The sequence below is a fragment of the Schistocerca nitens genome, chromosome 7 (assembly GCF_023898315.1).
Source record: "Schistocerca nitens isolate TAMUIC-IGC-003100 chromosome 7, iqSchNite1.1, whole genome shotgun sequence".
In the NCBI taxonomy this organism is placed as follows: Eukaryota; Metazoa; Arthropoda; class Insecta; order Orthoptera; family Acrididae; genus Schistocerca; species Schistocerca nitens.
In genome coordinates, this window is record NC_064620.1 from 548,748,904 (window position 1) to 548,820,992 (window position 72,089).

Consider the following 72,089-nt stretch of genomic DNA (forward strand, 5'->3'; position numbering starts at 1 on the left):
AAGAATCTGAAAAAAGGTGGGAATTTATCGATATGGGACTTGGATAAACTGACTAAACCAGAGGTTGTACAGATTTTGAGGGAGAGCATAAGGAAACAATTGACAGGAATGGGGAAAAGAAATACAGTAGAAGAAGAAAGGGTTGAGGATGGGATGAAGTAAAGAAGGTAGCAGAGGATAAAGTAGGTAAAAAGACGAGAGCTACTAGAAATCCTTGGGTAACAGAAGAAATATTGAACTTAACTGATGAAAGGAGAAAATATAAAAATGCAGTAAATGAAGGAGGCAAAAAGGAATACAAAAGTCTCAAGAATGAGATCGACAGGAGGTGCAAAATGGCTAAGCAGGGATGGCTAGAGGACAAATGTAAGGATGTAGAGGCTTATCTCACTAGGGGTAATATAGATACTGCCTACAGGAAAATTAAAGAAACCCTTGGAGAAAAGAGAACCACTTGTATGAATACCAAGAGCTCAGATGGAAACCCGGTTCTAAGCGAAGAAGGGGAAGCAGAAAGGTGGAAGGAGTATATAGAGGATCTATACAAGGGCGATGTACTTGAGGTCACTATTTTGGAATGGAAGAGGATGTAGGGAGATATGATACTGCGTGAAGAGTTCGACAGAGCACTGAAAGACCTGAGTCGAAACAAAGCCCCGGGAGTAGACAACATTCCATTAGAACTACTGGCAGCCTTGAGAGAGCCAGTCCTGACAAAACTGTACCATCTGGTGAGCAAGATGTATGAGACAGGCGAAATACCCTCAGACTTCAAGAAGAATATAATTCCAATCCCAAAGAAAGCAGGTGTTGACAGATGTGAAAATTACCGAACTATCAGTTTAATAAGTCACGGTTGCAAAATACTAACACGAATTCTTTACAGACGAATGGAAAAACTAGTAGAAGTCAACCTCAGAGAAGATCAGTTTGGATTCCGTAGAAATATCGGAACACGTGAGGCAATACTGACTCTACGACTTACCTTAGAAGAAAGATTAAAGAAAAGGCAAACCTACCTTTCTAGCATTTGTAGACTTAGAGAAAGCTATTGACAATGTTGATTCGAATACTCTCTTTCAAATTCTGAAGGTGGCAGAGGTAAAATACAGCGAGCGAAAGGCTATTTACAATTTGTACGGAAACCAGATGGCAGTTATAAGAGTCGAGGGACACGAAAGGGAAGCAGTAGTTGGGAAGAGAGTGAGACAGGGTTGTGGCCTCTCCCCAATGTTATTCAATCTGTATATAGAGCAAACAGTGAAGAAAACAAAAGAAATAATTTGGAGTCGGTATTAAAATCCATTGAGACGAAATAAAAACTTTGAGGTTCGTCGATGACATTGTAATTCTGTCAGAGACAGCAAAGGACTTGGAAGAGCAGTTGAACGGAATGGATAGTGTCTTGAAAGGAGCATATAAGATGAACATCAACAAAAGCAAAACGAGGATAATGGAATGTGGTCGAATTAAGTCGGGTAATGCTAAGGGACTTAGATTAGGAAATGAGTCACTTAAAGTAGTAAAGGAGTTTTGCTATTTGGGGAGCAAAATAATTGATGATGGTCGAAGTAGAGAGGATATAAAATGTAAATTGGCAATGGCAAGGAAAGCGTTTCTGAAGAAGAGAAATTTGTTAACATCGAGTATAGATTTAAGTGTCAGGAAGTCGTTTCTGAAAGTATTTGTATGGAGTGTAGCCATGTATGGAAGTGAAACATGGACGATAAATAGTTTGGACAAGAAGAGAATAGAAACTTTTGAAATGTGGTGCTAGAGAAGAATGCTGAGGATTAGGTGGGTAGATCACATAACTAATGAGGAGGTATTAAACTGGTTTGGGGAGAAGAGAAGTTTGTGGCAGAACTTGACTAGAAGGAGGGATCGGTTGGTAGGACATGTTCTGAGGCAATTTAGTATTGGAGGGCAGCGTGGAAGGTACAAATCGTAGAGGGACACCAAGAGATGAATACACGAAGCAGATTCAGAAGGATGTAGGTTGCCGTACTTACTGGGAGATGAAGAAGCTTGCACAGGATAGAGTAGCATGGAGAGCTACATCAAACCAGTCTCAGGACTGAAGACGACAACAACAACAATGTATGTAAATATATATGCAATATTGAAAGAGGAGAAGTTGTCAGCTAGTCTCGAAAAGTTATTGAGCAATTTACTTCAAATTTTTACATAAGACTCTATTAACGATTTAGGCAGAGAAACAGAGCCTCTACATATTTTGAAATCTACTGTACGTGTTTTCTGTTAAAACCGACTGTGAGAAAAAAACTTAAGCCAATAAACAAATTGTTCTACCTTAGCATAAGGTTGAACAAATGTTTTATATGTTGTAAATGACATGCACACAATGGTGAGAAGAAGTGGGCTTCATAGTCGTGCAGCAACTGTCATTGTAGGAGAGGTGGACAGGAGCAACGATAATTATGTAACGAGTTGACATGATAAAAATGGAAAATATACTTAAATTGTATTTTCCAAGTGCATGAAGATTGATTATAAATAAAGGAGCAAGAAATATGTCCAGCTGCCACAATGTCAATAGGATGAGGCTCTCTCAAGTATGACCAAACGGTGGTGTCTGAGCCGTCACTAGATGGTGTCAGCACAGCTCCATGTAGCCAAGAGCCCCCAAGTACGAGTGGTGTGTCTGTCTGCTGCCAGACATCCTGCATTGCGGTGGCAACATGTGCTCGTAGTCTGACAGAAACTTGTGATTCTGCTGTCAGCGTTGACGCCCGTAGAGTGGTATGAGATATGCGATAGTGTGCTGGCGTACACTGGTACCAGCACACCATGCACCACGGAGACCAATGACAATACTCGCTGGAAACGCGCCGCCAACACCCTCTCAGCCGTGACGGACTGGAGGACCAGTTGGTTCGAGTTTGCAGGTTAGTCAGTTATTTCGAGCAGGTTACTTCAGTTAGTTTGCGTCCGTTCCCCGTAGAGTTCCAGCATGTCACTAGGACTGAGCCACAGACTTAGTGTCTAGCACAGGGAAGCATGTGTCTAGCACATGGAAGCATTGCAGTGAACACAACGAACATCTACCTTAACAGCAGGCTGCGTGCACTTTACAGAAGAGAGCTTGTACCTCAGCACACAGAACGTTGTATATCTCTTTGTTTATGAATAAAGAACCCAGTTATTAATTGCGTGCAATTTGTGTTACAGAACGAAGATATCCGCCACAAACCAACATCCTCTCCTTGCTTCCCATGGTACTGCTCTACAGAGAGACCGAGACGACACAAAAGCGACTAAAGAGAATACAACAGAAGCCACAGTACACACAACAATGTGCCATTTCGCTTTGTTTCTCGAAATCGGTTTTAACAAAATCAGGGCAGTTGAACTAATGGCTTATTGGCTTTTGATCAGAGCTCTACTACATAACCTGAATCGTCCCAACTTTCAAAATCAGATTAAAACCTTGTGAAATACTGTCATTGACGTCACTATCCTTACTGATCAAGCAGTTGGAGAGGTCTCTCTCACGTCACGTATACCAACGATCCCAATCGATTTACTCGCAGCAGTCAATTCTGCCTTTCCTGCTGCGCTAAACCACCATCCTGCTTGTAGCGCGGTTCTGTGTTTTAAATAAAGACTGTCGCATTTAGCGCACTATTTGTTTACGATATTTTGGGAGTACATATAAGGCACTTTCGACGATGACCTGTTAAAAAGAATCTTCATCACCAGAGGATACGTCTTCCAGTGGTGTGAAACTCGTCTTGACTTTTAATAAAAAGTTTTCTACAGCCATTGCTGATTATTTCTTTCAAAATATGGAATTTTGACTGCAGCTGCCCCAATTTAAAGTAACGTATCACTATATTGCCTTTGGAGTACTTTTTCTTTTTTCGGGCTCGATAGTTTAACCACTTGCACTCGAGGACAGACTACTCTGTACAATGAACGTACCCACACATAACTGTTATAGCAAAATACTGGTATGGGTATCACAGTGCTCGGACTCTTGCAGAGCACAGTTGTGATAAAACAGAGCCGAAATACTCGAACAGTTCAAAGTCGGGGTTGGAATAACAATATCGTCGAGCTCTGAAGTACTCTATAATTGTCTGACAATGTGTGGGTTTTCTGGAGACGAACGAAAAGAGTAATAAAATTTAAGAAGCAGCTATAAATTGGCAAAAATAAAAATCACAAGACAGGGACATTTTTGATAATTCCCCGCATTTTAGAGAAAAGCACGTAATGCCAGCTGTACGCAAAAGTTGCGGTGTTACAATACTCTCTGTATAGCGGCATAGGCAGTGTAGTGGTACAGCCGAGAATACACTTACCGTAAGATAAGGAAAGTATAGGGACTATATTAAGTAAATTAGTAATATTTAATTACCGTAAAAACATATCAGTTTTTAGGCCATATTAAATAATTGAAAAATAAACAAGCGCTTACTCAAAATCGAAGGAAGTAAATTACATTTAATTTCTTTAAAAATATGAATATTCTTGCGTGTTTTAAAGATAAATCCCTTAATTTCTTACAGTAATATGTAAAAGTACGCTTCACACTATCCTCTTTGTGGCTACATAGCATTAAGCCACACCAGACCCGTTGCGAAACACTACTCTGGCACACAGATGGAAGTTTTAGTAACTATGGAGAACTGCTCATATGCACAGTGCGCGTTTGCAACGATTGCATATTACAAAAAATTGGGTAATTTTGTTGGAGCTGAACGCACTTCACTGTACGTACTGGAGTGCCATCTTACAATCTAGATGAAGAAACATTCTTCTAGCAGGATGGTGCAACAAGCCATACTGTTGCATCAAGAACGGGTTGATTTAGAGTCGTATTCCCTGATCGTTTCATCGGCATAAACATCGATATTCCCTGAGCACCACGTTGACCACATTTATCGGATCCAGGCTTTTTCCTTTGGGATTACCTCAGGTACATGGATGATTTGAAGCAGGAAGAAATAAACGACATTCCGTTGGAGATACTACGCCATGTCATCAGCGGAATTATCCAAAGACTCTGACAATGTATGTGAAACCAATAACGCCATCCGAGTGATAGAGTACTGAACAAGCGATGACATTCTAAGTAAACTATTCCAGCCCAGTAACATATTTGGAATAGAGGGGACTAAATTCAGTTATATTGAAGAAATCAGTCTTGAACAGTAAATAGGGGATAATGTACAGGGCTATTACAAACGATTGAAGCGATTTCATAAATTCACTGTAGCTCCATTCATTGACATATGGTCACGACACACTACAGATACGTAGAAAAACTCATAAAGTTTTGTTCGGCTGAAGCCGCACTTCAGGTTTCTGCCGCCAGAGTGCTCGAGAGCGCAGTGAGACAAAATGGCGACAGGAACCGAGAAAGCGTATGTCGTGCTTGAAATGCACTCACATCAGTCATAACAGTGCAACGACACTTCAGGACGAAGTTCAACAAAGATCCACCAACTGCCAACTCCATTCGGCGATGGTATGCGCAGTTTAAAGCTTCTGGATGCCTCTGTAAGGGGAAAACCGATGGATCGGTCGTGGTGGAGATCATGATCAGCAGTTCATGTCATGGCCTCCACGCTCTCCCGACTTAACCCCATGCGATTTATTTCTTTGGGGTTATGTGAAAGATTCAGTGTTTAAACCTCCTCTACCAAGAAACGTGCCAGAACTGCGAGCTCGCATCAACGATGTTTTCGAACCCATTGATGGGGACATGCTGCGCCGAGTGTGGGAGGAACTTGATTATCGGCTTGATGTCTGCCGAATCACTAAAGGGGCACATATCGAACATTTGTGAATGCCTAAAAAAACTTTTTGAGTTTTTGTATGTGTGTGCAAAGCATTGTGAAAATATCTCAAATAATAAAGTTATTGTAGAGCTGTGAAATCGCTTCAATCATTTGTAATAACCCTGTATTAGCGCCGGCAGGTTTATCTCTATGCGGATCATCTTCAGACCATAGGGCATCTCCTCCTGTGATCGGTGGAGGCGCTGAGCGGAGCCGAACTGTACGCCAAGAGGCAGCAGTCAGTGCATGTGTCTCTTGGCATACAGTTCGGTTCCGCTCAGCGCAGCCGCGCATCACAGAAGTGGATGCCTTATTGTCTGAAGATAATCCGTATAGATTTAAAGTTGTTGCCACTAATAGGTTACCTTCAATTTTGTGTTAAAGATAGATTTTTTTCGATAAATATTAGTTATTCACCTGATGTAGGGGAGAGTGTTGTATTTTGGAACTTTCACCTCAATCCAGTCCTGCAGTAGAGTCCACACAAATTATATAAATTGGTGCATTTGTGTGTGCGTGTGCGTGCGTGTGTGTGTGTGTGTGTGTGTGTGTGTGTGTGTGTGTGTGTGTGTGTGTGTGTATGTGTGTGTGTGTGTGTGAACCGATTTCAACAAAACGTAGTACACATATGCCTTACTGCGAGGGGAGGCAACAATTGCTGTGCAGGTAAGAACTACCTACCTGCTGTAGTTCAGAAGACACGGTCTCATAAATAATGAGATGCGTGGATATCTGCCGCATCGTGCATGGCATTTAAATGCGATACATCAAATTATAGATGGTTCAAATGGCTCTGAGCACTGTGGGACTTAACTTCGGAGGTCATCAGTCCCCTAGAACTTAGAACTACTTAAGCCTAACAAACCTAAGGACATCACACACATCCATACCCGAGACAGGATTCGAACCTGCGACCGTAGCGGTCGCGTGGTTCCAGACTGCAGCGCCTAGAACCCCTCGGCCACTTCGGCCGACTGCTTTACATCTTTGCTACTACATGTATTCCCAACAAGTTTCGCAGACAATATCCACATGTGCCGCTAAATGCACCGACAAAATTATATTATGGTACTACATACGCGAAAAAACTTGCCCCCTTCTAACAGCCGTGTACCGCAAGTCTCTAGAGGAACGGAAGGTTCCAAATGATTGGAAAAGAGCACAGGTAGTCCCAGTCTTCAAGAAGGGTCGTCGAGCAGATGCGCAAAACTATAGAGCTATATCTCTGACGTCGATCTGTTGTAGAATTTTAGAACATGTTTTTTGCTCACGTATTATGTCGTTTTTGGAAACCCAGAATGTACTCTGTAGGAATCAACATGGATTCCGGAAACAGCGATCGTGTGAGACCCAACTCGCTTTATTTGTTCATGAGTCCCAGAAAATAATAGATACTGGCTCCCAGGTAGATGCTATTTTCCTTGACTTCCGGAAGGCGTTCGATACAGTTCCGCACTGTCGCCTGATAAACAAAGTAAGAGCCTACGGAATATCAGACCAGCTGTGGGGCTGGATTGAAGAGTTTTTAGCAAACAGAACACAGCATGTTGTTATCAATGGAGAGACGTCTAAAGACGTTGAAGTAACCCCTGGCGTGCCACAGGGGAGTGTTATGGGACCATTGCTTTTCACAATATATATAAATGACCTATTAGATAGTGTCGGAAGTTCCATGCGGCTCTTCGCGGATGATGCTGTAGTATACAGAGAAGTTGCGGCATTAGAAAATTGTAGCGAAATGCAGGAAGATCTGCAGCGGAGAGGCACTTGGTGCAGGGAGTGGGAACTGACCTTTAACATAGACAAATATAATGTATTGCGAATACATAGAAAGAAGGAAACTTTATTGTATGATTATACGATAGCAGGACAAACACTGGTAGCAGTTACTTCTGTAAAATATCTGGGAGTATGCGTGCGGAACGATTTGAAGTGGAATGATCATATAAAATTAATTGTTGGTAAGGCGGGTACCAGGTTGAGATTCATTGGGAGAGTCCTTAGAAAATGTAGTCCATCAACAAAGGAGGTGGCTTACACAACACTCGTTCGACCTTTACTTGAGTATTGCTCATCAGTGTGGGATCCGTACCAGATCGGGTTGACGGAGGAGTTAGAGAAGATCCAAAGAAGAGCGGCGCGTTTCGTCACAGGGTTATTTGGTAACCGTGATAGCGTTACGGAGATGTTTAGCAAACTCAAGTGGCAGACTCTGCAAGAGAGACGCTCTTCATCGCGGTGTAGCTTGCTCGCTAGGTTTCGAGAGGGTGCGTTTCTGGATGAGGTATCGAATATATTGCTTCCCCCTACTTATACCTCCCGAGGAGATCAAGAATGTAAAATTAGAGAGATTCGAGCGCACACGGAGGCTTTCAGACAGTCGTTCTTCCCGCGAACCATACACGACTGGAACAGAAAAGTGAGGTAATGACAGTGGCACGTAAAGTGCCCTCCGCCACACACCGTTGGGCGGCTTGCGGAGTATAAATGTAGTTGTAGATGTAGAACTGAGGAGATATAACGTCAAAGACACTGAGGTACGTAAAAAGCTGCCGCATTATGCATGATGTTTAAATTTATTACCTCTATTCTACGGTCTCTATTCGCCGCAACTTTCGTAGACAGTATCGACAGGTTCCGCTAAATGTACCTACAAAATTGTATCATTTTATTATACAAAGATGAAGAGATATGACGTCATAAACTCTGAGATGCGTGAAAAGATGCCGCATCATGCATGGTGTTTTCATTCATTTGTTCTTCACGTCCATAGTCGAGTCAAATCCCAGACAGTTGGCAGCGCTTTTGACATCTTGCAGTCCCGAAGCGCAAACGTAGAACTGTGCGGAGACGTTATAATAGAGATGTTTAAAAAATCGCGTTGTAGACATGTGAAGAAGCTTTGCCCGGCCTAAAGCAAGTGTCCAGTATTACGTTTCTCAATTTGAATACTGTGCTTCTACATTTGTACATTACGTGTTTTTCTTTGTACGACTGATTCATAATTTCAAAGGTATTCCCACGAATAGATGGAAACGAAACTTTTACGATACTTCACTACACAGTTCGTTGTTTGTTCCGCCTCTAATAGAAAACTAGCAAAATAAATACCTGGGTAATGCCGGGTGTGCCAACTAGTTTTAATATATTTTCAGTTCCATTTTGAAGTGATGGCATTAATTTTCTGTGTACTGCAGCGTTTTTCTGACACTACAAAAATTACTCTTTAAAAGTAAGATACTTCAAGTTGTGAAAAACCATTCCAAGGGACATCATGGTCATGTACCTAGAATCAAGTAATCTATTCAAATTTTAAAATGTTACAGTTGATAAAATCTTGGGAACACAGCATTTACGAGTCTATATATTACATATTAATCTACTCACATCATTAAATATTATGTGATATTAAATTAAGGGTAGGTACCATCAAAAACTAATTACAATTTAACAAAGTTTTGTAACAGTAGCTTTTAATAACGAACACAAATTTCGACGTGCGTGACACGGAAAATTGACGTTAAAGGAAACTGTTGACACATGGAAGAAACTCAATTAAATTTCAAATATTACGTGTTCCAGAAGAAGATCCTCTTCTGCTTCAAGGTACGAGTACAAGAAGATGCATTACAGACGAAGTGTGGTTCAATGGTCCACAGGTTACGTACCTAGTTTTAAGAATATTTTGAAAAATTAGCCATATTCCCCAGTTTGTTTAATATATTATACAGGACTTAAATATGTGAAACTCGTAATATTTACAAACGCAGCATAAAACGCCTCATGTGTCACAAAAAAATGCCTGAAACTCTTTATGGCGGTTTCCAGTGCGCATTTTCACGTTATTCTAAAATCAATCACTTGATTGAAACACCGATGAGACGCCCGCTAAACCCGCTGGGCAGAACAGATAATAGGACTGTGGAAAGGGGTCCAAAGTTGAGGTCAGTTTCTCCTTCTAATTGTCATTTATTGTAATTTAGCAGCTCTTTCACGGCTGAAGGCCTTCAACAAGAAATCTTAACAAAATAAGAATCCAATTAAGATAGCAATAAAATATTTCAAGAAAATACGACATACGCCAAGTCCAATACCATTGGCTGAGGTCCACAATTAAACTTCAAAATTTCAAAAATATATTAGCATAATCTTTACAGGAAGAAGGCCGCAGTGTTTAAGCTTGTAAGATACATTTAAAAATTAATTTAGCAACATTTTAAGAAAACAAAACAAATAACAATAAGCCTAAAATTTAAAAGTATCTGACAACAGATGATTAAACACCGGTGGCACTCAGAAAGCCTCCAGGGAGGTCGGTCTGCCCTCATTCACTTAGGCGAGACAGGTGTTACGCCCAACTATACTTGATCCGTCGGAACCCAACCAGGGGACAGCCACTTGCTTGCCGCCAATCGGTACATGAGATTTTGAACACGAAATCTCCCCAACAGCGAAACACCGAAACGAACCACCACAGGATGAATGGACGTGGCTTGGGTAGTTTAAACTACTACTCAATCTTGACGTCCTGGGTCGGCGAACCAAGAAGCTAGTAGCGATCGGACAGCTCCACACACGCTGCTACATTGCGTAGGGCCCGGCAGCAGACCCAGGCGACTGCACCGCACGGAGATGTCTTGCCTGGTTCGTACGAACCGACCGACTGCCTGCTGGTCCGTCGCGACTGCTGCCCCGTCGCCATTGCACTGCTGGTGCGCCTCCGATTCACTTGCAGACACACACGACGGCGGAAATACTGGCTCGGACCCAACCATGCAGAGGAAACACCCGCACTGGCTAAACGACATCCCTGCACAGGAAAGGACCGATCCAGCTTTCACAAGATGATAATTGGAGGGGGGGCCAGAAGCGCTCAGTGAACCAATTACACGTCACCCGATCAGACGACCGACCTCTCAGAGCCGGTATGCCGACAACATCTAAATATCTTGTCAAAGGAAAACACACCAACTACACACAACCTGATAAACACTTGCACGAAGACCAGAACGATACCCAACAGTAACTAATCACACACGAAGACAAATCGGGAGTCGATGAGCGCGCGTGCGCGCGCGCGCACACACACACACACACACACACACACACACACACACACACACACACACACACACACACACACACACACACACACACACACACACAGCCGACTCACGAACAATCGGCGAGCCAAAACGCGTCGCCCGGTAAGACGACCGCCTGACGATCCACCAAGACAGTGGCTCGGCTCAAGTGACGCGTGGCGGCAATGGTCGGGCGAGCCATGTCGACGCAGACGTCACTGCTGTTCCAACCCGACTGCACTAGTGCCGCATTGCAACTCCCGACTGGCAGGTCCGGACTGCGCTCCAGACGCGTTCCAACTGACTAGCAGACCCGAACTCACGACGCGAACTGACGACCAACTCTATTATAACAGACCACGAGCGGGAAGTAACAGCAGTCAAGCAAAGATACTACGAGAGGGGACATAGCGATACGCGCTGCTAGCGCCGCTCACGATCAAGAAAAGCAGCAACTCAGTGACAGTAGTACTTTAAATTAACGTAGTAAGATGGAAGTACGTTAAAAACAGGGTGTAAAATAGATGATTGCGGGAACACGAGCCACACACGGCTCAACCGACTAAGTAAAGTTATGTGTCCTGGATAGACCGCCCTCCAGGTAAAGTACTCTTTCCTTCACTAGATTCATGTAAACAGCAAGGTTATTTAAGCTTCCTGTTTGTGTGCATGCATCTAATCTTCCCGTTCGACTACCTCAGCCTTTTATTGCTCGTGTTGAAACAAATGAAAAGTAAACAGTATCAGTACACGTGCCTTATGGATCAGCGGGAATGGATTAAAATGCCATGTATAGTTTTGCAGTGAACATACTGCAGAAGATTTTTACCTCATAGTGGAATCAGTCTCGATCAGCTCTGAAATATCCCGATAACAACTGCCATATCTAGGTGTGCTGGTCACAAGGGATGGTGAAAACCTGGGACACAGCGTGTATCGAAAACTAACACACACGGACCGATACCTGCACAAATTGTCAAATCACCACCATAGCCAGAAAAAAAGGCATGATTAATACGCCTGCAACGCGAGCAGGTCGAATAAATGAACCGCAAAACCTGAGAAGCGAAATCTGCATCTACATCTACATCCATACTCCGCAAGCCACCCGACGGTGTGTGGCAAAGTGTACCTTGAGTACCTCTATCGGTTCTCCCTTCTATTCCAGTCTCGCATTGTTTGCGGAATGAAAGATTGTCGGTATGCCTCAGTGTGGGCTCTAATCTCTCTGATTTTATCCTCATGGTCTCTTCGCGAGACATACGCAGGAAGGAGCAACATACTGCTTCGCTTCTCGGTGAAAGTATGTTCTCGAAACTTCAACAAAAGCCCATACCGAGTTACTGAGCGTCTCTCTTGCAGAGTCTTCCACTGGAGTTTATCTATCATCTCCGTAACGCTTTAACGATTACTAAATGATCCTGTAACGAAGAGCGCTGCTCTCCGTTCGACGTTCTCTATCTCTTCTATCAGCCCTACCTGGTACGGATCCCACACCGGTCAGCAGTATTCAAGCAGTGGGCGAACAAGTGTACTGTAACCTACTTCCTTTGTTTTCGGTCTGCATTTCCTTAGGATTCTTCCAATGAATCTCAGTCTGGCATCTACATTACCGACGATTAATTTTATATGGTCATTCCATTTTAAATCATTCCTAATGCCTACTCCCAGATAATTTGTGGAATTAACTGCTTCCAGCTGCTGACTTGCTATATTGTAACTAAATGATAAAGGATCTTTCTTTCTGTGTATTCGCAGCACATTACACTTGTCTACATTGAGATTCAATTGCCATTCCCTGCACCATGCGTCAATTCGTTGCGGATCCTCAAGATTTCAGTACAATTTTCCATTGTTACAACCTCTCGATATACCACAGCATCATCCGCAAAAAGCCTCAGTGAACTTCCGATGTTATCCACAAGGTCATTTATATATATTGTGAATAGCAACGGTCCTATGACACTCCCCTGCGGCACACTTGAAATCACTCTTACTTCGGGCCGCGTGGGATTAGCCGAGCGGTCTGGGGCGTTGCAGTCATGGACTGTGCGGCTGGTCCCGGCGGAGGTTCGAGCCCTCCCTCAGGCATGGGTATGTGTGTTTGTCCTTAGGATAATTTAGGTTATGTAGTGTGTATACTTAGGAACTGATGACCCTACCAATTAAGTCCCATAAGATTTCACACACACATTTTCTTACTTCGGAAGACTTCTCTCCATTGGGAATGACATGCTGCGTTCTGTTATCTAGGAACTCTTCAATAAAATCACACAATTGGTCTGATAGTCCTTATGGTCTTGCTTTGTTCGTTAAACGACTGTGGGGAACTGCATCAAACGCCTTGGACAACAACTGGGGAGTGTTCTGAGGAGCAATGGATACCCTACCAGTTATATTATAACAAAGTCAAACACTATGTGAAGTGACACATACGGAAAAAGAAATGTCTGATACGGCCTTTCTGCCATACGTTGCCAGAGCGACGCACAGAAACGGCGTCATATTGCTCAAACAAAGCGTAAAGACTATTTACACACCAACAAATAAGATCAAAGAGTGTCTCAGATCGGCATAGGAGAAAAGGGACCCACTTGCAATGTCAGGAATATACCGCATACCATGCACATACGGGAAAGCTTAAGTTGGAATGACTGGACGATATATCAACAACAGGATCACGGAACATTGCAGGTTGGGGCAGGTGCAGAAATCGGCCGTGACAGAGCACGCGCTGTGTGAGGTCGACACGGAAGTTCTGGCTGTACAGAAGATCTATTACACCCATTTCTTCAGAAAAGCTATAGACACTAACACTAGAATAGCTTCATCGAAAGAAGAAAGCCTCAAGGTAAACGGATCCAGGATTCCCGTCCAACACAGAACGTCCTTTGAGGTAGCAAGAGGAGAACCGCACCGGAAATGACCGCGAAGAAGCTCTGGATGGTGGCCCGTCAGGTTCATTGCGGCCTCCAGCTCGGCTCCAGTCCACCACCAGCAATGAAGGGTGAAACTTTGACAAAGCCGGCCACTCGTGCTGGTGAAACGTCAGCAAAGTCATCAGACAAATTTCGGCCGAAGGACCCGAGACAGAAGGCACGTTGTCAACAAGTGGCCACGAAAGTCTTAATAATTTTGTAACCTAGGATATAATTGTGTCAAAAGGAAACCTATGTGTACCGACGCTGAGACCTTTACGTGACAGTGCCCGACCATCCAGTATAGCTAATTCAGACGCTTAAGTACCTAGCGCTAATGGTCACAAAGAAACACCTCAAAAACTTCGCCCCCCACATACTACCTATCCAAAACATAGATTGCAGTAGAATAGTATTACTAACTGGCTTAGCAAGTGGGCTAATTACCACGACCATAATATCCTCATTTGCGCCCACCGCACCTATGCAGTTTAAGTATGGATCTCTGATTTTTGTAAGTTCTTGAGCAACATGTTGTGCCGTCGCTACCAGCATGTGCCTTCAGGCACGTTTATCCTGTACCAGCTTTTAGGTTCACACGCCTACACAATCACCTTGAATATCTCTGTATAGACCACATAATCACACATGCCTCAATATTATCTGTCAGCGTCTCCCCTTCAAATATGCCAATCCCCTTATTATTACAGTAAGCACTCGTTTTTCCGAATGCTTATCAGCCGTAACCCTTCTTTCGTCCTTTCCCACTGTGTTTCCTTTTGTGTATCAACGTCAGAGTCAGTATCAACAACACCAGGAGATACTGAAACAGGAACAACATCAAGTTTACCAGCATATGTTGTGTTCCTAGACACATACCTTAAACAAACTCCTACCATCTAAACACCTTTCTTGAGCCAGGGTAACCGGTTTCGGTCTGCAAAACCATCCTGGGTTCACGGCTGCATCTGATGTGACGAGAAGTGCAATTTGTTACAGGTACTAGTGGGTGTTACACCGCGACTCCGTGCATCGACTTTTCATTTCGTCTGCAGCTTTCTCCGAGGATGTTCTTATAGACAGAAAACCGGTACCACAACTACAAATAAAATTTATCGGCATGGGAAATGTTTTTGTTAAAACATTAGGTACGATTTCTTACGTTCCAAAATTAAAAATTGTGATTCTAAGCCGGCCGGGATTGCCAAGCGTTTCTAGGCGCTACGGTCTCGAACAGCGCGACCGCTACGGTTGCAGGTTCGAATCCTGCCTCGGGCATGGATGTGTGTGATGTCCTTAGGTTAGTTAGGTTTAAGTAGTTCTAAGTTCTAGGGGACATGACCTTAGAAGTTAAGTCCCATTAAGTCCCATAGTGCTCAGAGCCATTTGAACAATTTTTTGCGATTCTAAATATTATGAGGAGAAACTTCTATATAATCATACTCTCTGAGTATTGATCGTTGATGGAAGTACCATTCCCAGACCCAATGCCTTCATATATCTGTGTCTCGCAAGTATAAGCCATAATCATTCCAGCAGAGACAACAACCCATAAATATATGAGATATCTACGAATATTTTCTAATCTCACAGTGGTCACTATACAACCCTTTATCGTTTGTATTGTTTTGAACTTAAGTTTTTGAGACAGCCTGCATACGTTTGTCCCCATTCGTAACAAAATGGAACTTGGGAGGAGAAGGCGAATTCATGGCGCAGTTGTTCCTTCCGTGTTTCCAGAAACGACATGGTCTTCATAAGCAGCAGTTGGAAAATTCCTTTCTTCGCAGATATTCATGAGGTAAGAAACTTCCGTAAACATCTGAAAGTACCTCCTGGATGTGAATGCAGTACAGAAAGTAAACCGCACGCCGTCTCACCTAACTTTTGCGCTGCGGTCTTGCAGCGACGCAGCAAGTTTCCCCGGCGGGGTCTTAATTTGGGCCCGAAAAGGGCGACAGCTTTGTGTTTACGACTCATTACCTGCCAAAGGAGGTTCCCCGGGAGCGCGCCATTCACCGGCCACAGGCGTGGGTGTTTCAGCTGCTGCGCTGCCCTCTGCACACTCATCTCCAGCCGCAGCTACTCTGGAAAGTAGTGCACCTGCTGCATCGTCAGATGGAAAACTCCTCGTCTCTCACGACTGTGTTTTTCTTTTATTAGATTTGTAGTTATAAATCATTTCCAAATGAGTGACTATTTAGACTTAATTACTTATGTCTTCTGCTCTATTCATCAAATATACTTGGCTTCCATCATAGTAATGTGGCACTAAGAGAACCCATTACCACTGAAAGTACAACCAAATCAAAAACACTCTCAGCCGTTTATATTTGAAATTTTCTTTTCTTTTTGCTTATGTGTAAGTAAAATAAAGTTTTAATTATACATGGCAGAATGCGTTTTTGATTTCACGTTTTATATTAAACAGCCGAATTCAGTCAACCATTCTGTATAAATATGGACTTACAAAGACTTGAAAGTCTTATCAGGTGGTTTGATGGACTTTAGCAACTGTGTATCCTCGTAACAGGATCAGACAGTGCTAAGTAAGTTCTGTGGTTAACTGATGGATACACAGATTAGCAACAATTTAAAATAGTTTATTAAAGGCTTTATAATATTTCACTAAACTAAGAAGACGGCGCATGGCCATGGTTTCATGTTCACTTTCACTAATTTGTTGTCCGCCACCGTAGCTGAGTGGACAGCGCACTGGCTTCTCATGCCGGGGGGCTCGGGTTAGATTCCAGGCTGGGTTGGAAATTTTCTCCACTCAGAGACTGGGTGTATATGTCGCCTTCCATCTCACTGACACGCAAGTCGCCGAAGTGGCGTCATCGCAAAAGAATTCCACCAGGCGAACAGGTCTATCCACCATGAGACCCTCGCCACACGACATATCATTTCACTAATCTGCTTTTAACTCTGGTCTAGTCTTGAACACAGTGAACGACAACTACGATCACTTGTCGAATGTCCAGTTTGACTCTTCTAGGTGGCGACCGTAGGCTCTCCCGATAGTGTCTTAAGGTACTATTGATAGTGTGTTATACTAATTGCTGATGGTGCAGCGACGTTGATAGATCAGATATATATACCGACGTCGCAAGCCGACGATGAAGAGGTAGAAAAAGTATATATGGACATCGAACGGGTAGTTCAGTACGTAAGGGGAAATGAAAATCTAACAGTCATGGGGGATTAGAATTCGGTTCTAGGGGAGGGAGTAGAAGTAACGGTTACGGCAGATTATGGGCTTGAAATTAGGAATGAGACAACAAGAGGACTAATTGAGTTCTGCAGAAAATTTCAGGTAGTAATAGCAGATACTCTGTTCAAGAATAACAAAAGGAGGACCTAAGCTTCTACAAGGGTGAGCATGGTGAGGCAGAGATTCCGGAATCAGACACTGGACTGTAAGCCGCATCAAAAAGCAGATGTACACTCACATAACAATGTAGTAGTGATGAAGAGTAGGCTGAAGATTAAGAGGCTAGTCAGGAAGAATCAATGTGCAGAAAGATGCGGCGTGGAAGTACTAAGAAACGAAGGGATAAGTTTGAAGTTTTCTGAGGTTGTAGGTGTGGTGTCACCGCCAGACACCACACTTGCTAGGTGGTAGCTTTAAATCGGCCGCGGTCCATTAGTACATGTCGGACCCGCGTGTCGCCACTGTCAGTGATCGCAGAGCGAGCGCCACCACACGGCAGGTCTCGAGAGACTTACTAGCACTCGCCCCAGTTGTACGGACGACGTAGCTAGCGATGCACACTGACGAAGCCTCGCTCATTTGAAGAGCCGATAGTTAGAATAGCCTTCAGCTAAGTCAATGGCTACGACCTAGCAAGGCGCCATTAGCATTACATAGCTTGTATCTAAAGAGTCTCACTTGTATCGTCAAGAGCGATGTACCACAAGGATGGATTAAAGTTAAGTATTCCAGGAGCTACGTACTTTTCTTTATAGCATTCATTACGTATCCTGTTTCAGATCTATCTACTAGCCTGTGTGAGTTAACGCGTGCCTTTCGGCTACTTCCGAGTGGCGTGGCTGTCTTGTTACGCCACAACAGTAGGTACTGTGATAAGCAATAGCTCAGAAGCCAATTCAGATGAAGAGGAATGCATATCTCCGAAAAGGGTGTTCACTGCATTTGGAAAGGAAAAAATGGGTACAAGGAAGATAACTGCAAAGAAATAACGGATAACACAAGAAATTCTTCAGCTGACAGATGAAGGAAGGAATTAGAAAAATGTTCAAAGATATTCAGAAATGAAGAAATACAAATCGCTTAGGAATGAAATAAATAGGAACTTCAGGCAAGCTAAGGCGAAACGGCTACATGAAAAATGTGAAGAAATCGAAAAATGAAATGACCGACGGAAGGACTGCCTTAGAGTAATCAAATCAACATTCGCTTAAATTAGAAGTAAGAATGGTAACATTAAGAGCGCAGTGGTAATCATCCTGCTAAATGCAGAGGAGAGAGCGGACAGGTGAAAAAAGTACATTGAAGGCCTCTACGAAGGGGAAGACATGTCTGATGACACAAGAGAAGAAGAAAAAGGAGTCGATAGGGAAGAGATAGGGAATCCAGCGCTAAAATCAGACTTTAAAAGTCGCTCAATGGCTCTACTACCGAGGCACCTCGTAGTGTATCCGACGCAGTGGATCCGCTCTCACAGAAGAGTGAGTGGTGGGATGGTAACGCGCTCGCGGAGCTCGAGGCGGAGGGCCAATGTGGAGACTGGTCGGTCGCCTCGGCTCCCCCATACACCCTGTGAGTGGAGAGGTGGCTGCTTCTTCTGCAGGGTCCGAGCACGCACAGTGGGGGCGGTGGTTGTTAGTTATCGGATTCTCCAACGTTAGGCACGTCATGGAGCCCCTTAGGGTGATAGCGTTCAGAGCTTGAAAGAAAGCCAGTGTTTACTCCGTATGTCGTCCGGGGGGCCTCATCCAAGATGCAGAGGCGGCCATACCTGCAACTATCGAGCGTGCAGGGGGCAGTCGCCGGCAAATTATGGCTCACGTCGGAACCAACGAAGCCTGTTGCACGACTTCTGAGGCCATCCTCAGTTCATACAGGCGGATGGCGGAGGGTTTGAAGGCTGCTGGCCTCACGTATAGGGTGCAAACAAAGCTCGCAATTTACATCATTGTTCCCAGAGTTGATTGGAGTCCTTTGGCTTAGAGTCGACGGGACGATCTCAACCAAATGATTCATCGACAATGCTACGGTCTCGGCTGCAGATTTCTAGACGTCCGTTATCGCTTGGTGATTTATAGAACTCCACTTGATAAGTCCGGAATGCACTACACAAAGGAAGCAGCTTTTGGGTAGCACAGTACTTGTGGAGAACACATAATAATTTTTTGCCTAGGTGGTAGTTTGAGATACTCTAGTGAACACTCGCCACTCGATACGCAGCGCGATAAGTCAGACCACGTCCAGAGTAAAGACACTTGGACAGTACAAATTTTATCTGTACACTGTCGAGCTACTCGTAAAAAGTGCCCGCATTTACCGCCCTCCAGGAAAGCTCTCCCGCGCAAATTATTCACGGGACTGTGAGCTGGCTCAGATCCGGAGTGGAAATCTCGGAGATATTTAGCGAGTCGTGGAATGTGTATCGAAAAGACTGATTAGAAGCCGGAGTCGGGGGAGTGTTCACTGCAGCCTAAAAAAAAGTGTCTCCGTTGAGGTCGGTGTTCAGTGTGACACCGAACTTATCTGGTCACGTAGAACAATTCTAGGTGAAACCAAGCGAACTGCTGGATATTTTTACCAGTCAGCCGATTCCGCTGTGATAGTTCTACAATCATTCGAAGTGTGTCTATGGTCAGTAGCTCGTAAATACCCACAACATGAATTACTAGCTGGAGGTGACTTTAACATACTGAGGATAGACTGTTATGCCTATGGATTCATTACAGGGAGTACTGGCAGACAGTCATGTCAAGTGCTTTTGAACAAGTTTTCTGAAAACTGTCTTGAGCAGCTAGTTTGGCAGACGACACGCAATGGAAATATCTGAAACCTATTAGCTACAAATAGGCCGACCTTATCGATAATCTTAGTATAGAAACGGGGATTGGCGATCATCACGTCATTATGTTAATTGTGGTTACTAAAGTTAATAAACTAGTGAGGAAGGCTACGAGAGTAGGTTATTAGCAAATCACTTAGACAGTGAACCGATACAACTTAGTTCGAGTAAGATTGGTGCAGAGAAATTACGGACAAAGTTTAAGCAGGCTGTAAATCGGAGTCTGAAGAACTGTGTGTTCCAGTTAGTGGATTAAAGATGGAAAAGACTCATCGTGGTTTAACAACGAGATTCAGAAAATTTTGAGGAAGCAGACGCTGTTGCAGTCTCGGTTCAAAATAGAACACACGAACGACGATAAGAAAAGTTTAATGGCGATCCTTGGGACTGTGAAAAGATCTATGCGTGAAGCATACAACTACTACCATTGTAATACCTTAGAAAAATATCTGGCAATTAACTCGCGAAAATTCTTGCCGTTTGTAAAATCGCTAATTGTGTCTAAAGCTTCCATCCAATCACTTGTTGACCAGTTTAGTGTGGCAGTTGAAGATAGCAAAACGAAAGCTGAAGTTTTAAATTTCACGTTCAAGAAATCATTCTTGCGGTAAGAATCGTGGAAAAATGCCATAGTTTCACCATGGAATAGATTTTCGTATGGACGATGTCTTAAGAAACATCTCCGGCCCAGAGAAACAATTGAAGGAGTTGAAAGCAAATAAGTCACCAGGTCCAATTGGAATACCAAGTCGGTTTTTAAACAGTACTCTACGTCATTAGCCCGTTATTTAGCTTGCATTTATCGTGAATCTCTAGCCCAGTGCAAAGTCCAAGAGGAGAAAATAGCGCGGGTGACTCCATTGTATAAGAAGGGTAAAAGAGCGGACCAGCATAGTTAGACCAACATCCCTGATATCTGTGTGCTGCAGAATCCTTGAATATATTATCAATGCGAATATAATAAATATTCTTGAGGCCGAGAAGCTTTAGTCCACCAATCAGCGTGGTTTTAGAAACCATCTCTCGTGCAAATCCCAGCTTGCCCTTATTTAGTTCGCCGATGACATTGCAATTCTGTCAGAGACAGCAAAGGACCTAGAAGAGCAGCTGAACGGAATGGACAGTGTCTTGAAAGGAGGATATAAGATGAACAACAACAAAAGCAAAACGAGGATAATCCTGCCTCGGGCATGGATGTTTGTGATGTCCTTAGGTTAGTTAGGTATAACTAGTTCTAAGTTCTAGGGGACTAATGACCTCAGCAGTTGAGTCCCATAGTGCTCAGAGCCATTTGAACCAAAACGAGGATAACGGAATGCAGTCGAATTAAATCTGTTGATGCAGCGTGAATTAGATTAGGAAATGAGGCGCTTAAAGTAGTGAATGAGTTTTGCTATTTGGGAAGCAAAATAACTGATCATGGTCGAAGTAGAGAGGACTGGCAATGGCAAGGAAAGCGTTTCTGAAAATGAGAAATTTGTTAACATCGAGTATAGACTTCAGTGTCAGGAAGTCGTTTCTGATAGTATTTGTATGGAATGTGGCCATGCATGGAAGTGAAACATGAAACATGGACGATAAATAGTTTTGCCAGGAAGAGAAGATTTCGAAATGTGGTGCTACAGAAAAATGCTGGAGATTAGATGGGTAGATCACATGACTAATGAGGATGTACTGAATAGAATTAGGGAGAAGTCTGCGGCACGCCTTGACTAGAAGAACGGATCGGTTGGTAGGACATGTTCTGAGGCATCAATGGAACACCAATTTAGTATTGGAGGGCAACATGGAGGGTAAAAATCGTAGAGGGAAACAAATAGATTAATACACTAAGCGGATTCAAAAGGATGTAGGTTGCAGTAGGTACTGGGGGATGAAGAAGCTTGCACAGGATAGAGTAGCATGGAGAGCTGCATGAAACGAGTCTCTGGACTGAAGACAAAAACAACAACTGCGAACTATGAATGAATCTCAACAGGCGGATTCCATATTCCTAGATTTCGGGAAAGCGTTTGACAGGGTGCTCCGTTGCAGGCTGTTAAACAAGGTACGAGCACATGGAACAAGTTCACGAATATGTGAGTGGCTCGCAGACTTCTTAAGTTACAGAACACAGTAAGCTGTCCTCGACGGTGAGTGTTCATCAGAGACAATAGTATCAACAGAAGTGCCTCAGGGAAGCTGGGGCAGCGTAATAGGATAGCTGGTATTTCCCGTGTACAAAAGTATACAAAAGAGTTATTTGCTAATGATGTTGTATTGTACGGTAATATGCCGAAATGGAAAAACTGTATGTAGATATAAGAGGAATTAGACAAAATATCTAGGTGGTGTGATGAACTGCAGTTAGCTCTAAGTGTAGAAAAATGTAATTTAGTGCCAATGAGTAGAAAAAACAAACCCATAACTTTCGGATACAGCATTAGTAGTGTCCTGCTAGAAACAGAGTCACGTCGTTTAAATATCTGGGCCTAACGTTGCAAAGCGATATGAAATCGAACGAGCATGTGGGGATTGTGGCAGGAAAGACGAACGATCGACTTCGGTTTATTGGAAGGGTCCTAGGAAAGAGTGGTTCATCTGAAAAAGAGACGGCATGTAGGACCTTGTGAGACCTGTTCTTGAGAGCTGCACGAGTGTTTGCGGCCCGTACTAGGTCGAATTAAACGAAGACATCGAAGCAATTCAGCAGCAGGCTGCTAGATTCGTTCAAAATGGTTCAAATGGCTCTGAGCACTATGGGACCTAACAGCTGAGGTCATGAGTCCCCAAGACTTAGAACTACTTAAACCTAACTAACCTAAGGACATTACACGCATCCATGTCCAAGGCAGGATTCGAACCTGATACCGTAGCAGCAGCGCGGTTCCGGTCTGAAGCGCCTAGAACTGCTCGGTCACAGCGGCCAGCTGCTAGATTTGTTACTGACAGGTTCGAACAACACGTAAGTATTACGGAGATGCTTCGGGAACTGAAATGGGAACTCCTGGATGGAAGGCGACGTTCTTTTCTAGGAACGGTATTCAGGATATTCAGAGAACTGTCATTTGAAGCTGACTGCAGAACGATTCTGTTGCCTCTAACATACACCGCTCGACAACGAATATAAAATGCGAGAAATCATGGCTCATACGGAAGCATATAGACAGCCGTTTATCCCTCGTTCTGTTTTCGAGTTGAGTAGGAAAGGGAATGAGTAGTACTGGTACATTGCACCGTCCGCCACTCGTCGTGAGATGGATTGCGGAGTGCCGATATAGATGTAGATGTAGATGTGGATGTAGATGTAGACCTAAACGATTTTTCAAGTTGGTATGTGGAATCTATGAGGCTGGTGCTGTACATCAGACTTTCGGTGTAATATCATCCACAAAGTTCCGAATATCACAGGAGTAGATAAGTAAGTAAACCATCGCACAATCAGCGTAACATCTCATTCAGCCAAGCTGCTGGAAAGAACGTTATACAGAAGAATGGAAAAGAAGATTAACGATCTGTTAGATGACGAACAGTTTGGCTTTAGGGAAGGTAAACGCACCAAAGTGGCAGTTCTGCCCTTGTGCCTTATAACGGAAGCAGCTCAAACGATCTGTCGGTCTAGAAAAACCGTTCGGCAATGTGAAATGGTGAAAGATGTTCGAAATTGCGAGAAAAATAGGGGTAAGCTATAGGGAAAGACGGATAGTACACAATATCTATGAGTGCCCAGAGGCAACAATATGACTGTATCACCAAAAACGAAGTGCTTTAATTAAATAGTGTGTCAGGCAGGGATGCAGTTTTTGCCCTTACTGTACAGTCAAAGACGCATTGGAGGAAAGATTCAGCAGTCCTATTGAAAGTCAAGGTGAAATGTATCACAACCTTAGTGAAAGTGAAGAAAAATTACAAGATCTGCTGATTGGAATGAACCGTGTAATCAGTACAGAATATGGATTGAGAGTAAGTTGAAGAATGACGGAAGTAATGAGAAGCAGCAGAAATGAGAACAGCGAGAAACGTAACAACAGTTTTCCTAGTCACGAAATAGATGAAGGAATTCTGCAACCTATGCCGCAAAATGACCCATGGTAGTTGGAGCAAGGAGGATATAAAATAGCACTGCAAATATGGCTTTCTTGATCAAGGTAAGTTTACTGGTATCAAATACAGGCCTCAAACTGAGAAAAAAATTCTAAGAACTACATTTGGAGCATAGCATTGTACGGCAGTGAAACTTGGATTGTGGGAAAACAAGAAAATAAAAGAATCGAAGTATTTGAGACGTGGTGCTACAGAAGGGTTTTGAAAATTAGATCGACTGATGATGTAAGGAATGAGAGGGTTCTCCGGAGAATCGGTAAGAAAAAGAATATATGGAAAACACTGACAAGATAAAGGGACAGAATGGTAGGACATTTGTTAAGACATCGCGGGATAACTTCAGTGTTACTAGATAGAGCCAGACAGTATAAAAGTTGTTGAGGAAGATAGAGATTGAAGTACATACAGCAAATAATTCACAATATGAGGTTCCAAGCGCTACTCTGAGATGAAGAAATTGACAAAGGAGAGGAATTCGAGGCGGTCTGCGTCAAACTGGTAAGAAGGCTGATGAGCCAAGAACGTGGCGGAAACATAACAAGGACCCTTTCCTGCGGGGCCACTGCTCGAGGCCAGCCTTACAACAGTTGTACCTGAGGCCTGGGGAGCTTGGCGCTCTTCTATGTGAGTGCATGGTGATATGTTTGACAGGCAAGTTATGTCACAATGACGTGATATTACCAGGCGTACGTAACTTGTAGAATGCATATATTACAAGCTTCTAAATTAAATGGCGGAGAATAGAATCATGCACCTCAAGAGAAATAAAGACATATTACACTCATGTTTAGCTTGGCAATCTGTCACAAATTTTAAATGGTAAAGTATTAATAATCAGAGAAGTGGCTTCCAGAGGTAGTTACACCCTTAAGAGCTAAATTAAATATTGTTGACACCATATTAATAGTGTTTTGGCTGTGGTCAAAGTTGTTATTTCTAAACGGTTGTGTAGAAAAATAAAACAAACGTTTTGAGTATATGTGCAAAGTGACAATATAATAAAAATATCTATGGAGCTAATCGCCTTCTAGAACACGATAATGGGTGAACACCATTTTCTGTTGTACTGGAAGCCTTTGTAATATGAAGCCTTACAATCATAATTATATCTTAGGCTCGAATATAGTTAGAAATTAGACGCTGGAATTAAAGTATGAAAGTACGTTATTTCTTTAACTTGCTGTGTCACAAAGTACAAAATTGCACGTAATTATCTTTTTCACCACGATTTCGATCCAATAATTTGTCTTTAATCTTCTAATGCATCGTGGAACATTTTAAAATCTTATTTCCTGTAGATTTTCTTGCAAGTCGTTGGCAAATATTCTCTAATCTACAAATACAGACTATTCTAAGACATGTCACTAAGTTTATTATAAAGTACTGTCCCCAATATGTCAATCTGACAACTTTTCTTGCTTTTAATTTGAAATTACCACTTTAAGTATCAGCTTTGGTACCGGTGTATATTTCACTGCTTTTTATTTATTCTATGCCTTTCAGTACTTGAAGAAAGAAAAACAAGACATTACTATGAAAGATTTGACACCGTCCGAAACGACTGCCCTATAAAAGCATGCACTGACACGTATGCTATTTTCTCCTATATTTCCAATGTCTGTATTTACACTACAAGAGGTGCTTGCTGCAGTTCCTTCCACTCTCACACAACGTTTGGCCCACCTCAACAAATCAGAAAGTGTCGCGAACACAAAGAGCTGTTATCAAATTAGATTATATGAACGAGACAGACCAATAAATTTAAATTTTCACATGACCTTACATTTACGATCAGTTTATCTGAGAAGCCAAGCTAAGCAATTTTCTTGAACAATTGTTTTTTACGTAGCCTCATGTGATGCAAAGGAAATAAGTGCCCCATCAGGTATAAAACATCTGTTATATACATATATTGCACATACTTTACTTTTTTGTCATTATCTTCTTTATTGAAATTAGATGTTTCAATCAAACAACAGACAATCCTAAAAGTACTATGGAATCCTCAAAGTACTTTGTGTTCACAAACAAGTACACAGCTCAAGCAAGTTACAATATCATTCTCACAAAATATGAAACTGAGCATCAGTTGCTTTTGCTGATCTTCGCTAGAGGGAGCTGGATGACGCAAAGGTTACTTTGTCTGTAATGTCAAATACTTACTGTTGCCAGCTAAAGAAAACAATGATCCCTGATACGAAAGCGATTGTGCAAATGCAACTCATATCCAGACGACAAGAACATCTGTTGCAAGAATAAGTATCAGTGTGAGAACACAGCTCTTCGAGTTTGCCATCTTAATAGAATTTAGTCGTTATGTTATTCTCGAATAGCACTTATTGCAGGCATCTCAAGAATACATAGACTGTGGAAGATCAGAACTCGATACTGACGAAGCAATTTCTACAAGCACTCATAACAGAAATTCCTCTGGCCGCTTGTTTCCAATTGAGGACATCGTTATACTGCCACCATCAATGAGATGAATTCCATTTGTCAATCGAGATGCACAGTTAAACTGTGAAGCTTAAAGCGATTGCAAAAACATGCTCCCATCGGTGATGTCTTAAGCAAAGCGGGCAGTCAAGGAGGACTTTGGACCATTAACTGTCACAAGAATTGAGAATTCATCAATGAGAATAATTGCGTAGGGCCAGCCAAACCAGTCCAGGATGGACAGCTTAGTGCCATCAATGAAGAATTGCTCTCCACTGCCACTATTGACAACGTATGTGAGGAAGGTGCTACTGCTAGTTCAGCACATATCTTGTCTTCAGACTTCAAAAGACTAATACCTCTATAACTGTCACTCACCCTGCAATCCCCTATTTTATATAATGACATAGCAACTACAGTGTGGTGATCTTATGGTGTGTTACTGAATTTAAAATGAGTATCTACGAAATTATAGTAATGACCCTGAACAACATTTAAATAGTTCCATACTAAGATTGACCTCTCCTGCTTTATGATGCCTTTAGCATAGACTTTAGTTCTCCCACTGATATAAGATCAACATTCTCATCGCTAAATGCAAATTTCACATTTCCCTGAACTGTCCACAAATTTCAGAAATAAATCAGCCACCCATTTCTTGAAATGGTAGTAATCTGAGCCATATCTCTTTCATATTAACTAAACTGTTTTTGCATCTTATAGGCTTCAGTTTATTGCTATGTAAACCATGCTTCATTTCACCCAGAAAATTTTCCAAGTTTTATTTTATTTCCCTTGCCTCTCTTCTGATCACAACTGTGTTCCTCTTGCATGCGATGTAGTCTTGTTTCCTTGATTGCAGATTTTTCTAGAATGCTTGTATCTTACATTTCGTGGGGAAATTTCAAGGGCATCGCAGGACTTGCCAAACATATTCTGATTGAAGTTAAAGAAAATATAAAACTTCATAAATTATCTGAAATAGTTAAGGTAAATTATGTTTCCGTTAATGTTACAACTTGTATGACAAAATAATCATTACTATTTTCAATTACCACTGAATCAAAGCGTAATACGAGTGGACATACATTGAATATATTGTCCCCTAAGAGTGAATATGACAGCCCGGATCTAACGACAGTTCACTACTTGCATTACGTTTCCCGTCTGTGTGGGCGGCGGATTTTACGTTTCACAACTGGAACCATGGTGATAAAAATATAATGAAGCATCCGGCGGCTCCAGCAAACAACATCATGTCTGTACCATAACCAGTCAATATGAAAAGGATGCGTCCACAGTGAAGATCAATACCCACAAGGAGAACGCCTCAACGTAGAGCAACAGTTTTGCCCCAAATTTGGCAGTTTGCTTTGTACAACCAAAAATGAATAATGATAGAAACTTAAAAATGAAGTATGACTAACACAGCTCCACAGACAACCCTAGTCGAACGTCCTCCCTAACGCAAGCTTCAGTTCACGTCTTGAGCTCATTCTCTCCTCTTTAGATCATTACTATTGCCGAAGCTCTCCAGTATTGGCATAGTACGCCAGCGTTGGATACAACGGGGGAAATTCTGACTGTACCTCAGGCGTAGATGATCTATAGGTCTGACAATTAAATTTTCCTTAACACATTTGAGTCTCAACTTTACCTACGATAACGATAGAAGTTTAAGAACCAAGCTTAAATTTGTCACACAGCCGGGGCTTGAATCTGGCTATCCTTGTTTACTAGGCAGATGTGTTAGTCATTACACCACCGCTTTTTGTACACTAATATACACTGTCTCTGAGACAGTCCTTCACTTAGGCTAGGTGTATGATTTCTTCTTACTTTTCCGGCCTTTAAGGGGCTCCGGAACGCCCTATACTTGCAATGTTAAAATAACGCTTATAAATTACACCTTTCCTCACAAAGTATTTGAGGTAGGAAGTTGAACTTTTTACAGATTATTTATTGGAATATGGGCTACAACTTAACACAGGGATTTTACAAAATTTTAGTTCAGTTATTAAAGATGATTTTTTTTCAATTGTAATGAAAATTCACAACATTTTTTTGCAATTTTTTATTTATATATATAAAAATATACAGTTTTTTGGGAAAAGGCTGTGTTAAATTATGCAGAAGGTACTGTGTAACATTTACTGAAAGTTTGAAACAAATATGTTTGGAAGATCCTTAGAAAACATGTAATTAGTATGAGAAAATAAAAGTTTTGGGAATCGAGCGACAAAGATTGGATTAACTTTTTAGTGCATTCCAGGTCCATAAGATGGATTATCTTCATCCTCTGCAAACTCCTCCTCCAGCTTCCTCTTGTTCCTCCTCCTGTTTACTCTTGCTTGTATTTCTACACTCTTTACAGCCCTGTCTGCAGCCCGAAGGCGTTCCTTATCTAAAGCGAGCATCGCTCGTACCATGTTAGAACCTATCTTCATTCCCATATTTCTAAATACCTTGCACCTTACAATGTTGCCATCATTGAAAGTCACAACAGCATCATACACACCAAAGTGAAGTGTTTCTATTCCAACAAATACAGTCTTGGGGATTCTCGACCATATAACACTATTTACACTTTCATTGGGGTTTTGAGTTTTTCCGTGAATACACTTTTTCAACAGTTCAGGTGCTGCTAAGTCTCTGAAAATAGGTTTTATCACCTCCATTATTGCATGAGGCAGACTATGCTTATGAGTGTACACTTCACCAGTTAGCAATCCTTTGTTATATTTACACCAACTGTCTTCTTCTTTGCGACACAAGCTATGATGGGGATTTTCATCGTCTTTATTGTTTACAGTAATAACACATACCTTTGGCTTTCCAACATTTCTCCTTTTCTTAAAAGCCTTCAGAGGATTTCTAATAACTTTACTTTTACTCATTATTATACTTCAACAAAACAGAGACTCAAGAAACAGAATTAATTACGAATATTTTCGAGATAACGACAGAGTAAATAAACATGAAACAATCGACAATCACACCAGCGATATATATTGAACCATCACAGGTTAGCCACAACACATACTTTATCTCACATCACTAAAATGTACCTGATGAACACGGACGTTAATAATAACACCATTTGACAGCAGTTTAACAGCGCCACAGTGGGCCACGCCCATGTAGAACACATTTCAAAAAAAATTTAAAAATAGTTGTAGTCTTCGGAATTTAATAAATTATATATCTATTAAAAGGTAATAGTCTGCAGATTCAGAAAACGCAAAAAAGGAAAAATTGAACTTTTCATGATTTTGAGCCTTTCCGGAGCCCCTTAAGGGATATATTTGTCATATAGTCGAGTAAGTTTGTTAGTAAGCCCATTCAATTTTTTGTTTATATTCAAGAAAGGAATGTTTAACATCCCCCAATCTACTTTTTGCACCTCAGTTGCAAGTCCAGAAAAAATTATGTGTTTGATGTCTTGGTGTGTAGTCAATTGCGGTTTCTCTCTGGGATATTGTATCGAGTACGTCATGAAAATTATGTCGTAGGATGTCATGCCATTTGCCGATATTTGAGAATTAAGAACTACTCTCTTTTGGGATTTCGCTGCAAATATATCTATGAGAGCGTGACTACTATTTGTAAGATAGGTAGGAGCAAATCGAAGTAGCACCCGGTTAAATTTTGCACTGGGTGGCTTATTGTTCGGAAAATTTATGTTCTTGTCACCAGCTATAATCATCTACTCCTACGTCGATTAGAGACATGAAAAAGCGGTTGTAAAGCTGGCAAATCTGCCTACTTTAGGAGCTTTTTAGAGGGCACATAACGAGAACATTCTGTTAAGGAAGATTTCTGTGAATGTATATTCCACTCGATTAGCTTTATTGTTTGATGTGTGTGGCGCAGTACATGACAAATGGCTCTGAGCACTATGCGACTTAACTTCTGAGGTCATCAGTCGCCTAGAACGTAGAACTAATTAAACCTAACTAACCTAAGGACATCACACACATTCATGCCCGAGGCAGGATTCGAACCTGCGACCGTAGCGGTCGCTCGGCTCCAGACTGTAGCGCCTAGAACCGCTCGGCCACTCCGGCCGGCGCAGTACATGACAGTTGGGATCGTATATACAGCTCTCTCCTCCAGTCATCTGCTACATCTGTAATGTCTTAGAAATGTGTAGCCGTCTAAATTTACCGATCTCGTGAGAATGCTTGGTTTGAGTCAGGTCTCCGACAGAAGTGTCATATGGAATTCTGTACACCGAAATGTATTGAGGAACTCGTCGAGACGAGATGGCAGATAATAAACGTCTGAGTGTGGAATATGTAGCTCAGTCCTTTCGGGCTCGAAGTTCCCTAGGATGCCGCTAATGGACGTTGGCGACGATGGCCCATTTAGGGTGGGGAAAGAATGTATTCGAGAGTGTGCTCCGTTTATGAACATCAATTCTTTACTCCACACGGGATTTGCTTCTGTGTAAATTTTTCCAGTTAATAAAAAAAAATGAATCACTCAAGCAAATAAGTATTTCTCTTGTATGGAAGTAACCCCTTAATCCCTCTTCATATGTAGGCCTTACACATGAAGCCACATTTTAAAATCAGTGATGCAGATTAAAAATACTATAACCAGTAAGAAAAGTCGAACTATGTACACTAAATATAATGAATGTATGGAATTAGAAGTTTTTGTATTCAAATGCCCCCCCCCCCCCCATTATCCATGGACCTTGCCGTTGTTTAGGAGGGTTCCGTGCCTCAAGCGATGCAGATAGCCGTACCGTAGGTGCAACCAAAACGCAGGGGTATCCGCTGAGAGGCCAGACAAACGTGTGGTTCCTGAAGAGTGCCAGCAGCCTTTTCAGAAATTGCAGGGGCAACGTTCTGGATGATTGACTGATGTGGCCCTGTGACACATCCAAAACGGCCTTGCTGTGCTGCTACTGCGAACGGCTGAAAGCAAGGGGAACCCACAGCCGTAATTCTTCCCGAGGGGCCGCGCGGGATTAGCCGAGCGGTCTTTGGCGCTGCAGTCATGGACTGTGCAGCTGGACCCGGCGGAGGTTCGAGTCCTCCCTCAGGCATGGGTGTGTGTGTTTGTCCTTGCCCCCTTCTAACAGTCGTGTACCGCAAGTTTCTAGAGGAACGGAAGGTTCCAAATGATTGGAAAAGAGGACAGGTAGTCCCAGTCTTCAAGAAGGGTCATCGAGAAGATGCGCAAAACTATAGACCTATATCTCTGACGTCGATCTGTTGTAGAATTTTACAACATGTTTTTTGCTCGAGTATCATGTCGTTTTTGGAAACCCGGAATCTACTCTGTAGGAATCAACATGGTTCCGGAAACAGCGATCGTGTGAGACCCAAGTCGATTTATTTGTCCATGAGACCCAAAAAATATTAGATACAGGCTCCCAGGTAGATGCTATTTTCCTTGACTTCCGGAAGGGGTTCGATACAGTTCCGCACTGCCGCCTGATAAACAAAGTAAGAGCCTACGGAATATCAGACAAGCTGTGTGGCTGGATTGAATAATTTTTAGCAAACAGAACACAGCATGTTGTTATCAATCTGAGACGTCTACAGACGTTAAAGTAACCTCTGGCGTGCCACAGGGGAGTGTTATGGGACCATTGCTTTTCACAATATATGTAAATGACCTAGTAGATAGTGTCGGAAGTTCCATGCGGCTTTTCGCGGATGATGCTGTAGTATACAGAGAAGTTGCGGCATTAGAAAATTGTAGCGAAATGCAGGAAGATCTGCAGCGGATAGGTACTTGGTGTAGCGAGTGGCAACTGACCCTTAACATTGACAAATGTAATGTATTGCGAATACATAGAAAGAAGGAAACTTTATTGTATGATTATATGATAGCGGAACAAACACTGGTAGCAGTTACTTCTGTAAAATATCTAGGAGTATGCGTGCGGAACGATTTGAAGTGGAATGATAATATAAAATTAATTGTTGGTTAGGCGGGTACCATGTTGAGATTCATTGGGAGAGTCTTTAGAAAATTTAGTCCATCAACAAAGGAGGTGGCTTACAAAACACTCGTTCGACCTGTACTTGAGTATTGCTCATCAGTGTGGTATCCGTATCAGATCGGGTTGACGGAGGAGATACAGAAGATCCAAAGAAGAGCGTCGCGTTTCGTCACGGGGTTATTTGGTAACCGTGATAGTGTTACGGAGATGTTTAGCAAACTCAAGTGGCAGACTCTGCAAGAGAGGCGCTATGCATCGCGGTGTAGCTTGCTCGCCAGGTTTCGAGAGGGTGCGTTTCTGAATGAGGTATCGAACATATTGCTTCTCCCTACTTAAGCCTCCCGAGAAGATCAAGAATGTAAAATTAGAGAGATTCGAGCGCGCACGTAGGCTTTCAGACAGTCGTTCTTCCCGCGAACCATTCGCGACTGGAACAGAAAAGGAATGTAATGACAGTGGCACGTAAAGTGCCCTCCGCCACACACCGTTGGGTGGCTAGCGGAGTATAAATGTAGATGTAGGTAATGTAGGTTAAGTAGTGTGTAAGCATAGGGACTGATGACCTTAGCAGTTAAGTCCCATAAGATTTCACACACATTCTTCCCGAGGGCATGCAGCTATACTATATGGTTAAATGATGATGGCATCATCCTGGGTAAAATATTCCGGAGGTAAAATAGTATCCCAATCCGATCTCCTGGCGGGGACTACTGAGGAGGACGTCGTTATCAGGCAGGAAGTAAAGGAAACAAAAGAAAAATTTGGAGTAGGAATGGACAACGTATTGAAAGGAGGATATAAGATGAACATCAACAAAAGCAAGATGAGGATTTTGGAATGTAATCAAATAAAATCAAGGGATGCTGAGGGAATTAGATTAGGAAATGAGCCACTCAAAGTAGTAGGCGACTTTTGCTGTTTGGGCAGCAAAGTAACTAATGATGGCCAAAGTAGAGAGGATATAAAATATAAACTAGCAATGGCAAGGAAAGCGTTTCTGAAGAAGAGAATTTTGTTAACCTCGAGTATAGATTTAAGTGTCTGGAAGTCTCTTCTGAAAGTGTTTGTGTAGAGTTTAGCGAAGTATGGAAGTGAAACATGGCTCATAAAAAGTTTAGATTTGAAGTGAATAGAAGCTTTTGAAATGTGGTGCTTCAGAAGAATGCTGAAGATTAGATGGGTAGATCATGTAACTAATGAGGAGGTACAGAGTAGAACTGGGGAGAAGAGGAATTTGTGGCACAACTTGACTAGATGAACGGATCGGTTTGGTAGGACACGTTCTGAGGCTTCAAGGGAGCACGTACTTAGTATTGGAGGGAAGTGTAGAGAGTAAAAATCTTACAGGGAGACCTAGGGTTGAATACACTAAGCAGATTCAGAAGGATGTGGGTTCGGTAGTTACTCAGAGATGAATAGGCTTGCCCAGGATAATCTCTGGACTGAAGACCACAACAGAACAACATATTCAAATGAGCATGCTAAATGTGAAATTTGCAAACATAATAGCCCAATTACTATTAAACATTATGTTTATTTACTACATAAACTTTACTACACCTATTTACTACACAGTGACAGCTGGTCTCTGTATATATTTTTGTCTCACCTGGCGTAATTTATTGGCCCTAAGCAGATCATATTGAATCAAATCTTTGGAAAAGTAGCCTCCATAACTTTTCTCACTTTCTTATCAAATAAAAATAAAGTCAACCAAAATCAAGGTTAACTAGTTGGATCCTGTTCCGTGAGTTAAATTATAGAAGTAAAGCCAAGTTTAGTAGGATTAATATCACCATGAGATGCAAAGAAGATTCCCATTATTGTGGCAGTAATGGCATACTGAAATGGGTGAAATTAAATAACAGGAACCCATTAAAATTGGGAATTGGTTCCTCGGTGTCTAGGAAATAATCGCTGGAGAAACAGAGTATTAGCGACAGAGGAAAAACTTAAACGTTTAAACACTGTTCTGCTGTGAGTATGAATGCCAGCATCCCAGGAAAGAGGAAAAAAAGTGCGACTTAGGTATGAAATATCCAACTAAATGAACTAGAATGTGTAATTATTTACATTCTGCTTGAATACACCTAATGCTTTTAAACTGTTCGAAACAAGTTGGCAATTAGCAATATATTTCACACCGTGCAAAGTGTTCCATATTTGGTAAATACATCATGATTCAAATCCACGTACAATGTCACTATTTAACCATTCCGTGACGAAAATTTTTTTTGCATCTTTGCATCAAACTTCTTCAAATTATAATTTCACAACAGTTCTTTGGGGCGCTTATTAATCAGGCTTTTAACAAGACTAGACAACAGTATTTAAGCGCCAATAGTGCTGTTTGTCCAAAGGAAAGAGACGAAGATCTGCGAGGCAGTTTTGCGCCCAACCTTTCAGCCACTGGGATATATTACCTTGCATTTGTAGACTGTAAAAATAAAAAGTCAGACTTTGTTGTTAGTTCACTTTATGCGATTCTGTCGTCACAAACAATACTGTTTCCAAGATTTACACGAAATATTAAATCAGTGCTACAAAGGAAATTATGTCTCTCCGCTGCACCAGAGGAAAAATGAAATGCCTCCGGCTCAGGTGACAAATTGCATTCTGTCTGGCAAAGGTAAGGTAAACCTGCCGCAGGAGTGCCACACCTCTGCTTTGCTTGCCCTGGCGCTGAAATTTCCTGCCGTACCACGTGCATCGCTAGTCCCACTCATGGCCTCTGTGTGCCGGGTGGTATATACTGACAGGGGGCTACGTTACGCTTGTGTCCGACGCGAGCCACAGGGCAGCCGACCGGCCGAGTAATCTTGTGTTGCGCTACAGCGCTATTGATCTCGGCCTCGGTAGCTTCCTGGGCCACCTTTCGGATCATACTGAATTGCGCAGCGGACTCGTACTGTCAGCTTTTTAGCCACTGTGCTCTACATTCAGCAACAGTTTGTAACGAACTGATAAATTAGTCTCTGTACATCAAAGAAGCTGTAACAATACATACTGTGCAGACTTCTCCCTCACAAAGGTCATTACTGGAATGAAAGACGGTTTAATAATTGACCAATTAGCAAATAACGGTGCCATAGAATGGATACCTTATTTTCAATTTCTACCTTACACCGACTTCGTAGCTACAATTAAAAAAAAATAGATATTCGAAGAAAGGAATCAGTTCTGGGATATCTCTCAAGTGAAGAGAGAGGACGCCTCTTTTTCAGGGACTCGACCGCTCATTGCTAAAGGAACATAGTATTCAGAGTTCCAATTTTCCCCTAATCTCTGGGGATGCTACTCTTCAAGTAAGTTCAGAATCAAAATCTCCACTTGCTCCATATTGCGAAAGGTTATCTTTCAGAGCTTGCTGATCTGTATAACCTAATGCTCAGTACTACCCGTTACTCCAGTCAGCACGTGGAACAACACAATGAATTCTTCAGACCGGGTATTCCTGCACTCACACGTGTCGTGAACCGCTTTCGACAGCTGAAAAATCTAGTAATTGTAGTGGAAGAAACAAACATTTGTCCGTAAAAACTGATTGTTTGCTATATGAGCTTTAATTATTGGTTTCTGTTCGTCTAACAACAATCTCTTGTGGTTCAATGGCCGAGCAAAGACTTTCAATTGGGCGGCAAGGCAGTGAATCGTATGTCGCTTATCTACCACATTTGAATAAGTGGGGAAAGGAGTCTTGCAGCTTAAAGTCAACCTCAAACCACGTGTCCCCACTGCGAACTCCTCACGTCTGAGGAATTTTGTATATTTCTTTATGTTCTCCATCTCAGCTAGATGATATACAGTTTTTGCTGCAGTGGTCACCTGTTTTGGGCTGACACGCCAATTCTCGAAACACTCACCTTGTTATTAACCGTAACTATGCACAAAATGTGATGCCAAAAGGTACGAATAACTGCAAAAAGTCAAACCGTCGGCAACAAGTACCGTCATTGGTATTAGCCTATGTGTCTGCTGTTGCTAGCTTGTTGCTTGCCTTCGGAACAGGAGACGAAGAGCTTATTATCAATGACAGTACTTGTTGCCCACAGTTAGGCTTTCTGCACAGAAGTTATTTGTGCCTTTTGTCACCTTATCGTATGAATAGTTACGGTTACTGACAAGGTGTGTGGTTTGAGAATGAGCATGTCAGCCCCAAACGGCTAACCACAGCAGAAAAACGTGAGTATTCATGCTACTGAGACGGACAAAATAAATAAATTACGATGTTTCCTTAGTACCGAACAGTTTCTGAACTAATATCCCATGACAGCATTCCTCGAATCAGCAACTCGTCACGTCGTTGAGGGGTGAAGACTACATGAAAGAAGTTCTAACAGAATTCTGCCCCATGACACATCAATTACCAGGCATGCGCATCACTACTAGATCTACATCCACAGGAATACTCTACAAATTCACAATTAACTGTCTGGCGGCAAACAGTTCCTCTAACAACTTTTAAGCCGTTTCTCTACTATTACATTCTCTAACAGCGCTCACGAAGAACGATCATTTAAATCTTTCCGTACGAGATCTGATTTCCCTTATTTTGCCACGATGATCTTTTTCCTAAGTGGGTCGGCGTGAGTAAAATATTTTCGTCTTCGGAAGAAAATGTTGGTGATCGAAATTTCGTGAAAACATCTCGCCGCAGCGAAAAATGCCTTTGTTTTAACGATTAACACCCCAACTCACTTATCATATCCGTGGCGCTCTCTGGCCTATTTCGTGATAATACAAACCGAGCGGCCCTTCTTTTCCTCTGTCAGCCTTATTTCATACGGATTCCATACTGTGCAGCATCACACAAGACTGACAAGCAAGCGTGGTGCAGGCTGTTTCTGGCAGTAGACCTGTTGCATGCCGGCCGAAGTGGCCGTGCGGTTAAAGGCGCTGCAGTCTGGAACCGCAAGACCGCTACGGTCGCATGGATGTTTGTGATGTCCTTAGGTTAGTTAGGTTTAACTAGTTCTAAGTTCTAGGGGACTAATGACCTCAGCAGTTGAGTCCCATAGTGCTCAGAGCCATTTGAACCATTTGAACCTGTTGCATCTCCTAAGTGTTCTTCCCATTAACCTCGGCCTCTGGTTCGCTGTTCCCGCAAAAGTTAACAATGTCTCACTTCCAAAATAAGTTATTCGAAAACTGTAATCCCTAAGTATCTAATTGAATTAACAGTCTTTAGGTTTGTGTGATTTATCGTGTAACCGAAATCTGACGGATTCCTTTCAAGGCCGTTATTTGTATTGTGAGCCAAAAGGCTGCTATATTCAAAACTATTCATTGAGATGTTACTCTCTGGTGCTATATTTCGGCTCCAAGCTATCTGCAAATATATCAAGTTATTAGTATATTTATCTATGTCTATTCGTAACTAACAACAGGTTTCTATATATTTGTCGTAACACTTACGTCCACAACGCATCGTTAATGCTGTCGCTTTCTAAAATCTTCCATTGCAGCGTAACGTGGTTAGCACGGAGTAAGTTTTTCTCTCGATATGTAAAGTCTCAGCAGTGTAACTTGTTCCTGAGCAGTATTCGCTAAGACCTATTTAATATTAACACTCAGCAATACAAGGTATTGCCAACAGCCTTGGAGCGGTGGTCACAGCACCGAAGTTAAGCACTATTGGGATGAGCTAGCACTCGAGTGGGTGACCATCCGGTCTGCCGAGCGCTGTTGGCAAGCGGGGTGCACTCAGTCCTTGTGAGGCAAACGGAGGAGCTTCTTGATCGAGAAGTAGCGGCTCCGGTCTCGTAAACAGACATATGGTCGAGAGAGAGCTTTTCTCACCACACATCCATCCATATACGCATCCAGTGACGTCTGTGAGATGAGGTTAGCACGGCGGCCAGGCGGTTCCGTTGAGCCTTCATGGCCTGTTCGGTATTCGACAGCGACATTGTTAACGATGTGTTACGGAAGTAAGTGCTAAAACAATTATATATAAAACTCTTATTAGTTACGATCAGACGTAGATAGATGCACTAACCCTTCATATGTTTGCAGATATCTTGACAATGACCATGGTGTCGATATAAGCTCATAGCGCCAAAAAATATCTGAATGAAGTCTTTGAACATAGAAGCATATTGGCTTCAATACATATAATGTCCTTACATCACTAACGCTGCAGACCCAAAAGGATGTAAAAAGGATTCCTTTTGGTACTCACGTGGATGACTTCACAATTTTCGTTACTGAGATTCTGTTGTCACTTTGAACCCTAGCGGATAGCTTGTCTAAATCATTTTGCTATCGGTTATGATCTTCCCATTACTTTACTTAACGGTAAACGACAACATTACTTGCAAACAAACTATGGGGACTGCTCAGAGTGTCTCCCAAATCGTTTATATGGATTAGGAACGACAGAGGACCTAATCGTTTATAGAGATTAGGCCACAGATCACTTCTGTTTTACTCGGTGGCTTTCCGTCAATTACTACTTTCTAACAGGAAATATTGAATCGAGTCGCACAACTGAGAGGAAACTTCATAGGCCACCATTTTGTTTAGAAGTCTCTTGTAAAGAACGCCGTCGAAAACCTGGAAATCTAGAAATGTGGAAACAGTTTGAGGTCGCTTGTCGATAGCACTCATTACCTCGTGTGAGAAAAGGCCAAATTGTGTTTCACAAGAAAGACATTTTCTGAATCGGTGCTGACTATTTGACAACAGATCGTTTTGTTCGAATCAACACATAACATGTTCGAAAATTTGTCTGCAGTTCAGCAAATTACTCCTCTTCCCGATCACCACGTCCGACATTTGTCTGTAATGACCCCATAAAACGTACTGTTACTCTCAGTTAAGAACTTCGTCAGTTAAGAAATTCGTCAGCTCAAGTCTTACGTTCACTTCTTAGAGGAGAACATACAAAAATTATATTTTGATATTCTTCGAAGCTATGATATGTAATTAGAATGATGAGCGGTAGGTGATACTGTCTTCAATTGAGCGGATTATTCTTATCACCAGACCCTATAAAACGTGCTAAGAATGTGTTAGCGCAAGACTAGTGTTGACTTGATAAAGGAGAAGATGGCGAAAAATTATATTTTGATGTTCCTCGTAATTCCGAATGATGCGAACGATGTATCGAAAGCAGACGGAAAAAGTATAATAGAATTATTAAGCATCTAAACAGGTCAAATGAAGTCGTAGTTAGCTAAATAGGAGGATAACTGTAGATACAAGGCTTCAGATTTCTGTTTATTCTTCCTCTGCTGTAATCCACTTTCAACTACGTAGGGCAGGCTGGCTATATCTGTTTTGCCATTCTACAGACGTACATAAAACGCAATACTTTCACAGAGATATGTGATTTACTTGGAATTATTTCTTCCTCATACTTGTAACAATAATATGAAACTTGATTTCTAATAACAGAATGTTTTTGCTGCTGCTGTAGTCTTGTGAAAATGTTGATGGTGCTGTTGAAGGAACTCTGACTGATGCTAATAGTAATGCTGCGACAATTTCTTCTGGTAGCGATTGTTATTCAAGCATCAAATTTGAAATAGGTGTGATCAGACATTGATTACCTTTTGGCAATAATAAAAATATCTGAACGCTTCTGAATTGTTTGATGCAGCCCGCAGAGAATTTCTCTTCTGCACCAACTTTCCGTCTCAGAGTAGCACATGCAACCTTCGTCTCAATTATTTGCTGCATATATTGCAGTCGCATCCTTCGTCTACAGCTTTTATGCTCTACGGCTCCCTCTAGAACTATGGAAGTTATTGTCTGATGTCTTATACATCTCCCATCATCCTGTCTCTTCTCCTTGTCAGTGTTTTCAATAAACTCCTCTCCTCGCGGATTCTGCGGGAAAACCACCTCATTCTCCATCGTATCAGTCCAATTGATTTACAACATTGTCGCAGCACATCTCAAATGCCGGCCGGAGTGACCGAGCGGTTATAGGCGCTACAGTCTGGAACCGCGCGACCACTACGGACGCAGGTTCGAATCCTGCCTCGGGCATGGATGTGTATGATGTCCTTAGGTTTGTTACGTTTAAGTAGTTCTAAGTTCTAGGGGACTGATGACCTCAGAAGTTAAGTCCCATAGTGCTCAGAGCCATTTGAAACATTTGAAAATCTCAAATGCTTTGATTCTCTTCTGTTCGAGTTTTCGTAGAATCCATGTTCCACTACTATACAACGCTGTTCTCCAAACGTACATGATCAGACATTTCTTCCTCAGATTAAGTTCTACATTTGATATCATTATGTTACCTTGGCCAGGAATACCATTTTTCAAAAAATGGTTCAAATGGCTCTGAGCACTATGGGACTTAACATCTTAGGTCATCAGTCCCCTAGAACTTAGAACTACTTAAACCTAACTAACCTAAGGACATCACACACATCCATGCCCGAGGCAGGATTCGAACCTGCGACCGTAGCAGCCCCGCGGTTCCGGACTGCAGCGCTAGAACCGCACGGCCACCGCGACCGGCACCATTTTTCCCAGTGGTAGTTTGCTTCTTTTAACGCCCTTCCTCCGTCTGTCGTAGGCTACTTTGGTTCCAAGGTAGCAGAATTCGTAGAATACTTCCACTTCGTGATTCCAAATACTGATGTTATGTTTCTCGCTATCCCCATTTTTCAATTTATCACTTTCGTCTTTGCCGGCCGGAGTGGCCGTGCGGTTATAGGCGCTATAGTCTGGAGCCGAGCGACCACTACGGTCGCAGGTTCGAATCCTGCCTCGGGCATGGATGTGTGTGGTGTCCTTAGGTTACTTAGGTTTAATTAGTTGTAAGTTCTAAGCGACTGATGACATAAGAAGTTAAGTCGCATAGTGTTCAGAGCCATTTGCACTTTCGTCTTTCTTCGATATACTATCAGTGCATATTCTTAATTCCTCACACGGTTCATTCTATTTAACAGGTACTGTTATTCTCCTTCACTTTCACTGAGGGCAGCATTGTCATCAGCGAATCTTATCTCTGGTATCCGTTTACTTTGAATCTTAATCCCAATCTTGAAACTTTCTTTTGTTTCTGTCATTTCTCCTTCGGTGTATGGAGTGAACAGTAGGGCCAAAAGACGGTATGCCTTATTTTACATAACTTTTAGTCCGAGATCTTCGTTCTTGGTCGTCCACTGTTATTTCTCCCTCTCGTTACTTGTACATGTAGTATACTGCCCGTTTTTCCTGTGGCTTACCCAAATTTTTCTCTAAATTTCTAACGTCTTGCACCATTTCACTTTACCGAATGCTTTTAGCAGGTCGAAAAATGTTGTGAAGGTGTCGATTTTTCTTCAGTCTTGCTTCCATGATCAACAGCAACGTCATAAATACCAATCTGATGCTCTTACCTTTCCGCAGCCAAACTGATCGTCTTGTCACAGATTCTCAGTTTCCCTTCCCAGATTTCCGCATCTTATTCCTGTCAGCAACTTTGACGCATGGCTATTAAGCCTATTGTGCGATAAATCTTTTCACATGTCTGCTCTTGTTATCTTCATAATTACGTGGATGATATTTTAACGAAAGTCTAATGGTATGTCATCAGTCTCACACATTCTACGCACCAAGTGAATAGTTGTTTTGTTGACTCTTTCTCGAGATATTTTACAAATTCCGATGCAGTGTTATCTATCCCTTCTGCCTTATTTGATCTGAATCCATCCAAAGCTATTTTAAATTCTATTTCTAACACTGGATCATCTGTCTCTTCCTCCTAGACTCCTGTTTCTTCTTCTCCTTCACTGTTCGCTTCCTTGTGCCTGTGTCTTTCTTTCCAACTTCTGTGACTGCCCTTTTTAGACATATTCATTACTCTTCAACTGAACTGTCAGCTGAGGTATTCATTATCGCTGTATCTCTAGTCCCAGAGAACTTGAAGCGTACTTCTTCATTCATCAGTAGTTTCGTATCCCACTTCTCTGCGCATTGACTCTTCCTGACTAATCTTTTGTACTACAACCTACTCTTCATCATTACTAAATCGTGATCTAAGTCCATATCTGCTCTGGCTACGCCTTACAATCCAATAAATGATTTCGGAATCTCTGCCAGAACATGATGTAAGGTAACTAGAAGCTTCCCCTGTCTCCTGTTGTTTTCTAAGTATAGCTCAACCTCTTGTGATTCTTCAACAGAATATTCGCTATTACTAATTGAAATCGATTGCGGAACTCACTTGAAGACATGTGCGGAAAAACTGGCTTACCTTCAAATGCGAAAGCCTACTGAAGAGTGTTGCCATCCGCTGATGGATACTGGAACTATCAAATTTGACGTTGGTTTTACCCCTGAATATCGTACCCACCAACAGATGGCAACACTTATCTCAGCTTTTACATTTCAGGGTTAGCCCTTTTCCAGTGCATGTATTCAATTAGTCTTACTTCTCTCTCATTCCTGCTACCAAGCCAATATTCTTCCGTAATCCTTTCTCCTACTCCTTCCCCTATAACAGCATTCCAATCCCCCATGACTATCACATTTTCATCTCCCTTTACGCACTGAATTGCCCGTTGCATAACACCATAACTTTAACTCTTCCTCTTCTGATTGTGACGTCGGAATGCGTAATTGAAATGTTGTTGACGGCGTTGGTTCGCTGTCGATTCTGATGAGAAAATTCTTATCACTCAGTTGTTCACAGTAATACATTCTCTGCCCTAACTCCCTATTCATAACGAATCCTCCCCATTTATACAATTTTTTGCTGCATCAACATATGGTCCCCAAATACACAATAGTTTTATATCCAATCAAAAATATGAAAGGTGCACTCATTTCGGGAGGAACATAGGTAATCGTTAGTGGGTAATAAGCGCTTCTGTTGGTTACCATTCACTGCTATGAAACACTGCTGACATAGTAAGGAAGTAACACCACCTAACGCAGAACTGGAAGTCTACGAAACTCTAATAAATAAAAACATTACTGTGAAACGTAATGACCACATAAAACGCTTCCCTAACTGAGCTGAAGTTAACGTAAACGAAAACGGTAGCTCACGAAACGGGCACATTCTGATACCTTTCTCCTAAGACCAGAAGGAAATGCTCAGACGAACACGTCTACTGAGTCACCCAGTAGTGATTCTGGAACATCTCTGCTAGCGCAGAGCAGTCCTCTGTTCTTAAGAGTGGGGAAAGTGATTTATTGAGTTTTAAAATAAACATCAGAATTTTCTGCTTCCCTTCTAAGTTTCACATTCTTGTCTGAGCTTGTCTCTTTCTCCCTCGTGTCTACCATCACGCTATACGGAGAACAGCTACTCCGTTTAAAAAATATGAGGGGGGGGGGGGGGGGTGGAAGATTTTTTCCGTTTGAAGGTACCACGCACTCTCTCGCTTCAGGTCTGGCTCTTTTCTAGCCTTCTCGTTGTTGTTGTATTCTCTGTCGTCTCTTTTTAAAAAAAGATTCGATGGGTTCGAAACCCACATCGAACATTCCGTCCCGTGCTTACTGTGGACTCTTCCCTTCTCTGTCTTCAGGTTGCTTCAGTTTCCGGACATTAACATAGTCAACCATTATGCTCATGGAACGTAGAACAAAGGAAATAAGAAAAGCGTCCATAGGAGTAAAGGACACAAAACATAATGCTTGGGCCATCTTCTCCCCAGAGCTTTCCGCACGGTCTTGCCAGAATAAATACTTAGCGTGGCAGACGAGATAACGGCGCAAGAAACAAGATGAGAAACTGGCGAATTAATTCCTTATATGAAGAGGGCCGACAGACACCTTTCAACACAGTCCATTTGGAATCGTAAAGGTATACTGTTCTATTCCGCCATCACGTTTCTCAATGTCTCTCATTTCGGCGGTCATAGACAATTGAGAGAAAGAGCAGTAGCACGATTTTAGACACATGCATTTCTCTTGGTAGTTTTATTTTCACCAATTTTGTTTAAGGCTGAATTGTATTGACTCTACACCAATTGAACACGTAGCCATAATGAATTTTGGCACATCTACTAGGAGCTGCACCACATTGTACAGGAGACAGAGAGTATTTGGACAGGACAGGCATAGTGTTGACAGCCTTTAGGAGCCGTTATTACGCTTAGGATTTTATGAAGATCGAGAGGTACAATATTTCTTGTTCAGAATACAAATGGCCTCACCAATGTTGGTTTGTTTGGCAGTAGCGGCTGTCATAAGAAAGTATAATTTTGTTGTGGAAACAAACTCCGAGGAAAAAGTATATGAATAGAACCACGTGTAGGGAAGCAGCCTACTCACGCTGTAGTAAATTCACATCAGTCTTTCCATGGTGTGCCAGCCAGTCTGCTGTAACTAGCTCTGACGTCATAAATGTTGCGCAATACTTTAAAAATCAAGCAAATAACCTAAAACATTTCTAGCATGTCAGGAATAATGCTAAATTAATGTGTGTTGAATATCAGTTCGAGAACTTAAGCCAGTTTCGAAATTTGGACGTTTTTCTGTAAAAATCATTGGCGCAACAGAAAAGAGCTAGAGACTTCAAATTTTAGATTTAGATTCATCTTTCATAATAATTTAATAAAAACAGTACTTTGGATTTCACAAATTAAAATTTTAGTGGAAATTCATGATTTTCTGGTTTTCATCTCAAAACTTAAGGAAGCAAGATAGATTAAGTAGGCTAATAAATAAGGCTAGGATGTTTAGATTTAAATAGGTTGGAGATCCGCTATGACTATGAAGATGTGAAAAGTTTCATTTGAATACCTATAAAATTATAGCGATAGCGTATCTCAAAAGGGCCAGTTCAGAGCTCATCTACTGCGTGCAGTGCAATTAAATTAATTCTCTCGTCCAAAATATTTAACTTAGCCACGTCAAAATTTTATTATCAATACTTAACTGCGTGCTGAATGCACATTTAAATTAAGAGCTTCATCGGCCATCAGCAAAAGAAGCTATAATTTATTATGTAACTTGAAGTGGTGCGTTACTAGCCCAGCGGCTAGTCGGGAGAGCCGATTTGATCAGGCGTTCCCTTAGCCGTCCGCACCGCGGCTTTATATATAAGAACGCTGCGCGTGGAAGCAAGGCCCCAGTTCTCTCCAGACGCTGAATAACACGCCATCTGTGTCGGGAGTCGCGTCGCGTCGGTATCACTGCTACTAACAGCCTCGGATGCAGTATTCAGTTACTCGAGATGCGCGTAACCATGAAATCATTTCAAGTGAAGTGTTAATTCTGGGATGATTTTCATTATCTAGCTTCAGTTTGCGTATTGTCGTATTTTCACGTGCCATCGCGGGACAGACATTCTACCAATTATTTAGCGTGGCGTTTGATGAAATATTCTCATCAAATTATGGCGAGCATTCTTTTCAACATTTAATTCGGACATTTATAGTTGCATCAGCGTATTAGACTCTGAACTGCTCTGATAGTTAGGTTGTAGGGATACTTGTGTTTTTTTCTGTGACTTTGAGAATATACTCAACTATTTTGAAAAATCGTTTTTGATTAGAAATCCCGGAGAATCTCCTAATTCCTCAGAGCTATAAGCTGCAGCTATAATTGCATTCTCAGATGAAGTGGGCACTAGGAACTCTAATTACAGGCTTCACGTTTTGTTAAATCACTTTCTGGGTGCTAAAAAGTAAATAGAGAGCCAGTGTTGAGAACGGCGAAAGACAGCATTAACAACATTCTAAAAGCCAGAAACTGATTCAACATTCAAACATTTATACAGCAATCATAGTTCTCTCCAAACTCGCCGCCCCACATATGGTGCATCGGCCGGGAAATCAACTAAGTGAAAGTGATTTTAACTATTCGGATTCGCGAGTGGAATGCGACACGCAGCTGAGTAATAGAACAGTGAAAGTGTTACGTGTGCATGTGGACGACGCAATTGGATTAACAACGCATCTGGATTGACGGAGCTGGCACTGAGTCTAGCGGTGCTGCCGGCATCGCGAGAAGCCAGTTTCGCCGCACCGCAATCGTCCGCCGCAGCAGCCGGAGCCGCGCCTGCAGTTATGGGCCACGCATACACACAACAGCCGTCGGAGTGCCGTCTGCAGTTCAACGTGCCACGTCGCATCAGTAATCCTGGTACGCCGCGTCGGCAACGCCATACGTCGTGCAGAAAGAACTAAGTTAAGTGAAAAGCTGTTAAAACTTTTACTAACCTGCACTAAAAGTCTGTCGGCGATGGAACCGCCAAAAGAATCTGAAGTTAAACTTAAATCAGAACCTATGTCTGTTGAGGGAACTGTAAATCCAGACAACGGTTCAAGTATAAACATGCATGAAAGTAGTAATGTTAAAGTGAAATATGAAGTATTGTCTCCTGACAGTAGTGTGGGAAGGGGCAATGATTCAATAATGGAGACCCCTGTAGTAAAGCAGAAAGCAGAAATTGTTAATTTACTAGATGATAGTTTCTCTGTTGAATTAAAAATGAATCAGTCAACAGATGTGGTAGAGTTTAAGAAGGAGAAGTTAGATATGACTGATCAATCAGAAGTTTCATTTAGTTTTGATGATTCTGGTATTGGAGCTAGTTTTTTGTCACCTGAGTGTGATAAAAAGCCAGCTAATGAGCAACCCAAAGATGCTGGGGCTATTGATTTAAATGTTATATTACAAGCAATAGCTGCCAGTAATGCTGAATTAAAGTCTGAAATAAGTGAACAGGTCAAAAGCAGTAATGCTGAATTAAAATCTGATATAATTGAGGGAAATAACAGGATTGTGGCCAGTCAAACTAATTTTAATAAACGGTTTGAGGCAATGGACGATAAATTAGAATCCAATAATGCTGAATTAAAGAATGAGATTGTGGCCAGCCAAACTAATTTTAATAAACGATTGGAGGTAATGGACAATACCTTCAAGGCTGGTTGCAATAAGTTGAAAGAGGATCTAGACAGTTTGAATTGTAAAATTGATTACAATCATGAGGATATTAAGAAAAAGGTTGCTCAACAGTTTTCTGAAATGTATAAAACAGTAAAATCCGAAGTTGCTGAGGTTCGCAATGACTTCCAAATGGAAGACGCGAAGCTGGAGCACAAGTTAACAGAAAAGATCGAGGCGGAATCTGAACTGTGCTCAGATAGATTTAAAGATGTTAATATAAAGGTAAACATATGTCAAGCAGACGTAGATGCAATCAAAACTGATACTACTCATATTGTACAAAGAGTAGATAATGTTGAAATGAAAGTAGAAAATATTAGTACTAACATTGCTAACATTGAAAGTAAAGTAGCTTCAGTAACTTCTGGTAATGCTAGTATACAACAAGTTGTAGCTGCAAACGCCGCTTTTATCGGGTGTCGGCAGTTCTTGCGGTTTGATCCAGATAAAAATATCCACCCGCTAGATTTCTGGAACGATTTTGAAGATGTGATTCCACCAACTTGGTCTGAACGAGAGAAAATCTCATTTATTAGAAGCCACTTAGCAGGTGACGCCAAGCGTTGGTCAGCTGATGTTATGTTGAAGTGTAAAACATTAGCGGAGTTTAAAACAGCTTTCATTAATGAATATTGGTCTAGTAATAAGCAAAATGAAGTGTTGAGAGAATTTTGGAGTGGAAAACGCTTCAATGCAGGCAAGGAATCCATTAAAGAGTTTGCTAGGTCATGGATTTCACGTTTGTCACATTTGGACGAAAAGCTAAAACCTGAAATGATAATACTAGGTCTTGAAGCCAAACTGCCATGGTATTGGCAAACTAGAATTATATCTGCCCCTAGAGACAATCTGGATCGTTTCATTGAATATTTGGAACGTGTAGAACGTGTTGCTGCCAATGAGGAGCAAGCACGTAATAACAGAAATACTAATAACAATAGTAGTAATTTTAGGAACGAGCAAAATGGCAATGTAAACATTAGAACAGTAGGTGTTCGCCATCCTAAGAGAGGTAGGAATTGGGGAACTAATTATCAGGACCAACAATGGCATCCAAATGACAGTAATGTTGTTCCAAACAAAATTATGCAGGTAAACAACAGTGTGGAAGGCAATGCTGTGCCAGTTAATTATAATGGAAGCAAAGCAAACAGTAGTAGGCCGAGGCAGGAAAACTAGTTCCCGTCTATGAGGACACTGGCGCTCACCAGGCGGTTACTTTTCCTAAGCCAGTAGTTAAGGGAACTGGTAAGACAGATCAGAATACTCAAACTGAACATGTGGATGAAGAGTCGGTAGCACCTAAGGATACAACAAAAATATTAGATCACTCACAGTATTTGATAGATACCGTGTTACAGACGCTTTCTAAGTGGGAAGAGAAAGAGAAGGCGCAGCAGTGTAATGGTAGGGAAGAGCTACAAAATACTGAATTGTCAGGTGAAGAAGCAGAAGAAATTCATGCTTATATTTACGATGAAGATGATGTGCTCTTATCTAAAGTGCCTGTGCAGGATGTTGATAATGTACTAATAGATTTAGGACAGGAGATAAGTGAGAATGTAGAGGGTAGGCTGTTGAGGGTCGATGAACCCAGTAGCTGTGACCAGTTGTCACTTGAGAAGGAAACCGACGATAATGGTGAAAGTGGTTTAGCTGTAACTAGTATTATGCCCGATCTGGAGGCGCAGAATTGCCCAGACTACAGTAATTTGGGTCATGTTCAGCAAACTAAATGTAATGAAGTCGTGCGGTGTTTCGATTTAAAATTAATAGACCGACTGGAAAAGGCAGCTGAAAATGTAATTCAGGAAACCCCTACACACTGTGACCTAAATGTAATGAAGACAGATGTCAATCACTTTAGTTGGAGACAAATCCAAAAAGAACTATTAGATGAATTTGAGGAACCACCTGTACAACCTAGAATAAGCCACCCCATAATAATAGTGAATATGTTGGGTATCAATGTACGTTGTCCTTAGACAGTGGAAGTGAGGTGAGTGCAATATCTCAGTCCTTCTTTGATGCATTACCTGGTAAAGACAAGCTTACAGTAATGAGGGTATCAGGACTAAGAATAATTGGTGCTACTGGCAAGGTGTCAAAAACGATAAAGCAAGAAGCTTTGCTGCCCTTTAACATTAATGGTAATTTAATTGATCATCCATGTTTAATTGTAAACAATCTCAGTATTGAGGTTTTAATTGGCATAGATTTCTTGTCAAAATATCAGAGTGTTGTTGACTTTGAAAGAAGCCAGTTAAAAATGGTCTTGCCGATAACCGGAGTAATTACAGTCCCTTTTAGTGATAAACATGTAGTAACTGATGATGTAACTTGGGAACTGCCTACACGAGTTCTGAAGAATAGGAGGTATTGGGACGAAGGTGTTAATCTTAGTACAAATAAGCTAAACACAGAAGAAGAAGAAACCATTATTTTAGACAAAATAGAAGCTAAATTGCTGGAAATCGATAAAATTTCCGCTAATCAGAAGGAAGAACTGAGACAGGTTCTAAAAAGGCATCATAAAATATTTTCAGATCGACGTGGCATGGTCAAAGGTTATGAATGAATGCTGTAGGGAGGAGGTTGTTCTGTAACCTCTACACAGTGTGGCAGCTGTGCAGTCCCAGCTGTGTGAGATCTTCTTTCCCTTTCAGGTCTCACTCATTCTTCATCTTTCCTGTCCCCAAAAATTTCGACCTCTTCTTTCCAACACAAAATTTTCCGTTATGACTATCAAGACAGCATTCAGCTAATGAATGCTGTAGGGAGGAGGTTGTTCTGTAACCTCTACACAGTGTGGCAGCTGTGCAGTCCCAGCTGTGTGAGATCTTCTTTCCCTTTCAGGTCTCACTCATTCTTCATCTTTCCTATCCACAAAAATTTCAACCTCTTCTTTTCAATATGAAAATTTTCCGTCATGGCTATCAAGCCATGAGTTCTGTAACCATTCTATCCACCGATTAGTGAAGAATAATACCTGTGACATACCTAATAGTGACATAAACAACAGAGAAGTATGACGCAATAAAGATATAAAATGTATTTGAGTAACAATTATGTATAGAACCCTGGTAATATAGTGAGTACAAAGTGTTGTTTTATTGGAAATGGTCACACAATAATATTTAAAAAGATGTACAAATTCGTGTACAAGCAGGATCTGAAGTGGTAGTGAAACCTAGTGTATGCATTAGAGCTAACTAATAAATAGTAAGAAAGAGATTTCTTAGTGTTATGAAAAATATGCAGAAAAGTTGTAAGAATGAACTCACCTTGTTCAAAAATGGTTCAAATGGCTCTGAGCACTATGGGACTCAACTGCTGAGGTCATTAGCCCCCTAGAACTTAGAACTAGTTAAACCTAACTAACCTAAGGACATCACAAACATCCATGCCCGAGGCAGGATTCGAACCTGCGACCGTAGCGGTCTTGCGGTTCCAGACTGCAGCGCCTTTAACCGCACGGCCACTTCGGCCGGCGAACTCACCTTGTGTAGCAAGGAATGGCAGTGTAATAGAATTGAACAGTGTTTGTGGTTGAGACGTGAAGGACACGTCCCTGAAGTATTTATAAGGTTGGAGCTGGCCATTATTTTGGTGTAGTGTGTGACAGGATACACCTACACGTATTGAGGTTATGAGTTGGAGGCGTGAATGCGACCATAGGTACCCTTACGTTAGATGAGACAGAGCAGCTCATGGTGTCCTATAGGTTTAAGGAATTTAGCATTACGCTCGTCCATAATTACTTGATACACTTTAGTGGTAGGTCGAGAGAGACTACCTGTGGTTTCAGCGTCCGATCGAGTGGAAATGGATTGCCACGTGAGCAAGCTGATCAGCTGCAATACACTATGGATATGAAATAAATGTGCTATCCTATGCTTTAAATGTTAATAGAGTGAGTGTTAAATAAGCAGCATAATTGAATAACATAATGACAGACGTGAAACGTAAATTTTAGCTCAGCATAAATACACTTCAAAGTAAGTAAGTACATAATTACAGATGTGGAACTGACACAACAGCAGAGGACCAATAAGTGGAGTTAGTAGTCAACTAAACGTAGTGTGTTTTGAACACTCAGAACTGTACTATTACCAAAAGTTACTCACATGTACCAAGAAGCTGAGAAACAACTACTAATCAAATATACTCATACTATCTCTAAGAATAAGGTAATCAAAGATGAGTCAGCTAAGTGAATAAAATACAGATTTGTCAGGAATGTACCGAGCATTGGTTCAGTGTTCCGGCCCAGAAATAATAATTCAGATTAAGTAGGATTCATGATTGTATGCCTTGAGCATAGATTTTCTCTAGTACGTGACTAACGGCGTTTTGAGCCATTTGTTTACCGATTTTATGACAATTAAGTAGAGTAATATTGAAAAAGTTCTGTTAACTTTGTTCCAGAAAAATATTGAAGGATAAAATGTATGTATCCCCATTTCATTGTGACCCACCCTTAGATGTTAAGTGAACAGAGTCTGAGGCACTCTTTTTGTTTGTGTGTACAGGACAAACCAGATAATGGCAGCCTGGTAGCAGCGTGAAAGCGTGGAGTGACTTGGACACAACTCACAGTGACCCCTCCCCTTTCCCCATGTAATTTAGAGTGAACGAGAAGGACGCACACCATAGCAACTTCCCTCCTCTACCCTTGTGAATGGAAGTGTAGAACGCCAGCCAAAGCGGCTACAACCACGTGTGTGAAAATCATTTGTGAAAATTTTCTTTCAGGTTTAGAAAAGACTGCTAAGATATAATCATCTGTTTATGTATCATGTTATTTTCTTTGAATTTGTGTATGTAAAAATGTATTTAATGGATTTAAGAGTTTCATAATTTTCATATTGTATGCGTTTGTTGTCTAAGGCAATATGTATGCCAAAGTGTTTCATTGATTTTGCTTGAATTTTGCGTAATAATGTAGCTTAAGAAGCAATGAACATGCCCGCAATTTAAATAATTTATGTAGGTAATCAGTTTTCTGTTAATATTTCTATATGTTTCCATTTCAATTTTAATTTTCATAGGAAGTTAAGCTGTACTCTTGCATCCCTTTTTGTAATTAATTTTTTTTCGTTCCTTAACATTCATAAACAAAAAAAAATTTAAGTACAGGGTGATGTAGGGAAGCAGCTTACTCACGCTGTAGTAAATTCACATCAGTCTTTCCATGGTGTGCCAGCCAGTCTGCTGTAACTAGCTCTGACGTCATAAATGTTGCGCAATACTTTAAAAATCAAGCAAATAACCTAAAACACTTCTAGCATGTCAGGAATAATGCTAAATTAATGTGTGTTGAATATCAGTTCGAGAACTTAAGCCAGTTTCGAAATTTGGACGTTTTTCTGTAAAAATCATTGGCGCAACAGAAAAGAGCTAGAGACTTCAAATTTTAGATTTAGATTCATCTTTCATAATAATTTAATAAAAACAGTACTTTGGATTTCACAAATTAAAATTTTAGTGGAAATTCATGATTTTCTGGTTTTCATCTCAAAACTTAAGGAAGCAAGATAGATTAAGTAGGCTAATAAATAAGGCTAGGATGTTTAGATTTAAATAGGTTGGAGATCCGCTATGACTATGAAGATGTGAAAAGTTTCATTTGAATACCTATAAAATTATAGCGATAGCGTATCTCAAAAGGGCCAGTTCAGAGCTCATCTACTGCGTGCAGTGCAATTAAATTAATTCTCTCGTCCAAAATATTTAACTTAGCCACGTCAAAATTTTATTATCAATACTTAACTGCGTGCTGAATGCACATTTAAATTAAGAGCTTCATCGGCCATCAGCAAAAGAAGCTATAATTTATTATGTAACTTGAAGTGGTGCGTTACTAGCCCAGCGGCTAGTCGGGAGAGCCGATTTGATCAGGCGTTCCCTTAGCCGTCCGCACCGCGGCTTTATATATAAGAACGCTGCGCGTGGAAGCAAGGCCCCAGTTCTCTCCAGACGCTGAATAACACGCCATCTGTGTCGGGAGTCGCGTCGCGTCGGTATCACTGCTACTAACAGCCTCGGATGCAGTATTCAGTTACTCGAGATGCGCGTAACCATGAAATCATTTCAAGTGAAGTGTTAATTCTGGGATGATTTTCATTATCTAGCTTCAGTTTGCGTATTGTCGTATTTTCACGTGCCATCGCGGGACAGACATTCTACCAATTATTTAGCGTGGCGTTTGATGAAATATTCTCATCAAATTATGGCGAGCATTCTTTTCAACATTTAATTCGGACATTTATAGTTGCATCAGCGTATTAGACTCTGAACTGCTCTGATAGTTAGGTTGTAGGGATACTTGTGTTTTTTTCTGTGACTTTGAGAATATACTCAACTATTTTGAAAAATCGTTTTTGATTAGAAATCCCGGAGAATCTCCTAATTCCTCAGAGCTATAAGCTGCAGCTATAATTGCATTCTCAGATGAAGTGGGCACTAGGAACTCTAATTACAGGCTTCACGTTTTGTTAAATCACTTTCTGGGTGCTAAAAAGTAAATAGAGAGCCAGTGTTGAGAACGGCGAAAGACAGCATTAACAACATTCTAAAAGCCAGAAACTGATTCAACATTCAAACATTTATACAGCAATCATAGTTCTCTCCAAACTCGCCGCCCCACACACGTTATTGCTATGTGAAACCTGGTGCCAGAGACAGTTCGTGCTTCGAGCCGATGAGTTTCCGCGACGGCCAGCAGTAAATTTATGATTTCTCTCCAGTGCTTCCTATTGGCTACGCAAAACGGGCGTAAAGTCTGCACGCTGTCAGCAGATAGTGTTCCACATAAACTTTGCTAAAGTTACTATTCTTCTCGGCGCTTAGGCCACAATGAATTGAACATTACAGGACAATATAAAATAGAATATTAAAAATAAAATAAACAACTTGAAATACCTACCAAACTGGCTTAGTGACCTGCATATGCACCAGCTCACTGCTAAAACAGTTGTAAATTGTTTCGTACTGCTGCCGGAATACCCGTGGTCTAGGGGTAGCGTCTTTGATTCATAATCAAAACGTCTTCGATCTCGGGTTCGATCCCCGCCACTGCCTAAATTTTGATAAATATTCAGCATTGGCGACCGAAGACTTCCGGCATAGGAAGTCAGCCTCATTCTGCCAACGGCCTTGTCAAAGAGGGTGGAGGAGCGGATAGAGGTTCAGGGCACTCTCTTGTCCTAGGGGTGGGAAATTTGCCCCTAAAGTCGGAAGAGTCAGCAGTGATCAACGACATGAGGATGCAGAAGGCAATGGAAACCACTGCATTAAAGACACGTAACGTGTATCCACAGGACATGTGGCCTGTAGTTGAAGAAGTCTCATGATGATCTCTCCATTGGCAAAAGATTCCGGAATAGTCCCCCATTCGGATCTCCGGGAGGGGACTGCCAAGGGGGAGGTTACCATGAGAAAAATATTGAATAATCAACGAAAGGATAACGTTCTACGAGTCGGGGCGTGGAATGTCAGAAGCTTGAACGTGGTAGGGGAACTAGAAAATCTGAAAAGGAAAATGCAAAGGCACAATCTATATATAGTAGGGGTGGAAGGAAGACAAGGATTTCTGGTCAGATGAGTATCGGGTAATATCAACAGCCGCAGAAAATGGTGTAACAGGTGTAGGATTCGTTGTCAATAGGAAGGTAGGGCAGAGGGTCTGTTACTGTGAACAGTTCAGTGACCGGGTTGTTCTAATCAGAATCGACAGCAGACCAACACCGACAACGATAGTTCAGTTATACATGTCGACGTCGCAAGCTGAAGATGAACAGATAGAGGAAGTGTATGAGGATATTGAAAGCGTAATGCAGTATGTAAAGGAGGACGAAAATCTAATAGTCATGGGCGACTGAAATGCAGTTGTAGGGAAAGGAGTAGAAGAAAAGGTTACAGGAGAATATGGTCTTCGGACGAGACATGAGACAGGAGAAAGACTAATTGAGTTCTGTAAAAAGTTTCAGCTAGTAATAGCGAATATCCTGTTGAAGAATCACAAGAGGAGGGGGTATACTAGGAAAAGGCCGGGAGATACGGGAAGATTTCAATTAGATTACATCATGGTCAGACAGAGATTCCGAAATCAGATACTGGGTTGTAAGACGCCCAGGAGCAGATATAGACTCAGATCACAATATAGCAGTGATACAGAGTAGGCTAAAGTTCAAGATATTAGTCAGGAAGAATCAATACACAAAGAAGTGGGATACGGAAGTACTAAGGAGTGACGAGATACGTTTGAAGTTCTCTAACGCTATAGATACAGCAATAAGGAATAGCGCAGTAGGCAGTACAGTTGAAGAGGATTGGACATCTCTAAAAAGGGCCATCACAGAAGTTGGGAAGGAAAACATAGGTACAAAGAAGGTAGCTGCGAAGAAACCATGGGTAACAGAAGGAATACTTCAGTTGATTGATGAAAGGAGCAAGTACAAACATGTTCCGGGAAAATCAGGAATACAGAAATACAAGTCGCTGAGGAATGAAATAAATAGGAAAGTGCAGGGAAGCTAAGACTAAATGGCCGCAGGAAAAATGTGAAGACATCGAAAAAGATATGATTGTCGGAAGGACAGACTCAGCATACAGCAAAGTCAAAACAAACTTTGGTGACATTAAAAGCAACGGTGGTAACATTAAGCGTGCAACGGGAATTCCACTATTAAATGCAGAGGAGAGAGCAGATAGATGGAAAGAATACATTGAAAGCCTCTATCAGGGTGAAGATTTGTCTGATGTGATAGAAGAGAAACAGGTGTCTATTTAGAAGAGATAGGGGATCGACTATTAGAATCGGAATTTAAAAGAGCTTTGGAGGACATACGGTCAAATAAGGCAGAAGGGATAGATAACATTCCATCAGAATTTCTAAAATCATTGGGGAAGTGGCAACAAAACGACTATTCACGTTGGTGTGTAGAATATATGAGTCTGGCGACATACCATCTGACTTTCGGAAAAGCATTATCCACACAATTCCGAAGACGGCAAGGGCTGACAAGTGCGAGAATTATCGCACAATCAGCTTAACAGCTCATGCATCGAAGCTGCTTACAAGAATAATATACAGAAGAATGGAAAAGAAAATTGAGAATGCGCTAGGTGCGATCAGTTTGGATTTAGGAAAAGTAAAGGGACGAGAGAGGCAATTCTGATGTTACGGCTAATAATGGAAGCAAGGCTAAAGAAAAACCAAGACACTTTCATAGGATTTGTCGACCTGGAAAAAGCGTTCGACAATATAATGTGGCGCAAGCTGTTCGAGATTCTGAAAAAAGCAGGGGTAAGCTATAGGAAGAGACGGGTCATATACAATATGTACAACAACCAAGAGGCAATGATAAGAGTGGACGATCAAGAACGAAGTGCTCGTATTAAGAAGGGTGTAAGACAAGGCTGTAGCCTTTCGCCCCTACTCTTCAATCTGTACATCGAGGAAGCAATGATGGAAATAAAAGAAAGGTTCAGGAGTGGAATTAAAATACAAGGTGAAAGGATATCAATGATACGATTCGCTGATGACATTGCTATCCTGAGTGAAAGTGAAGAAGAATTAAATGATATGCTGAACGGAATCAACAGTCTAATGAGTACACAGTATGGTTTGAGAGTAAATCGGAGAAAGACGAAGGTAATGAGAAGTAGTAGAAATGAGAATAGCGAGAAACTTAACATCAGGATTGATAGTCACGAAATCAATGAAGTTAAGGAATTCTGCTACCTAGGCAGTAAAATAACCAATGACGGACGGAGCAAGGAGGACATCAAAAGCAGACTCGCTATGGCAAAAAAGGCATTTCTGGCCAAGAGAAGTCTACTAATATCAAATACCGGCCTTAGTTTGAGGAAGAAATTTCTGAGGATGTACGTCTGGAGTAAAGCATTGTATGGTAGTGAACCATGGACTGTGGGAAAACCGGAACAGAAGAGAATCGAAGCATTTGAGATGTGGTGCTATAGACGAATGTTGAAAATTAGGTGAACTGATAAGGTAAGGAATGAGGTGGTTCTACGCAGAATCGGAGAGGAAAGGAATATGTGGATACATTGATAAGGAGAAGGGACAGGATGATAGGACATCTGCTAAGACATGAGGGAATGACTTACATGGTACTAGAGGGAGCTGTAGAGGGCAAAAACTGTAGAGGAAGACAGAGATTGGAATACGTCAAGCAAATAACTGAGGACGTGGGTTGCAAGTGCTACTCTGAGATGAAGAGGTTAGCACAGGAAAGGAATTCGTGGCGGGCCGCATCAAACCAGTCCATAGACTGATGACAAAAAAAAAAAAAAAAAAAAAAAAAACTGCTACCGGATAATTAAGTCAAAACTGTCTGAAGGTGGGTACAATTTGTTCGAAACTGGTCCCAATATATTACATTGTTACAAACACTAATTTGACTGGTAGCAGTACAAAAGGAATAATTTATTGGTATCAGTCACGCTACACAGACGTAGAAATGCTGCCTCCAATTAATTAATCGAGATTCATCTGTAAATGGTCATTAAAATGGGGATTTGAAAATAACCAGCACAGTCTTTTTTCATTTCTTCAGTATGTACAATAATAATAATTCGATTCATCTGAGATTTTTTTGAAAGCGGAGCATGAGCACTGGAAGGAGAGGTCGAAAATTGTGGGCTGTAACTGAGATGCACGATTAGATGCCGCCCTCTTCTTCCGATACCTTTCACGTCTCTGCCATCGTCGCGGGCACGCTATATAAGACGGGGCGAACGACCGTTATTGGCGGCTGCGTGCGCAACCGCCACACGTTTGCGCGAATATAATAGCGCCACGCAGCGACGAGGCAGCGGGTGATAGCGCACGCGCCGAGGTCTCGATATTTCAACGATAGCTGCTACACTACTGGACATTAAAATTGCTACACCACGAAGATGACGTGCTACAGACGCGAAATTTAACCGACAGGAAGAAGATGCTATGATATGCAAATGATTAGCTTTTCAGAGCATTCACACAATGTTGGCGCCGGTGGCGACACCTACAACGTGCTGACATAAGGAAAGTTTCCAACCGATTTCTCATACACAAACAGCAGTTGACCGGCGTTGCCTCGTGAAACGTTGTCTTGATGCCTCGTCTAAGGAGGAGAAATGCGTACCACCACGTTTTCGACTTTGATAAAGGTCAGATTGTAGCCTATCGCGATTGCGGTTTATCGTATCGTGACATTGCTGCTCGCGTTGGTCGAGATCCATTGACTGTTACCAGAATATGGAATCGGTGGGTTCAGGAGGGTAATACGGAGCGCCGTGCTGGATCCCAACGGCCTCGTATCACTAGCAGTCGAGATGACAGGTATCTTATCCGCATGGCTGTAACGGATCGTGCAGCCACGTCTCGATCGCTGACTCAACAGATAGGGACGTTTCAAGACAACAACCATCTGCACGAACAGTTCGACGACGTTTGCAACAGCATGGACTATCAGCTCGGAGACCATGGCTGCGGTTACCCTTGACCTTGCATCACAGACAGGAGCGCCTGCGATGGTGTTCTCAACGACGAACCTGGGTGCACGATTGGCAAAACGTCATTTTTCGGATGAATCCAGGTTCTGTTTACAGCATCATGATGGTCGCATCCGTGTTTGGCGACATCGCTGTGAACGCACATTGGAAGCGTGTATTCGTTATTGCCATGCTGGCCTATCACCCGGCGTGATGGTATGGGGTGCCGTTGGCTACACGTCTCGGTCACCTCTTGTTCGCGTTGACGGCACTTTGAACAGTGGACGTTACATTTCAGATGTGTTACGACCTGTGGCTCTACCCTTCATTCGATCCCTGCGAAACCCTACATTTCAGCAGGATAATGCACGACCGCATGTTGCAGGTCCTGTACGGGCCTTTCTGGATACAGAAAATGTTCAACTGCAGCCCTGGCCAGCACATTCTCCAGATCTCTCACCAATTGAAAACGTCTGGTCAATGGTGGCCGAGCAACTGGCTCGTCACAATATGCCAGTCACTACTCTGGATGGACTCTAGGGTATCGTGTTGACGCTGCATGGGCAGCTGTGCCTGTACACGCCATTCAAGCTCTGTTTGACTCAATGCCCAGGCACATCAAGGCCGTTATTACGGCCAGAGGTGGTTGTTCTGGGTACTGATTTCTCAGGATCTATGCACCCAAATTGCGTGAATATGTAACCACATGTCAGTTGTTGTATAATATATTTGTCCACTGAATACCCGTTTATCATCTGCATTTCTTCTTGGTGTAGCAATTTTAATGGCCAGTAGTGTACATGACTCCTTGCTTGTCGTGTGGAATTTGTAGCCTCTTACTAGTCAACGATGCTGTCCCCTTTTAAACCGGTGTGGATTTAACGATACATGCTTCTACACTGAAACTGTGTAGCAGATATGCGTGAACTCATCTAGCTATTAGCTACAGATCCTCAATTTATTGCTCCTGTGCTAGAGACCATGATGTCGCATGCTCAGTCTAATACGTTCATGAAACGTATTGTTACAATATTAACGTATTTAAAGAAAATGTAAACACATGCTCTGAGCTACATCAGAATACCGACGTTATGTAAATCATCCATGTAGCTTTTATTGAGGGGTGTGCCATTTTCTTCGCAGTTAAACTAGTCTGTCTCCATGTAATACAATCACTACATGCGTGTCGTGCACAGTGCTTAAAGTCCAGTTCGTTTCGAAAAGACTCTTCCGCTTTTAAACACTATCTTAGATATGAAGTTGTATGTTGCTTGATCACTTGATTGCTGGAATAGACCCCCTTAGTGCAACAATCTCGTAGGCTCGTGCATCTGCATTTTTCTACAGCTGCTCCAAGGACGGATTCGCCAAAAGATACGAACGGTTCTCGCATTGCATCCTTGATCTTAAAAGTAACTGAGTCTCACGATATGCAACTTTTTTTGCAGGGGTTTTTGAACGACTCCCTGTATGTGCCTACCCTACCATCAGTTTTGGGTGAAATCAGTAACCTGACTGTAATTGTCGCAAGGATGTTTGTCTCGCGATTGTTGGGGGGTGCGCAGAAGAGCTTCTGTGAACTTGGGAAGGTAGGAGACGAAATACTGGCAGCTGTACTTGGGTAGCTCAGTTGGTAGAGAACTTGCATTCGAAGAACAGAAGTCTCGAGTCTCGGACCGGCACACAGTTTTAATCTGCCAGGAAGTTTTATATCAGCGCACACTCTGCTGCAGAGTGAAAATCTCATTCAGGTTTACAGGGCATAGTTTTGTAAAATAAGATAAATTATTTTAAAACGCCTATTACTGTTGTCCAAAAACGTGAAATTTACAGATATCGGCAACAAAATATTATTGTTTAGGGTCACCCAAAATAATTTGAATCCTCCTGGCGACTGTTGCATGTGAGTCATTCACTGTGGGGTGGGTATCCTTTGCTGTTCCAGAATGAATGAGGGAGCTCTTTTGGAGTTACGGGACGAGTTTATGCACATGCATCTAAACTAGACAAAACACCTTACCGTTTGTCGTGGAGAGTTCTTATGTTACCAAAACCATTTCCTTCTATCCTAATTACACTAGCAGATTGAGCGACGGAAGAGCGACTTTATTAAGTCTCCATATGCGCCCCCTTCTCCTCCATACTCCCCATCCTGCTCCTAAACAGCTTTCCGGTAAGTTTCAGAGTAGTACTAAAAAACAACCAATGGAGCCTAGCATTTGAGCGGGGATTAAAACGAAGTCACTATGCAGCGCTAGAGCACTCATCTCGGCTGTCTTTAAATGCAGCCAAATGATTCTTTTCTTTTTTTTTTTTTTTTTTTTTTTGAGATACTGGCTTTCCATCTCTGTCTCCTTGGATCATAGTCTTTGGTTCTGATTCGTCTGTTTTTGTTCCAGCAATGTCTTTAGTCATGTTGGGTTGAATGTTTGAATGCAAAAATAGCAGACTTTCTCCTTGTTTATTACGGAAATATGCAGTTTAAGTGATGCTTCGCAATCAATAAATCGTGTCAAAGAATGTTCTTTTCAGAACGAGTACTCATTCTCCAGGGTAGTGTGCACTGATCTGAATCTTCCCGGCAAATAAAAACCGTGGACCCTCAAAGCTAGTGCTGATCCCCTCACAAGGAATCCAAAAGAACTTCAGCCAAGAGCGTAATGTAGGCGATGTGCTGCCGGAAGTAAAGATGTGAGGGCGGGTCAAAAGTTGTGTTTGAATAGCTCAGCCAATATAGTACTTGAAAACGTTATGCAGCGAGTCCGTGTCCGGCCAACAGAAAATTTGCTAAAATCGTCTTTATCAGAATGAGATTTCCACGCTGCAGCGGAGTGTGCGCTGATATGAAACTTACTGGCAGATTAAAACTGTGTGCCAGACCGAGACTCGAAATCGGGACCTTTGCCTTTCGCGGACAATTGCTCTACCAACTGATCTACCTAAGCACGACTCACGCCCCGTCCTCACAGCTTTACTTCTCCCAGTATCTCGTCTCCTACCTTCCAAAGTACCTTGGAAGGCAGGAGACGAGATACTGCCAGAAGTAAAGCTTTGAGGAACGGACGTGAGTCGTGCTTGGGTAGCTCTTACTGAATGATTAATTTGGGTCTGGGAAATGATGATGAGGAACCGGCTGCAGAAGCAGAAAATGTGCATGATGAACTGCCACAAGTTGAAGGTGACAGTGACTGTACTAAATTTGGCTACTGCTAAAGACTCATTCTTTAAATGCTGTATTTTATGACTGCAGTTATCTGTCACCTTATTTATGTCATTTCATTAGCCATTTTTGTTACTGTTTTTGTGGAATAAAAAAAGAAAAGAAATTGGTAGAGCACTTGCCCGGAAAGGCAAAGGTCCCGAGTTCGAGTCTCGGTCTGGCACACAGTTTTAATCTACCAGGAAGTTTAATATCAGCGCACACTCCGCTGCAGAGTGAAAATCTCATTCTGGAACCACAATACAGTTGTGAATGGTAATTCCTTTATTGTCATAACTGGTTTCACAGCATTAAAACAGTATTCGTAGTCAAAAGTCAAACCCCTGAAGATGGTAAACCGTCAAAATAAATAAAACATGACGTTCCGGTGGATAGTGTGGTGGCGCACATGTGATGGTAGTACATCGATAGAGTTCAAAAAAAGGCAGCACGTTTTGTATTATCGCGAAATATGGGAGAGTGTGTCACAGAAATTATACAGGATATGGGCTGGAGATCATTAAAAGAAAGGCGTTTTTCGTTGCTACGGGATCTTCTCACGAAATTCCAATCACCAACTTTCTCCTCCGAATGCGAAAATATTTTGTTGACACCGACGTACATAGAGAGGAACGATCACCGCGATAAAATAAGGGAAATTAGAGCTCGTACGGAAAGATATAGGTGCTCATTCTTTCCGCGCGCTATACGAGATTTGAATAATAGAGAATTGTGAAGGTGGTTCGATGAACCCTCTGACAGGCCCTTAAATGTGATTTGCAGAGTATCCATGTAGATGTAGAACGAGCGTTTTTTGTGACAAGTTCAGCTGCCTTTCGCAGGACATTTTGATGTTGGCTCTAATTTTGTTTAGCAACAATCTCGCGTGAACAATATGTACGAAGATGGCTCCAGGAATTTGTGACATTTACTTTGTAGGTATCAGTAGCCGTGTTCTGTGTCATCGTAACCTATATCGATATTCAACAAAGGGGTTTTTCTTTTATTTAGCCGAGTACAAGTTGTCACAGTAAACTCGTTGAAGATGCGTCCCGCCAAGAGGAGAACTTGTTCCGATGATACAGCAGTACATATTGATGAACACTGTGCAATATTTTCTGACGCTTCCGATGGCTACCCTAGGTGTTGCGGCCATGATGTTAGTTGAGAAGCGTTTACAGTAATTGTGGCCTCCCTTTCGGGGTTGAAAGCTCAATTTTTAGACGCCTTATAAAATGTCCAGTGATCAGAACCCGCTATAAAGGGTATACAGCAAACCTTTTAATTTGTTTCATACAAAACCCAGTTTATTCATAGTTTTCTAGATAGTCTGGGGTTATAACAAGCGTCACTTTTCTAGATTTCGGAAAAAGAGCGCATTGTCTGTCATTTCTGCTCAGCATACGTAGGCGTATAATTTTCCCATCGAGTTCAGCGTCCGAGCACTTGGGTCCAGGTAGTCACACGCACACTTCTGCCCAGGGACACCCGACACGAAATAGAATACGTGCTTCGCTTCATAAATGCCGCCCACGCGGAGATGCGCTTCCTCCATTTTTCTCTGGCAGTTCTCGACCAAACTCATCCTCTGGCTCTGTATTTCTACGTATTTCCAAACAATACTCTTAACTGTTCGAAGTTTTCACACATGTTTTGTACACTTTTCATAGCTTCTACATTATACACTCCTGGAAATTGAAATAAGAACACCGTGAATTCATTGTCCCAGGAAGGGGAAACTTTATTGACACATTCCTGGGGTCAGATACATCACATGATCACACTGACAGAACCACAGGCACATAGACACAGGCAACAGAGCATGCACAATGTCGGCACTAGTACAGTGTATATCCACCTTTCGCAGCAATGCAGGCTGCCATTCTCCCATGGAGACGATCGTAGAGATGCTGGATGTAGTCCTGTGGAACGGCTTGCCATGCCATTTCCACCTGGCGCCTCAGTTGGACCAGCGTTCGTGCTGGACGTGCAGACCGCGTGAGACGACGCTTCATCCAGTCCCAAACATGCTCAATGGGGGACAGATCCGGAGATCTTGCTGGCCAGGGTAGTTGACTTACACCTTCTAGAGCACGTTGGGTGGCACGGGATACATGCGGACGTGCATTGTCCTGTTGGAACAGCAAGTTCCCTTGCCGGTCTAGGAATGGTAGAACGATGGGTTCGATGACGGTTTGGATGTACCGTGCACTATTCAGTGTCCCCTCGACGATCACCAGTGGTGTACGGCCAGTGTAGGAGATCGCTCCCCACACCATGATGCCGGGTGTTGGCCCTGTGTGCCTCGGTCGTATGCAGTCCTGATTGTGGCGCTCACCTGCACGGCGCCAAACACGCATACGACCATCATTGGCACCAAGGCAGAAGTGACTCTCATCCCTGAAGACGACACGTCTCCATTCGTCCCTCCATTCACGCCTGTCGCGACACCACTGGAGGCGGGCTGCACGATGTTGGGGCGTGAGCGGAAGACGGCCTAACGGTGTGCGTGACCGTAGCCCAGCTTCATGGAGACGGTTGCGAATGGTCCTCGCCGATACCCCAGGAGCAACAGTATCCCTAATTTGCTGGGAAGTGGCGGTGCGGTCCCCTACGGCACTGCGTAGGATCCTACGGTCTTGGCGTGCATCCGTGCGTCGCTGCGGTCCGGTCCCAGGTCGACGGGCACGTGCACCTTCCGCCGACCACTGGCGACAACATCGATGTACTGTGGAGACCTCACGCCCCACGTGTTGAGCAATTCGGTGGTACGTCCACCCGGCCTCCCGCATGCCCACTATACGCCCTCGCTCAAAGTCCGTCAACTGCACATACGGTTCACGTCCACGCTGTCACGGCATGCTACCAGTGTTAAAGACTGCGATGGAGCTCCGTATGCCACGGCAAACTGGCTGACACTGACGGCGGCGGTGCACAAATGCTGCGCAGCTAGCGCCATTCGACGGCCAACACCGCGGTTCCTGGTGTGTCCGCTGTGCCGTGCGTGTGATCATTGCTTGTACAGCCCTCTCGCAGTGTCCGGAGCAAGTATGGTGGGTCTGACACACCGGTGTCAATGTGTTCTTTTTTCCATTTCCAGGAGTGTAGTTAAGGCTAACCGGCCATTTACCATCTTCTTCTGTGCTAGATGCACACGCATTTCCCGAACTCTTACGGGACTCGGTAAGAATGTCTGCCACGCGTAATGAGTATAATGGGCAGGTGCACTACAAATGTAGTGGGTGGACATTAAGTTGGGAAATGGGTCTCACGGGGAGCATGCAAGGTATAAATCCCTGCAGTCACACTATCCTCTGTGTCCTCGGTGGCTCAGATGGATAGAGCATCTGCCATGTAAGCAGGAGATCCCGGGTAAGAATCCCGGTCGGGGCACACATTCTCAACTGTCTCCGTTCATGTATATCAACGCCTGTAGACAGCTTAGGGTCTTGATTCAATTATCATTTCACTCATACTACAGTCTACGTCAAAGGATGCACGGTCACCTTTCTTTATGGACATGGGGACAAGTACCATCTTGGTCTTTGGTACTCAGTTTGTCAGTGAAACACTGTGGTTCAACAGAATGCACTTGAAGTGATCTAACGACGTCCATGCTACCGCACCTATTTCGCCAATTATCTCAAAGCTCATTCCATGTGACAATCCGCTGGTCTTGATGATTCGCTCAATTTGTCAAGCAAGAGAGTTTTCACGTGTCTTCAGGTGTGCCATGTCCATCTGCAACTCATTGATGTTTAGAAGCCATAGCACCACCGGACTGTGGGGATTTTCATTACTGTTATCACCCGCAGATCCCAGTCGACCCAGACATTCGCTGTGAGATTAAGTTCGTTTGGTATAGAGGGAAAGTCGAGATGAGGTAGTGCGCTCGTGTGTCTCTCACTGAGTGGCCGAGCGGTTCTAGGCGCTTCAATCTGGATCCTCACGACCGCTACGGTAGCTGGTTCGAATCCTGCCTCGGGCATTGATGTGCGTGATGTCTTTAGGTTAGTTAGGTTTAAGTAGTTCTAAGTTCTAGGGGACTGATGGCCTCAGATGTTAAGTCCCATAGTGCTCAGAGCCATTTGAACCATTTTTTGTCTCTCACTGAACCGACACCGATTGCCTACCGCTAGCATGAGGATGCAGTTACCAGATATCACTCCACTCACTTGCGTCTACGGACCGGAAGAACTTCTCATAAAGCGTCCCACTCCCTATTGTGTACCTTTATCACTCTTTTTCCTACCTAATCTAATATTCGTAGGTCAAGGGATCTTTCCAGATGAATAAACTGAACAACATTGCTACAGTTCTTTACCCAGTTCTTAGTTTATTTTCAGTAAAAAAAACTCTGCAAACCGAACTTACACCTTCAGCGGTCAAAACAAGTCCCACGGGGCTTTAAATGTATTTTCAGTCCATGTAACAACCGTTGCGATTTTACTGCTACAGTTTGTTATAATCGACACATTTCCGACTTCATGTATCACTGCATAGTCTATACAAGACAGTGACAATATGCTACGTAGCACATGGTCAATAATTAGTAGTACAGTAGTAGAAAAACATGACTGTACTGACTGGTGTGCGAGCGCCATCTACTAAGTCCCAATAAATTATAATAAATTTATTGGGGTCTTAGACCGCGTCATATTGTCAAGCAAACAAACGTTTTCGGAATTTTTTTCAATTAATTAGCCATACTACCTATAAAACACAAATTTTCATGCTAGTAACTGACAGTTAATTTGTTAAAAATACGAGACAGGCTAAAGTTAGATTATATGGTTGAATATGATGAGAATTTTAAGTGATTCAACACTATTAATAACACGCACGGAAACTTTAGAATTGTTGTGTTCTGAATTCCTGTTCCGGAAGCTGGTGAATTTTGCATTATTGCCAATGTTATAATGAATACAATAGAGGCGGTAGTATCTTTGAGATTTTGATTCTGTAAGCATTCTCTGTACCTGTAATATTTTAAGATAATTGTAGGATATGAAAATTGTGCAAACGTCTGTTAGTTGTGGGTAAATACGCAGGTAACGAAGTACATAAATTAGAGAATCTATGCGAAAAAAGGTAAACTGGTGACATGAGAAAATAAACTGATGTTTAAAATTAGTAATTTCCGAAAGGAATTAAATCCACATCAGATACAAATAACAATGAGATGAACATAATCAACACTGTTTCATTAACCAATAAAAACGTAAAGCTAAGAACACTCGCAAGAGACTAGTGCGAAACTTGTAAACATGTCGATCGTTAAATTTCCTATTGAAAGTAAGATAACCCCAGAATACGTTAGTTTCCGTATCCTCAAGGAAAAACTCTAAAAATATAACATTACATACGTTTATGTTAATGATAGCTACGAATTATCTAACAGTGTAAAAATCTTTGAAAAGCTTTCAAAAAATATTGCAAATAATGCCATTGTTAGATAGTCATACGGGTGCCAAGGATTATTAAGAAATGATTTAGTACTTGTCAAACTGCTATTTTGATTGACTTCCTTTTCTCACTCTTTGGTTTGAAGTGGGAAACATTTCGGCAAGAGCAACGTATTTATATTCAATTTAAACAAAAACTAGTTTCATACGAGTCTCATCGTTTACGACGACATATTTTCTTTACTATGTATCATCCAATGACATAATTTTGCTGGTACATCTGTTGTGGAAACTGCCTGCAGAAAGATTTGTGAATACAGTTAGCTGTAAATACATAATAAAGCGTCCTGCGTGATGCTGACGTTTCAGTGCAAGAACAGCGAAAATGTAGTAAGATAGATTTCTGTCCGTTTGTTATTTTTTTGGAAGGTATCACGAAGAAAATCTTTCATATGGGTTTCAAATTATGCGTGAACTTTTTTTTTTTTTTTTTTTTTGCAGGTCGTTGTTCAGTGCTCTCATTTTCAAATATGGGAAGAATGATTACCGTGAGCTAGGCTGCCTTACGACGTGTGCAAAGGTGCAAAGTGTCTAACAGAAATACATAACCTGCTGTGTTAAATTCCATAGCTCGTGGTCTCGCGGTAGCGATCTCGATTTCCGAGCACGGGATCCCGAGTTCGATTCCTGGCGCTGTCAGTGATTTTCACCTGCTTCGAGATGACTGGTGTTGTTACGTCGTCTCCATCATTATCATTCATCCGCATTACGGTCGGAGGAAGGCAATGGCAAACCACCTCCGCTAGGACCTTGCCTAGTACGGCGGTGCGGGTCCTCCGCATCGTCCCCTACGCTCTGTCAAGGAGTATGGGACCTCATCATCATCATCATTGTGCTTAATGTTTACCGCAGGATTATACCAACAAAGAGTAGATTATGACGCCATATAAATTTTTCATTTCGGTCAGTAATCATGTAAGAAAACGTAATAAAAAAATTTTGGAGTCTCTGAAGACCTTTGGATAGGCAAACTGCAACTTGAATTTCGTTTTAGCAGTCTAATGATGTAGATCTGTTTCCCCTTCTTGATATTAGTGTTGCCATTTGTATTTATCCATGAACATTGATTATATTCTTTTGCCGTTCAAGTACAAGTCTAATATAGTTACATAAGCACGAATCGTGTTTTAAAGAATCGTCTGTTAATATGGCTTGTTGTTGCAGAGGTACTTCAGGACGGCGTACGTGCCACAGTATACGATGTAATTAAATATCACATCACATTCATTACATTTGCCTGGTGGACATATTTTCATATCTCTAATTGAATTATTCGTGAGTGTGCGTTATTCACTCGTGAGTTCTACGAGTCGCATTCATGCAAAATTTCCGATTTTAATTAAATTTAGCGTTCTCCTAATGTACATGCGTTTTCAACACTAGGGGTTGAACCGCACGGGGTAGTTCCGCGGTCTGGGGCGTCTTGCCACCGTTAGTGTGGTTCGCCCCGTCGGAGATTCGAGTCTTTCCTCAGGCATGGATGCGTGTATTGTCCCTAGCGTAAGTTAGTTTAAGTTAGATTAAGTAGTGAGTAAGCCAAGGGACCAATGACCTCAGCAGTTTGGTCCCATAGAAACTTACCACTACCTACCGCTAATGCTGGTCACCTCTTTATTTTAGTAGGCATTGGAGATGTTAGGCTTTTACCTTCGTGCTGCTATTGATCTGTTCGTTACTCAAACAAGTCGTTGAGAGAGGTGGAAGAAATGGTAAAGGACAGAAAAATTCCTGGAACACGCTGTTGCTTGAATCAATGTCCTTCATATTTATAGCCACGTAATTACCCATTTACGAGGGTTGGAACTTTAATAGTGCAACTATTTGTTTACAGCTCGTTCAAAATAGATACGTGTTTCAAAGTTCTACTGACCTTCACAGTAGTCACCAGCGTTATATACAACCCGTTGCCAGCGATGTGGAAGTCGTAGGATACTCTTAGCAGCACCATTTGTGTTGACACTTCGAGCGGCGCGATCTGTTGCCCGACGAATTTGTAGGAGTTCTGAAGCGAATGCCGTGAAGTGTTTCCTTCAGTTTAGAAATCGAGGGCTTAAGTCAGGGGGGTGCAGGAGGTGGTATAGCACTTAGTAGCCCCACCAGTCAAACAGATCAGTAACGGTTTGCAGTGTACGTGCTTAAGCATTGTCGTGCAAAATGATGGTCAGGTCCTGCAGAAAGTGTCATCACTTCTGTCTCTGTGATGCTGATTTATGGAACACAGCCTACAACCTCCTACTGCCAGAAGTGATGACATTTCCTACAGGACCTGACCATCATTTTGCACGACAATGCTTAAGCACGTACAGTGCAAGCCGTTACTGATCTGTTTGACTGGTGGGGCTACTAAGTGCTACACCACCTCCTGCACTCCCCTGACTTAAGCCCTCGATTTCTAAACTGAAGGAAACACTTCACGGCATTCGCTTCAGAACTCCTACAAATTCGTCGGGCAACAGACCGCGCCGCTCGAAGTGTCAACACAAATGGTGCTGCTAAGAGTATCCTACGACTTCCACATCGCTGGCAACGGGTTGTATATAGTGCTGGTGACTACTTTGAAGTTTAGTAAAACTTTGAAACACGTATCTGTTTTCTACGAACCGTAAATAAAGAGTTGAAACTATTAAAGTTCTAATCCTCGCAATTACCGACACTGCTGTCCATGAAGGTGCTGCTATTACTTTTCTCTTTGACGTTTTTGGAGCCGGCCGGTGTGGCCGAGCGGTTCTAGGCGCTGCAGTCTGGAACCGCGCATCCGCTACGGTCGCAGGTTCGAATCCTGCCTCGGGCATGGATGTGTGTGATGTCCTTAGGTTAGTTAGGTTAAGTAGTTCTAAGTTCTCGGGGACTGATGACCTCAAATGTTAAGTCCCATAGTGCTCAGAGCCATTTGAACGTTTTTGGCAGAACTAATTCTAATGTCAGGAAACCGAATTCTACCAACAAAAATCTGCCTTAGACTATCTTTCCATTTAAGAGAAATTGTTCACGTACTGCAAGGAAAGTTTTTTTTGTATCATGTATAAAGCTCAAAACATTGACAGTTGTTCAAACACCATTACGAAAATCATGACAAATTCAATTTTATTCTTTCTTTGCCTGACTACAGCACCCCATCAGGAAAATTCTGTATAGTTGGGATTATAAAGCGATTGGTCCATAATCTGTTAATGTTTCTCTTGCTCTAGGAGCATGCTACACGCCAACAAAAGTGTTGCATCACCGCGGTACGTCGTGCACGTGTGTTGCCATTCTGACTGTTCCTTTATCGTTCGAAGAGGCACCCCTGTCATTGTTTGTAAACATACACACAGTTACAATGAGCGCTACCTATGGCTAGAAAGCGGCACTCTAATTTCATGTGAAAGGAAAGCACCAGTAGGAACGCATTAGAGATATCTGGCGGACAGTTGAGTGATGTGAAGAACAGTCGGAAGTAAAGATAATGTCTGGATCATGACGTTACGAGCAAAAGGCTTGTCAACCGGGAAGGTTGTTCGACCTATGAGCCGAAGTGAAAGCGATGAGATGCGGGCATGGAAACGCTTCTGATTGACAGATGGTACTGAGGTTTTCACCGGACAGGCCATCCTCGTTCAGTGGTGCGCCGGGCGATAGGTACCTACGACATTCGACTCAAACGAAGCGTGAGATGAGTGCTCCAGAACTGAATTCGTTCGAATATTCTACAGAACGTCACGTATCGCATCAAACTGATAGGACACGATTGCTTGATTCGTCTCCCGTTTCCCGACGGCTGTGGCGAGCGCCGCATCGTATACCACAACCCTATGGGCTCTGTGTTACAGATGGGGAAAATGGACACCCTTACATTGGAGCTGGGTGGTGTTGAAGGACGAAACTTAGATATGTTTGTATATTTATAATGGCAGACAACTTGTTTGGAGACAACGCCTCCAACACTGTGCCCCACATGTGGAGAGCTGTGGAGAGCTGTTGTAGGGTGTCTCGACGTGGGGTTTCCGTGCACCGCTCCAGGTTGCTGTAGACAGTCTCACTGCTCTGTGGTACAGGGACGATATTCTGCAACCAGTAGTGGGATTGTATCGCCGACATTTAGGTGATAATTTCATCTTGATCGTGTGAGCTGGAGTGCTCGACGTGCTGCTCTCGTGAACACGTTCCTTTGGCATGTTAGCTTCACCAGTATGGAGAGGCTTACCTGAAAAACCCAATCGAATATGAGTGGTATCTATTGTACCGAGATGTTTTTGGACGTCGACAACGACCGTCTACTCTGCGCCACTTATGCAGAATCGCCATTGAAGAGTGGGAAAATTTGGACCAAGTCTGTCGATGAAATGCTCTGACGGATTCAATCTGCATTCGAGCAGGGTGGGAGGGGGGAGGGAGAGGGGGGGGGCGTTTCACCGTGTACTGTCGTTGCTCAGGAGTGCCATCTGACAGACCTGAACATTATACATGGTAATAGCATGCAGTGTTCTTATGGAGAAGAGATACGTAATACCAAAGTCATATTATAAACACTTACTTCAGTGTACTACTAACCATACTTACTAAAACAGACAACGTCTCGTACTTGATAATTATATTGCATAACACAAGTTCATCTCACAGTTAATGTCTTATTCCAGAAATAATAATGGTATCTGGCAGTATGTCACCTTACGACAATCAGTATCTCAGCGCCAACACTGACGTGAACTGCAGCAGAGACTATGTTCAAAATCACATGTTTTTACTTTACACAT